Genomic DNA, 72089 nt, shown 5'->3' with positions numbered 1-72089 from the left:
TGCTCACTTAAATGAGCTCTTCCACTCAGGTCACTACATAGTGCTGCCCAAATAAAATGCAGGTCCTACTCTCCTAAGTGCTATGCCAGGCAAGAGACCAGGGCAAATCACCAGGTCTCATAACATCAGGGCAAGTTCACTTGACTATCATAGATAGGGAAGGTATTGTCTCTGACCCATGCCACCTCAATCCAGAAGTATGGAAGGACCCTCTGGGTTGGCCCTCCTCCAGTCTTGCCCCTGCCACCAGAGCCAGGCCTACTATTCTGACAAGGAAAGATGAAGAGTCAACTCACCTGCATTCATAATCCCAGGACCAACTCTCCTGACTGCCTTGGGTGGCAAGGGGACATTGGTCAGAGGAAACACCCTCCAACCCTCCAGGAATCTAGGCTACCTCACAGCAGAGGAGAGGTTTTCATAAGGTAATGTATTCACTTCTTCTAGCATGCCTTCAGCGCCTAAGATTCTCTCTTCCATCTCCTATATTCTATTGGTGAGGCTTACCACTGAGTTCTTCTTCCAGAATGTTCATTTCCAGCTTTACCTCACTTAGGGATTTGTTTTTAGTAATTCTATTTCTTCTTTCGTGTCTTGAACTGTTTTCTTTATTTCATTCAAAAATTTGTGTTTTCATAGGTTTTGTATTTTTTTTTACTTTTTCCATCTTTATTAAATTGGTTATTTCTCATTTACATTTCAATTGTTATTACCTTTCTGGTTTCCAAGCAAACATTCCCCTAACCCGTCCCCCTCCCCTTCTCAATGGGTGTTCCCCTCCCCGTCCTCCTCCTCTTACCACCCTCCCCCCAAAAATCCTGTTTACTGTAGGTTCAGTTTTGGCAGGACCAAGGTCTTCCCCTTCCACTGGTGCCCTTACTAGGCTATTCATTGCTATGTATGCAGTTGGAGCCTAGGGTCAGTCCTTGTATAGACTCCAGGTAGTGGCTTAGTCCCTGGAAGCTCTGGTTGGTTGGCATTGTTGTTCATATGGGGTCTCAAGCCCCTTCAAGCTCTTTCAGTCCTTTCTCTGATTCCTTCAACAGGTGTCCCGTTCTCAGTTCAGTGGTTTGCTGCTGGCATTCGCCTATGTATTCTGGCTATGTCTCTCAGGAGAGATGTACATCCGGTTCCTGTCAGTCTGCACCTCTTTGCTTCATCCATCTATCTAGTTTGGTGGCTATATACGTATGGGCCACATGTGAGACAGGCTCTGAATGGGAATTCCTTCAGCCTCTGTTCTAAACTTTGCCTCCCTAGTCCCTCCCAAAAGTATTCTTCTTCCCCTTTTAAAGGAGTGAAACATTTGCATTTTTGGCCATTCTTCTTGAGTTTCATGTGTTCTATGTATCTACGGTAATTCGAGCATTTGGGCTAATATCCACTTATCAATGAGTGCATATCATGTGTGTTTTTCTGTAATTGGGTTACCTCACTCAGGATGATATTTTCCAGTTCCATCCATTTGCCTATTAATTTAATAAAGTCATTGTTTTTGTTAGTGGAGTAGTATTCCATTGTGTAGATGTACGACATTTTCTGTATCCATTCTGGGTTCTTTCCAGCTTCTGGCTACTATAAATAAGGCTGCTATGAACATAGTGGAGCCTGTGTCTTTGTTATATGTTGGAGCATCTTTTGGGTATATGCCCAAGAGAAGTTCATAGGTTTTATTAATGAACTTGTTTATTTCTTCTTTTAGGCTTTGAGCATATTCATAATAGTCTTGTTGAATATATCCTTTTGTGCTTAACCTGTATTGATTTTCTTGAGTCCGCCTATCCTATGATTGATGGCTTTTGGTAGATCCATGTTGTTGTAAAATTATAAAAAATAAAAGGCTATCTTTTACCCTGCTAGGTCCAGCACCACAGTGCCTCAAGATATCTGGTAGATATCTTGTCAGAAACACATCCCAACTCAGTGGTGGCCCACTGTCTCTGCCGCCACACACTCTCCCAAAGTCAAATAGCCACAAGACATACAATCCAATAACATCTGATCCAATTGATAAGTTATAATTGCCTACCTAAACATACAAAGCCCTGTACACATCCATCCCTAAGAACATTCATAACAACCTGTAAAGGTACAGTATGGAATCTTAACATCAGCCTCTATATTCTCTTCGCATTTTCTCTCCTTCCTCCTCCAGTCTCCTGTCCTTTCCGTCCCAATCTCCTCCTCTTCCCTCAAACTTTTCTCCTGCCCATCCTTCCTTTTCATCCAATGACAATCTTCCTTTTTTCTTGTACCTACCACACCTGTATGACATCATCCCACAGATCCATATTGTTTTAGGTTGTTTTGATTATAGTAATGTGCTGGTATTTAGGAATCTGGATTTGGAGTGATTGTGATTGTAAGTATGGTGTCTGTTCTTGTCTATGTTGGCTGGGTATTATATTTCTTGAATATAAAAAAATTCCTTGAATTTGTTGTTATATCTGGATCTTAGGAACACTTTGTTGCTTTGGGCTACCTGGTAGACTGTACATGTGAGTTCCTGCCGGATATAGCCACTGTTAGCCTTAGATTACATGTGTTTCCATGTATTAGAGACTGACAGGAGTGGAGATGGGCTAAAAGGTGTGGTAAGAGGGGCTTTAAATGGTTCATAGAAAAGAGGAAAGCCAGGTCTCCCCTAAAGTTTGAACAGGTCCCTGCAAGATGTCTGCTATAGTGCTGGGGATGAGAGTAAGGAATAAGAATTAGAGAACAGGGAGGAGAGTGAGAATGACCTACCTGATTCACACTCCAGAAGAGGGAAAGTGGAGACCAATAAAAGAAACTTTTGGGTGCCTCTGAAATTGAAGCAGAAAGGATGATCTTCTTCAGGGCTGGACATATTGGAAATAGAGGGTAATAGGATATAGAGGCGAGAAGGGTGAGTGAATATTATTGACATAATGTCCAGCCTATGGAGGCCAGCTCGTTTTGAGGTAGAGAGTACCCCTGGATTTGGTGGGTGGGAAAATGGATGGAATGTGGGAAATTGGCTGAAGATAAGTGGGAATGGGACTACAAATGAAAGAGAGGCTCCAGAAATGTGCTGCTATAGGGCTGGGGATAAGAACTGGGGTCGGAACTGATGGAAAGAAGGTGAAATGAAGATTGCTTAGCATATTTTCCAGTTGGCAAGGCCAGCAGTGCTCCAGGCAGAGAGACTAAAATTTATTTTGTAAGATACTGATCTTTTGTTAGGCCTCATATTGATAGTTCATAATACATATTGAGGTCATTTAAGACTGATATCCTGCTGATAGTTAGCCTATTTGTTTAGCTTAAGAGAACAATGTAATAATAAACCTTAACTGACTTCATTTTCTCATGTAATCAACTTTCACAACCTGTGGCAATGCATGGCTGCAAACAGAATTTATATATTCTTCCAAGCCCATGACACAAAGTAAGAGATGTATGTTCTAATGTTCATTTTTTAAAAGCAACAAAAATAGAGGTTTAAAAGAATATTACAAAACAAATACCTACCATAAATACTGTGTTATTGCTTGTCATATGTTTTTATTGCATGACAAACAATGATGTTTGTAACACTGCTAGCTGAGTCAGTTGGGGTCAGTTGGAATATTTGACTTAATCCATTGTAAAATTCTGCTTAAAACTTCTGTAAATAATCCCTCAGTCTTCCTCCCATACTCACATGAGGAGTTTGATACTGTTCACTAAATACAGAGCAAGGAAAGACACAAGGGCAGATTCATAAAACAGCCTTCATGCAGAACCAGATTCAGAATAATAAAACAAGAGGATGAAAGACACAAAGCATGAAGTGCAGAATTCAAATCTGAACAAGATATGGTTTAATTGACACCAAGTGAAGTGCTTTTTTGTCTTCCCTTAATGCAACATTGTTTTATAATGGGCACCTCTGAGTGTATTGTTAATGTGTTGAAACTGACTGAAAATTTTATGTAGACATATGACTGTAGAAATGCAGTGTGCCATTACTTGGCAGAATAATACAGCTGTGGACTTAACGTTCCCATTTCTAGGACAAAAGATAATTTTGAAAAATCCTCGCAGGGAACGAGTGTCATCAAGAAGAAAATCCTCACTTAAAAATGATTATTATTAGTCTGATGGGTCTTGGTCTTTATGGAGATCAAGATGGGCAACTGGTATGGAAGAGCAATTTTGGGGAAGTGGGTGTTAGACCTAGAGGAAAACACCAAGCATCCCAATACAAGAGAGCCACTTACGTGGTCTAAAATTGTGTCTAGGCTCAGTTCAAATTGAACTATAGAAGCATTTCTGGTGGTTAGATAAAAGACAGCACTAATGAGATACTAGTGAAATGGATTAATTCTGTTGTCACTAGCAGAAGGGACAAAGGACTCTCCATTGATACACACCTGTGATTGCATATCAAAATCCATGTTAGCCTCCATACTTCCTCAATCTCTATGCACAATTACTTCTTACAGATTGTAAAGCACAGGCTGCAATCATGGCCAATTTCACATGCCCCATTTTGCTAGCTCCTAGACTGTTACAGTTCATGGTTTTTCTCTCTCCTAGATTCCTGCTTTCTTTATAATGACAAGGTTTTCCCCTGACCAACTATTCTCTACTATTGTCTTTCTTATTATTCTTATTCTTTCTTATTATGCTTCTGCCTATTCCCGAGAGAAGGCCCAGACTACGCCCAGTCTGTGTCTTTTTCTTTCTCCTCTGAGCTTTTACATGGGCCTCTGGATGTTTTCTCTTAACTACAATAAGCCTCCTGACCAAGTCATGAAGCAGCCACTTTTTTTTTTTACTGTTCACTCATTTATATTGGCCACTGTATACAAGTGTCTAGCTCTCTCCCAGAGTCATGATGCAAAATGTAAAGAATGAATAGAATTGTGAGATGCAGACAGGGAAATCTTCAATGTTCAGAGGGAACTCTCAAATAAAGATGTGAGAAACAGAAATTACAAATATTTCCTCCTTCTTCTCTGCTGCTTTTGATCTAGCTGCTCCTGTTATTTTAGCTTTTTCTTTAAAAGCAGACAAGCATAAGTGGACAAGATAAAGCATCAGAGAGTCTGTGGTCAGTCTCATTAACCTGCTTATTCACTGTCAATTTACGAGCACTCACAGCTTTTCTTAAAGAAGATCCCTGGGTCTGGGACGAATGGCACAACTAAGCCTGAGGCCTTCCCCTTGTGGGAAGTTATTGTAGAGGACTTACTTAGAAACCAAACGATGGCTCTTCAGGGTATGATGACAGTGAGAAACAAAGACATCTTTCAGCACCATCTCTGCAATCTGAGGGTAAATTCTTTCCCAGATCCAACTAAGAATAAGATAGGGACTCCCACCAACACTGACAGAAACATAGGAATGGGGGAAATTTTGGGGGGGCCTCCTGGAAATAGGGCTGGAATTGTGGCAAATTGTAATTTCTCTATGTGTAGGGGAGATACACCATGCTAACGGGTCATGGAAACTTTCTTTCTCAGGGAGATTCCAGATGTATATCATTAATCAACTGACTACAAGACGGCTCATGGTATTTGATATCTAAAATGAATTATTTGTCTGATACTAATGTGCAAACATTAAGCCAGAATATAATTGAAATTAGATATGTAACTAGTCAATGTGCATTTTTCTTGGATTTTGCATTAAACCTATCATATTATACAACAAATTTTCAGATATAAACATAAAATTACTTGTGAGAAGCATGCTCAGATCTCCTTTATAAAGTCCTAACATACCAACATAACAGAGAGGTGGTTTGTGGATTAAGAAAACTCCCAATCTCTGGTTTTGGCAGGCCTGGTAGTTCCTGAGGGCAATAGGCCCCCAGCAATACAAGTAAAGCTGGTAGTCACTAGGGCTTCAGGCCTCCGGATGTCCCTGGTTGCAGCATGCTTCTAGGGGTGGAAGCAAAACTGGTAGTCGCTGATGCCTGCAGGCCTCCAGGGTTTCATGTGGAAGTGTGGATCAGAAGACAAAACACAAAGGACAGGGAAGACCACATAGCTGCTGGGCAAGCTGGAAAAGAGGGCAGGTCCTGGGTAGCAGCTGGACTCCAGGGAAGCAGGCAGAACTGTGCCTCAGAAGGTGAAGTGCTGACAGTATAGGAAGAGGAACTAAATGCTGGGTTTCTCTGCAGGGGCCAACATGCAAGAATTGTGTTAGTAGTCTCACCAGTGTTTCCTGCTATCTGTAGGCCTCCAGGATTGCAGGTGGCCCTGTGAACCTGAAGAAGGAGCACGGCAGGGAAAGTGCAGACCTCACAGCTTCTGGACATGCTAGAGGATCCAGCAGGCAGGGCTGGGGAAGAGATTTGGGGGTGAAGGGGAGCCTAGCATAACTGTCCTCTGAGAGGCTTCACCCAACAGATGGCAAAAACGGATGAAGGAACCAACAGCCGATCATTAGACAATGTTGGAGGAGTCTTGTGAAAAAGTTAGGGGAAGGATTGATAGGCCCAGAGCAGATGGCTTGTCAATAAGATCAACAGAGTCAACTAAACTGGGCCATTGAGGGAGCTCCCAGAGACTGAACAGCCAATCAAACAGCATTCATGGGCTGAACCTGGGTCCTTACCATCCACGCCTGCATTTAAGTACTAGAAGTGAGGCTTGGTATTCATGTGAGTACCAACAACTGGAGCAAAAACTCTCCCTGACTCTGTTTTCTGACTCTGTACCCTGTTCCAGTAATGGGGCTGCTTTGTCTGGCCTTGTTGGGAGAGGATGTGCTAGTCTTGCAGTGACTTGATGAGCCATACTGAGTTGGTGCCTAAGGTCTAGTGGGGTGATGTCCCCCTTTTCAGAGGAGAACAGGAGGAGTATATGGGGAAAGAGGCTATGTAAGGGGGAGACTGTAAGGAGAGGGGGGCTGCCAATGGGATGTAAATTAAATTAACTTCATAGTTAATTAATTAATTAATGATCAAAATAGTTCCCAATCTCAAATTGAAAAATATACCAGACAAGCAACTCTTCCCTTCAGTGTCTAACAGGTTGTCATGTGATCTCAATCCTCACTAAACTTCATTCTTTGCTTTGTGACAGCTGCAGTGAGCTCGGATTGTGCTCTCATGTCATTTACTGCTGCTCATTCAGATTAGACACATGGAGAGACAGGGGTCTGACAAATTCAAGACAGCTGCAGTTAAGTATCAGTTTATCACAGTATGTAAGGGGAGAGCATAGGGACTTGGAATATAAAATTTCCATGACGTTTTGTGATTATATATCAAAAAAGGCTGACAGTCCTTAGTTACAACTTTTCCCACAAATATGGTTTCCACAACATTTCCTAGTTCATTCGATTCCTTGGGCTATGGTTTAAAGTGCACTACAAACCAGCTGACTCAAAATAACATGGAAGAATTTCCTCCTACCTTTGGATCCAGGAAGTCTGTAGATGATGACTTGAGCTCCTGGGACACAGCAGGCTTTTCCACTCATCCTACATGCCTAGAGGCCTAGGGAAAATCAGTCTGAGATGCAAAATATACTGGAACAATCGAAGGCTGAACTTGGATTTACTGTTGAGTTACACATCTTTTACTCTCTGGATGAATGGTTGTGGCTTCCCAATATCAGTGACAGGAAATAGTAGACATGGGAGGAGTTTCTATATTCAGATAAAATATTTAAAAAGTACCTACTTTTGGTAAGACATACAAGGTTTGGTACACTTGGAATTGCAGCACTTAAAGCATTTTGCTTTAAGAGGTATATTTCCATGGGTTCAGGGCAGCTTGGACTATAGAGCAAGTTTTAACCTATCAGAGATAGGTTACTCATTGTTCAGCTGGGTACTTAACAGGAATCTTGGCTGTTCCAGTGACAGCGGATCTAGAATAGAGTTTATGCTACCACTATCCATCTGATGTGACAAGTTGATAGTGTGAACACTGCTTGTAGTCCCCTCCTGTGCCTTAGCCTTCAGAGTTCAGCCTGATAGCAAGTGTCTGAATCAGTAGCTTTTCTCTATACAGAGTCTGCTATCCAAACACTTTCCTCTTTGTCTAAAAATCAGTGAACCTTACCTTAGTCAACTAGACTTGAGAGCCCAGGAGAGCATTTACGAAATATTATGTTCTTTATTCTTTGTGTCAAGTTTACAAAAATTATTTTCTACTACTTTTGACTATCTTGATAGCATGATTTTAAAGGTTAAGTGACATAAAGTATTCTAATTTTTATGTCTGTGTTCATTTGCAGAACAAGTAGTTTGGAAACAATTTAAGAATGTTCATTTCCTATTAATCATCCCTATTCTTCAAATAGACAATAACTAAATTCCAATAATGATGTCATTTTCTTTATTGAACTTTTAACACTAATTATCAGTAAATACTACGCAGCTGTAAAAATCATTGGTGTCTGAGTTCTTTTGTAAAAGAACAAGTAGTTAGAATGATCTTGATGATTTATGTTATGTAAAAGTACAGTTGAGTTATGCAGGAACTTGTATATCAAATGTTTGATACTGAATAAGTAATCAATGGAAGTGTAGCACAGTCATCTGTTTAAATCCTAAAGTTTCTATGTAATTAGGACATGGACAGAACCAACAAAGGCAGCAGCAGAGCCTCAGAGGGCACTTATGTACCAACTCTGCTCCTTATTTCGTGTCCTTGCTGAAAAAGTAACTACATTAACAAATACACATTACATGTAGTGGTTAGTTTCATAAAAGCATCTCCCTTTAATATTATTATATGTAAACCATATTTATGCCTTGTTCTCATTAGTTTTTAAAGTCCAATTTGCATAAGCTAGACTCAACTGAATGGGAAAAAATTGTCTCCATAAGGCTAGACTGTGGGCAAGCTTTTAGAGCATTTTCCTAATTACTGACTGATGGGGGATCATTATTTCTCTGTAATACAGCTGGAGGTTAGGGATAGTCATTCCCCCAGAAGTTCTTTTATTGTTGAGAATAGTTTTCCCTATACTGAGTTTTTGTTATTCCCAATGAATTTGCACTTTCTAACTCTAGGAAAAATTGATTTGGAAATTTGATGGAGATTTTATTGAATCTGTAGATTGCTTTTGGCAAGATCATCATTTATAGTATATTAATTATAGTATATTAGTATATTAATCCTTTCAGTCCATGAGCATGGAGATCTTTCCATCTTCTGAGGTTTTCTCAGATTTCTTTCTTCAGAGATTTGAAGTTCTTTTCATATAGATCTTTCACTTGCTTGTTTAAAGTCACCCCAAGATATTTTATATTATTTGGGACTATAAGGAAGGGTGTCATTTTGTTAATTTTTTTCTCAGCCCTTTTATCCTTTGAGTAGAGTAAGGATACTGATTTATTTCAATTAATTTTATGTCCCTCCATTTTGCTGAAGTTGCTTATCAGCTGTATGAGTTCTCTGGTGGAATTTTTGGGGTCACTTAAGTATACTATCATATCATCAGCAAATAGTGTTGTTTTGACTTACTCCTTTCCAATTTGTATCCCTTTAACCTCATTTTGTTTTCTAATTGCTCAGGCTAGAACTTCAAGTACAATATTCAATAGGTAGAGAGTTGGTAACCTTGTCTAGTCCCTGATTTAAGTGGGATTGCTTCAAGTTTTTCTCCATTTAGTTTGATGTTGCTAATATTTAGCTGCATATTACCCTTACTACATTTAAGTATGGGCCTTGAATCCAGATCTTTTCAAGACTTTTAATATGATGGACTTTTGAATTTTGTCAAATGTTTTTTCAACATCTAATGAAATGATCATATTTTTTTCTTTGACTTTGTTTCTGTGGTTTATTATGCTGATGGATTTCCATGTATTCAACCATCACTACATGAGTGGATAAAGATTACTTGATCATGATAGATGATCATTTTGATGTGTTCTTGCATTTCGGTTGCCAGAATTTTTTTTAGCTTTTTTCATTGATATTCATAAGGAGTATTGTTCTGACATTCTCTTTCATTGTTGGGTCTTTGTGTGATTTTGGTGTCAGCATAAATTTGGTTTCATAAAACAAATTGGGTAGTGTTCCTTCTGTTTCTATTTTGTGGAATAGTTGGAAGGGTATTGGTATTAGGTCTTCTTTGAAGGTCTGATAGAATTCTGCACTAAACCCATCTGGTTCTGGGCCTTTTTGGTTGGGAGACTTTTATTGACTGCTTCTATTTCTTTACAGGTTTTGAAACTGTTTAGATGATTTATTTGACACTTATTTAAATTTGGTACCTGTTTCTGTCTAGAAAATAATCCATTTCCTCCAGATTTTAAAAAGTCTTTAGTTTCTCTTTGTATTTCTTTCGTGACCAAGTTATCATTGAGTATTGTTAACTTCCTATATAGGTGGGCTTTCTGGTGTTATTGCTGTTATTGATGACTAGCCTTAATTCATGAAGATCTGATAGGATGCATGGGATTATTTCAATCTTTGGTACCATCTGTTGAGGCCTGTTTTTGTGATATGGTTAATTTTGGAGAAGGTACCATGAAGTGCTGAGAAAAAAAGGTATAATCTTTTGATTTAGGATGGAACATTCTATAGATATATGCTAAGTCTGTTTGGTTAATAACTTTGTTAGTTTCTCTGGGTCTCTGTTCAGTTTCTGTTTCCAGGATGTGTCCACAGATCAGAGTGGGGTCTGGAAGACTCACACTATTATTGTGTGAGGTACTATGTGTGTTTTGAGCTTTAGTAAAGCTTTTATTTTTATTTACTTATTTTTTTAATGAATGTGTGTGCTCTTGCATTTGGAACATAAATGTTCAAAATTGAGAGTTCATCTTCGTAGATCTTTCCTTTGAGGTCCATAAAGTGTCCTTCCTTGTTTTTTGATAACTTTTGGTTAAAAGTCAAATTTATGTGATATTAAAATAATTACCCTAGCTTTTGGGATCATTGACTTGGAAATTTTTTTCCAGCTCTTCAGTCTGAGATAGTATCTGTAATTGTCACTGAGGTGCATTGTGGGATGATGTCACAAGTGAGGCAGGTACAAGATAGAATGGAGCCTATCATTGGATGAGAAGGAAGAATGGGCTGGAGAAAAGTTTGAAGGAAGTAGAGGAGGTGGGAATGGAAAAGAGGAGACAAAGAGAAGCTGTGGCGGAGACAACATGGGAGCTGACGTTAAGATTCCATGCTGTACCCTTACAGGTTGCTATGAATATTCTTAAGGAATGATATGTACAGGGCGTTTTGTGTTTAGGTGGGCAATTATATCTTATCAATTGGATCAAAGGTTATTTTGTTGTGTGTTCTTTCATGTGCAGGTTCTAATGTAAGGGAACAAGGGGCGACTAGTCTGGGCCACCAAAGAATTGGAATGTGTATTTCTGGCATGGAAACCTACCTTCGGAACTAGAAAGGTAGAGGGATTGTTGCCAGGCTCAGGCCTTGAGCAGAGTGATATGGGATCGAGCATAATGGACGAGAGGCTTTGCTGACTGAGATTTAAAATATCTACCAGATATCTTAGGGCACTGCGGTGCCAGACCTAGTGGGAGATAAAAGTCAGCATTTTATTTTCAATAGTTTTACAACAGTGCATTTCCTGTATGAAGCAAAATGCTAGGTTCTGTTTATTTACCCAGTCTGTTAGTCTATGTCATATGATTGGGGAATAGAGTCCTTTGATGTTAAGAGATATTTAGGAACAGTGATTATTGATTTTTGTTATTTTTTGTTTTTGTTACAAGTGGAATACTGTTTGTAGTGCCTACCTTCTTTTTTGTTTTTTGTTTTTTTGTTTTTGTTTTGTTTTTTTTTTGTTTGTTTTTTGCAAGATTAATTTCTTGTTCTTTTTAGGATGTGGTTTCCCTCCTTGTGTTGGACTTTTCCATCTATTATCCTTTGTAGGGCTGGATTTATGGAAATATATTGTGAAAATTTGGTCTTCTCATGGAATGTCATGGTTTCTCCATCTCTAGTAATTGAGAGTTTTGCTGGGTATAATAGCCTGTGCTGGCGATTGTTTTCTTGTAGCGTCTGTATTATATCTTTCTAGGACTTTCTGGATTTCATAATCTCTGGTGAGAATCTGATGTAATTCTGATAGGTCTCCCTTTATGTGTTATTTGACTTTTTCCCTTACTGCTTTTAATATTCTTTCTTTGTTTTGTGATTTTGGAGTTTTGACTATTATGAGACAGGTGTGACTTCTTTTCTGGTCCAATATATTTGGAGTTCTGTAGGTTTCTTCTATGTTTATGGGCATCTCTTTCTTTAGGTTAAGGAAGTTTTCTTCTATAATTTTATTGAAGATATTTACTTGCCCTTTATGTTGGGAATCTTCGCTCTCCTCTAACCCTATTGTCCTTAGGCTTGATTTTCTCATTATTTCCTGGATTCCTGGACATTTTGTTTTAGGAACTTTATGTTTTTTTTTTCATTTTATTTGACTATTTTCTCAATGTTTAATACCTCTGAGATATTCTCTTCTATCTCTTGTATTCGGTTGCTGGAATCTATCTACAGATCTCTTTCCTAGCTTTTCTATTTCCATGGTTGTCTCACTTTGTGATTTCTTTATTGTTTCTATTTGTGTTTTTAGATCCTGGATGGTTTTGTTCAATTGCTTCACCTGTTTGGCTGTGTTTTCCTATAGTTCTTTAAGATCGTTTTGAGTTTTCTCTTTACGTGCTACTACTGAAAAGAAAATTATACGAATTCTAGGTTTAGAAATATAAAATTAAAAGAGTTAGCCCCAAAAGCCACAAACTCAGGGCTAAGCCCTGCCGCCAGGAATAGCAGGCCATAAAGATAAAGAAAAAGAATACAAAAACCAGCTCAGGCTATCGAGGACTGACCCATAAACCATCCAAAGACATCCCCCCAGCTTACTCAGAGTCATACTTTAACCAGATGTCCTCCAGACCCTGATAAGCCCCTACTTGTGCTTTTCAGCCATTGTGTCCTGCAGAGAGCACTCCAAGAAACCGGGCAGCCCAAGCCTAACCAGAGGTGTTTCAAATACAAATGCTCCATCAATTTTGACAAACTTTTAAAAATAATGAGGACCTGAAGACCCTACCCTTCTCCTGATTTAGTAGCTCTGTTCCAGGAACCAGGGGGCCATAAAACCTTCTGGCGTCCCCTTATCTCCTGGAGCCATAAAACAATCCTGTAACTTGCGGTGCATTCCCCTTTGACATCCCCCATCCCCTGGTGCTCACAGCCTCTGCCTTTAAATACTCTTTTTCCCAACCTCTCGGGGCCGACACCTCTGTCTCCTGCACGGGATACGTGTCGGCCGGAGATCTCTGTAATAGGTCTCCGTAATAAACCTCGCCTTTGCTTATTACATCCAAAATGGTCTCTCTGTGTCTGGGGTCCGCGATTTCCCAAGACTTGAGTAAGGGTCTCTCTGCGTGGGATTTTTCACTACCTCTTTACCTGTTTTCTCCTCTATGTTTTTCAGGTAGTGATTTATGTCCTTCTTAACTTCCCCAATCATCATCATGAATAGAAATTTTAAATCAGAATCTTGCTTTTATGGTGTGTTGGGGTATTTGGGGCTTGCTGTGCTAGGAGAACTGAGTTCTGTTGATGCCAAGTGGCTTTTGTTTCTGTTGCTTAAGTACTTACACTTACCTCTATCCATCTGGTTATCTCTAGTGTTAGCTGGTGTTGCTGTATCTGATCATGGCTTGTTTTGCCTGTAAGCTTCTGTGTCAGCACTCGTAAGAGAGCATCTCTCTCTTGGCAGTATTTGGAAATGTAGACCTGTGGCACAGGGTCAGCTCCAGGGCTCTGTTCGAAACTGGAAGGATCTGGTCCCTAGCTTTTCCTTGTTTCCTACGTCCTGTGGGCTCTGGGATGATCCCCTCAGGCCAGGTATTTGAGCAGTAGTATTAGTCTCACACATGCCCTCAGGTGTGTCAGCACTCCCAGGAGATGAGCTCTTTCCAGTCTAGAGTTGAGTATGGAGAGCTGGGCACAAGGTCAGCTCTAGGGCTCAGATCTAGCTATTTTTTCTTATTATGCTTCTTCCTACTCCCAAGAGAAGGCCCAGGCCGTGTCTAGTGTGCTTCTTTTTCTCTCTGCTCTGAGTTCTTCAATGTGCCTCTGGATATTTTCTCTTAACTACAATAAAACCTCCCTACCAACTCATGAACCAGCCATTTTAGTGTTTTCTTTACTGTGCACTCATTTGGATTGACCGCTATCTTATAAGTGTCTAGACTCTCACAGAGTAATGATACAAGATGTAAAGAATCAATAGAATTGTGAGATATGTGCAGAGCCGTTTGTGGCCATTTGCTTAGCTTCTAGATACTTGGTGAGGGGAGTCTGATCTTATCAGGACAAATGAAAGAAGCCCAGTGCAGGAATCTGGCTTTGGGCTTGGGTTCAGAAAATGGGCCATGTAAAAGAACATTTACATTTGAGTTAATACAAAGCTCAGAGCAGGCATAACAGAAGCATTTGTGGCAACCCTTTTGTCCTGGCCATCCTGATTAGCCCCCAGAAAGGTGTTTACAGGATCTTGATTATCACCTTGCTTGTGCCTCTATTCAGAATGGATCTTATCTTTCTTCACGTAGTTAAAGTGGTATAAAAGCAGATTGGAAAATAAAATATTTCTTTCAGCTTCAGAATGGGCGGGAGCCACACTACTGTGTTGTCTATGTGTCTTTTGTTTCCTTTCAATCCTCACTTCTGCCCTGTGGAACTTGTTGACTGACTGGAAAATGGCTTGGTCAGATGTAGACAGGGAAACCTTTATCCAGAGGGAACTAAGTGGAGGATTGGGAAACAGATAAAACAGATAATGACTTTTTTCTGCTTCTTTTGGTCTAGTTGCTCCTGTCATTGAAGTTTTTTCTTTAAAAACAGACAAGCATAATTGCACAAGATAAAGCACCAGGAAGTCTGTGCTTAGTCTTATTAACCTGCATATACATGAGTATTCACAGCTCTTTCTTTAAAAAGACACATACTTCTTGGGAAGATGACATAAATAAGTCTGTGGCCTTTCCCTTGTTGAAATTTACTGTAAGGGACTCAATTAGACACACAAAGATGACTTTTCAGGGTAATGAATGTAGGATGGTATCACTACCCATGTGAAGGCAGGTACAAGTTAGAATGAGGCCTGTCATTGCACAAGAAGGAAGAATGGGAGGGAGAAAAGTTTTAGAGTGAGGAAGAAACTGGAACAAGAGAGAGAGAGAGAGAGAGAGAGAGAGAGAGAGAGAGAGAGAGAGAGAGAGAGAGCCAAGAGAACATGGAGGCAGATGTTAAGATTTCACTCTGCACATTTACAGGTTGTTATGAATATTCTTCAGGGATAGATGTGTACAGGGCTTTGCATGTATAAAGGAGCAAATTATATATTATCAATTTTCTCAGAGGTTATTGTGTTGTGTGTTCTTTCATGTGGCGATTAATGTTCCAGAGAATATGTAGTGGCTGTAGACATGTATATGTCTGGCATGATGGCAACCTTCCTGGGGAACTAGATAGGTAGAGAGATTGTTGCCAGTCTCAGAGAGAAGCCATCAGCAGTGTGATATGGAGCAAAGCAGGTGAGACAATTTGATAACTGAGATGAAGATATACACCAGATATCTTGGGGCTCTAAGGTGCTGGGTCTAATGTGGAGTAAAAGACAGCTATTACTTTTTATAATTTTATAGCAACAGGTGGTGAACCAACGTGGTGCACAAGAATCCACTAGTGAGCCTAAGAGTTGAGAGAACGTTTTATTTTCTAAGTAACAGGGTGCCAGCTCCATGGTGAATCAAATGATGGTCCAAGCTCAGGAACCTTATACAAAGAAGCAGCCAGTCTTGTAGGGTGTAGGTTCCCTGCTGTGATAGTAGTGGCAGCTCAGATAGAGATAAAAGCTGATTTTTAAAGAAAATTGTTTAGAAAGTTTTTAAGGATACTCACATTCCTTCTAACACGAGCTTCATGGAAATTTTGGGTTAGAATCCTAGTTAGACAAGCTACTTCTTAATGACAGGTATTAGTAGAAGGTAATTAAGTTTGTCTTTAAGAAAAAGAGAGTATAGAGATTACCCGAATTACTGACTCCAAGTAGAGAATTGTGATAGTTACAAATTATTGAGGTTAAATAAAAATCTGAGGCTTAACAGATGGATATATTTTGGGCTAAAGTCCTGGTTTGATAAGTTGCTTATTGTTATTAGTATTAGTAGAAGATGTTTAATTTGTTTTATAAATTACCCCCCTAAAAGGCATGTGGCTTAATCACACTGACTAGAGAGGTTTTGTGGATATTTTTGATATTTACCACAACAGGAAGCTAAGGTTTTCTTACTGTGGACTCCATGGGAGTTTTGGGTTAATTTCATGATATGACTAATTGGAAAAGCCTAACAGGTTCATTCACTTTTGTTTAGTTTACTTCCTTTTTAAAACAATTGTTTAAATCTTCAAAATGGATGCGACTTTGAGTTTTATTGTTATATTATTCCTCAGAGAGAGAGAGAGAGAGAGAGAGAGAGAGAGAGAGAGAGAGAGAGTGCACAAGATACAAGCTTTTCTGGTTACAGACTAAGGAACACAGTATTTTTGGGGAAAGGTTTTTGTGTTTGTGTTTTTAAAAAGGGTTATTAGGCTATTAGGCTCTGGACACTTTTCAAAGTCATATTGATTGGATTTGAATCGAGGGAGTATGCTTGAAAAACTACATTCAAGAGAATCAAGCAAAAAGATATCTCTATTCTAAACTTTTGTCTTGAGAATAATATTTCGAGGAATGTACCTACTTGGATTCCTGATCTCAAGGACTTTCAACTAGGTCCACTCAATATAGGCACATCAGGCTACAACATTTACTCCATTTTTCCTAGCACCTACCCCACAAAGATATCTCAACTCCCACATACAGCTTGAAGAACTTATGGAAGAGTTGTCACCCCAATTCCCTGGACTTTTGGGAGCCGAAAGTCGTTATTCTAAGGTTACTTTTATGAGGAATTTAGAAATGTTTGTAATTTATCAGGGAGGGATTAGCTAGATTGCGTTGAGTTGAACAGCCAAAATCTCATTTGGTAACAAAGCTAAAATCATATCTTTAATTTGGTATAGAACTTATTTGTTACAAAAATTTTAAAAGTAGGTTTAGAGGCAGTCTTTCTATTGATGTCATTACAAATTTTGGAGTTGGTTACACATGTGAGTTAAGGGCCAAATAGCAAATTCATGGCTCTAAGATTGTTAGAATATTTTCAAGATAATATATTAACATAGTTAATAAACAACAGTCTAGACTACCTTATATAGATAGGTGGTTTTAAAAATGTCAGAAAACGATAAAATATGAGATTTAAAGTTATTTATCTTTTGTTGAGACATATCTGCTCCTGAAAGTTCCTCTTTGACAGATTTAATAAAGAAATTGAGCATCTCTGCCTCCAGGTGAGGCAATACTTTGTGACTAGGCAGTCACTGGGCAGAAATTGCCTCTTTCATTCACAGGCTAATACTGTCCAAAAAGGGAAACCCTATGCAGAATAGTAGACTGATAATTTTGGCAAGACAGAATTATCAGCCCTTCAAGAGTCTACATTTCAAGAGTCTGTCAGTTGATTTTGGGCCAGAAGGCTGAAGACTTGCACTCACACGTTGCTAATAGAGGACTGTGCTAGTGTAGATTTGTCTCTAAAACTTCTCAGTTCTGGAAGCTGTGTTAAGCTTCCTATGTGCATAGATATTTGGTCATTCTCAGATTTCTGACGAGGTTTAAGATTCATTATAGTCTCATAGACTATCAGGCTCTTTAACTTTGAAAATACATATTTTATTGGATAGTTATTAGATAGTATACAAGCTAGCTAGAATATAACATAGATTTTAAGCATTTCTTAAGTTGGAATGGATAACTACATATTCTATTTAACTGATAAAATGTTGAGCTGGGTGTTAGTTATATTTAATTACAAAATGATAATAGTTGTGCTCTGCTTATATTTGAGAGAAGAGGTTTCTTTTTATTAGACAGAAAGGATAATATGAAGGATGATGTCATTATGTAGGTGGGGACAGGTACAAAATAGAATGAGGCCTGTCACTGGACGAGAAGGAAGGGTGGGTAGGCAAAAAGTTTTAGAGAGGGAAGAGACTGGAATGAGAGAGAAAGAGAGAGAGAGAGAGAGAGAGAGAGAGAGAGAGAGAGAGAGAGCGAGAGCGCTAAGAGAACATGGAAGCAGATATTAAGATTCCTCTCTGCACATTTACGGGTTGTTATGAATATTCTTAATGGATGGATGTGTACAGGGCTTTGTATGTCTAGATGACAAAATTGTATATTATCAATTAGATCAGAAGTTATTGTGTTGTGTGTTCTTTGATGTGGCAATTTAACTCAAGAGAGTATGTGGTGGCTGGAGACATGTGTATATCTGTCATGATGGCAATCTTCCTGGGGAACTAGATGAGTATAGAGATTTTTGTCAGGCTCAGAGAGAAGCCCCCAGCAGTGTGATATGAGATGGAGCAGAGCAGGTGAGATGCTTTGCTAACTGAGATGAAGATATGCACCAGATATCTTGGGGCACTATGGTGCCAGCTCTAGTGTGGGTAAAAGACAGTTATTAGTTTTTATAATTTTACAGCAGCATATGATGACAGGGAGAAACTGAGAAACCTTTCAGCACCATTTCTCCAATCTGTTAGTGAATTCTATCCCAGATCCACCTTAGAATAGGATAGGCACTCCCACCAACACTGGCGGAAGTATGGGAAGAGTGGGGGTTTGTTGTGGTGGCATGCTGGAGACAGGGCTGGAACTGTGGCAAATTGTAATTTCTCTCAGTGTAGGGGAGGATATACCTGGCCCTGTGGATCATGGAGATGTTCTTTCCCAGGGAGACTACAGAATCTCCCAAGGATGATTAATAGCAATTTGACCTGTAGACGTAACCAGAGTAGTAACCAGAGACACAAAAATATACAGGCATAGTATAGAAATGTTTTAAGAGCCTACCATGCTAGAGGTGCATAGGACACAAGTACTAAATGTATATCATTTCTAACTTTCCTCTGTAATATCTAGGCTTTTCTATGCTCTCAACTCTCATATTCATGACTTATAATCTTCTTCTTCTTCTTCTTCTTCTTCTTCTTCTTCTTCTTCTTCTTCTTCTTCTTCTTCTTCTTCTTCTTCTTCTTCCTCTTCCTCCTCCTCCTCCTCCTCCTCCTCCTCCTCCTCCTCCTCCTCCTCCTCCTCCTCCTCTTTGTCATCTTCTGCTACTGCTCTTAAATTATTTTTGCTGCACACATGAACAAATGCAGGCATGCACAAATATACATACATGTGTATACATACATACATACATCCTCCTGACACCACGCTTATGTGTATATATACTTAGGGATGTCGAGTTGAAATTCCATAACCTAGAGAAAAACCTGTTCCAGAAATATAATGGATTCTTACTCTCCAAGTCAGCATTGACTGCCTTTAGCTTTTTATGAAGAGGGGGCCTTTGAATCAGTTTTGTGATGGGTTTTCTTTTTAACATTCTTTCATATTTTCTCATTTTAATTGTACTTTATGTATAGTGAGCCTTGCCTCTGTCTGTAACCCATGCTTTGACACTAAATAAGCCAAACACCTTTAGATCAGATAAATGAAAACAAAATCAGGGAAAGGGTATAAATCCCCCTAAGTTTAGTTGACGAGAAAATTTAGTATAAATAAAAGGGAGAGTATAGCCAGGAGCAGGTACGTTTTTGGGAATCTATAGTCACCATGACCAGAATGATAGAGCCAGACAAAGAGGTTAGAAAATTTACTTAATGGTAGATGAAAAGGGGGGTTGGATCCATAATGCTGGATTATATAGATGCCAAAGGAACAGTGGGAAGACAAACACAGTCCAATATATGGGATTGTGTATTTGTGGTAGAGACTGAGGTGTATCAGCTAAGAAAGCTCTGTAGCAGGTAGAGACTAGGATATGTTGAGCTGCCAGTGTCTTCTTTGATATCTTAATGGACCCCAAACTTAACCATTTGTCCCTAGTTTAAGACCTAACAAATATACTTTCATGTGTAATGAGCTCTAACTCTAAAATTGAAAAATACAGAAGTGTACTTCTGGTGAAGGTCATATTATTGAGATCTCTAACTCTTCTTGAAACAATATGAAAGGTCAAGATGGGGATAAAAAGGCATGTATTAACCAAATTTCTATGGACTGTGGTTGTTTATACTCAGATATCTGGAATTACCTCACTTCCAAAGTGAGATCATCAAAAAATTCAAAAGTTCTGATGATGTGTACCAGAATCTGATCACTCAGGAGGAGAAAGCACAAAGTCCATAAGGTCAAATCTAGACTGGCCTTTATAGTGCAGTGCAGTTCAGCTTGGACTATGGAGTGAGTGTGACACTTTCTCAAATGTTTAGGAGTCCAATCCAAGGTATAGAGTGAAAAATAAAACATTAGGGTGAGAATAAAATCTGTATTTGGAAGTCAGAAAACTGATAGTCCTAAATATTTGTGTTTTTTTTATCTTAAATGAATGGAGGAATTTCCTTCAAATTTAGTAGTGCCACTTATTAAAAAAATTAATAAAACTAAAATAAATTCTTTTAGAAATAAAATAGACATCACCATTTATTAAGGAAATTAATTATAACATGTACAGGGATTCATAAACACCAGTATAAACACTGTATGCTTCATGGTTTTACTTGTTGTTTTAGGTCACTATTCTTATGATGAAGAACCACAATAAAAACAATTTGGGGAAGAAATTGTTTATGTGGCATATATTCCCACATCCATAATTCATCACTAAAGGAAGTTAGCATGAAACTCTAGCAAGCGAGAACAGGAACTTGGAGGCAGCACCTGATGCAGAGGCCACTGAGGATTGCTGCTTACTAGCTTGCTCACATGTCCTGCTGTCTTATAGAACTCAGGAGCACAAGCTTAGGGATGGCCTCAGGGATATTTTCAGAGATCTTCCCCTATCATTTACTGATTAAGAAAATGGCCTAGAGGCTTGACTATATACCCCATTTGTGAAGGTATTTAATCAGTGTTTCCTACTCTCATTGGATGGCTCCATTGTGTATCAAATTGACATAATTTTAGCCAGTACACTTTTTTTCAAGGAATGTGAAAATCTGTGCTATTAAAGTCTAGAGAGGAAGAAACACATGAGAGTTGGAATTTTATTGGGAGGAAAGCCTGAGAGCTTTTTGTTTGGACATAGAGAACTGTGGAGGAAATTCCTTACCCTGCTGACAGTAAAAGTTTGCAGCATTGTTGGCCTCTACAGCATTAATGGTGAATGTGATGACTGTCTCAGACTAACTATCACTGAACCTGATAAAAACACCAATTTCTACACTGAATGCTTCATAAATCAGGACTATAGGAATCTGTTCTTGGTTCTTTGTATACTTCTGCATAATATTACTGTAAAGTGTGTCAGTGTCATCACTCTTAGAGGAATTGCTGGGTATTATTTCAATTTGTGCCAGTGACACAACCAAGGAAGCTGAAGACTGGGTCAGCACAATGTCCCCAGTAGAGTTTAGAATGAGGAATATGCAAACACTACAGTCACAGGCATATTGAAACCATCTCAGTGTAATACATGTGACGCCTGTGACAACAGTCACAAGCATCACTCTGAACCATTAGGAAATAAAAGGGAAAATGTGATGGTTAAAAACAAATTTAAAATGCCATAATTCCAACCATCATGATCACAAAGGAATGCGAAATGTACATGGCTAGAGTAGAAGCTTACAATGCTTTGCTGTGCTGTCTCACATGGTACTCACAGCAGCACACATAGCAGTAAAGCTAATAATCAGAGGGACACATGCTCTCATCTCAGTGGTCAGTGGGGTTGGCAAAACCATTTACAGAGCAGCTCAAACACATGCTAGGGAATTGTACAACTGCCCTTCAATTTTCAACCCATTTCTTTAAAAAAAAAACACCTTTACATAATACATTTTGATAAAATTTCTCTTTTCCCAACTCTTACCAGATTCTTTCCTCTTCCCTACCCACCCAAGTTCATATTCTCTCTCTCTCTCTCTCCCTTTCTCCCTCTCCCCACACACACTCTCTCTCAAAAAGCAAATTTTAAAACTGAAAGACAAAAATAAGTGTGTTCTATGGATACTATACTGTAAAGAATTTGAGAATATTTGGAACACTTTCAAATCTCAACAATATCACAATTTTCAAGCAACAGTGCATTTGAAGTTGTGATTCTTACCAAGAATACAAACAACGGAATCTTATTTAAGAGATAAAGGATATAGCTTCCTCTTGGTTTCAAAAATTTACAATACTGAGTAAACTTCACCCCAAATCTATAAATGTCCTCAGGATCTAAGTTTATGAGAGACATGAATATGGGACACAGGTAATTGTTAATAAGCAGAGTCATCCCTTATGCTACTCCAAAATCAAATGCTGAACTAACAAGATATTCTGAAGACAGAGCATTGGTCCCACTGAATTGTACTCAGGATGGGAGTATCTAGTATTTCAGTTTACACAGTCAAAAGCAGATAAAAAGTTTTCAGAGTGATTTGTGGCCCCAGAGACAAGGGCAACAGGTATCACATTTTCTCTCCTTTTGAATCCTAAATATATTGTATGTAAAGTTCATGGGTATATGTATGTGTGTATCTCTGTATGTGTACATTTGTGCATGTGTATACATGTGCATATGAGTATGTTTGTAGTGTATATTTGTGTATGCATGTGTAAGTGTATATGTATGTGTACATATATGTGTGTATGTGTGTATGTATGTGTACAGGTGTGTGTGTGTGTGTGTGTGTGTGTGTGTGTGTGTGTGTTTGTTTAGGATAGAATGAGGAGACAGTGAGAATGAGAGAGATGTGGAGGGGGAAGTGAGAGTACATTAGGAAAAAAGTATATCAATTCACTGGTGTACATACTATGACCTTATATCTCTGTGCATTCCATTGTTACTCCTCTACAGGCAGAGAGCTCAATGCTGCTTGCAGGACTCTTGTATTGTCATTTCTATGGCTCATTACTGGGTTTTCTACTTGTCAATATTCATTCTTCACTACCTTCTTAAGGCAATCCAAAATATTATCTAATTTGTTATAACAAAGATCAAACAATAGTCAGATATGTGTGGAGGGTGAAACTTCGCAGCAGAGAGAGGGATGGTAGATGAAGAGACATGTGATAGATTCAGTCATTGAACCCAGAGCTGAATCAAATGATCAGATGAACCAAAGCCAAGCGGAATTACAGCTGGCCATATAAAGACCTAGTGCCAGGACTAGTCAAGTTCGAGTAGCTGAGAGATTGCCCAGCAAAAGGCCTTAGTTTCACAATATTAAATATTTCCTGTATCTATATTCATGTTGCTGGTAGGTGAAAGATATTCTAAATATAACCAGAGGAAAAAGAAATGTAAATAGGCAAAGTTAGTGGATATTGTAAAATATATGATGTACTTGAAAGACATTCTGTTGTGAAACTTGTGTAGAATGAGGACATATCAGTGAAGAATTTTAAAAAGCAGCAACAGTGCACAAAGGGCAAAGGCACTTGTCACCAATTGTAGTGTCAGACCTGAGAACCCAGAAGCCACTTGGCAAAAAGCAATCAACTCCTTGTTGTCTTCTGACCTACATAAAATGGCATGGCACATATTCATCTATGAGTGAACACACAAACACATACACACACATACACACACATGCACACATGCACATATACAGTCACATGCATACACATACACATATATACACACACATATGCACACATTCACACACATTCACAAACATACACAGAAAAAGAGAGATGAATACATGTGCATAAAGATAACTAATTAAATAAAAGGAATGAAAATACAAGAATCAGAATAGGAAAAAAGTCAGAAAAAATGAATAACAGTAAGGAAGTTAGAAATCCCTCTAGGAACTAGAAAATTCAAGAAATAATTTTTTTCTGGATACTTTTAACCAAAACACAGTTTAACAATATCACCACACCAGTCCATAGGTCTTACATTAGATACCAGATTTATCAAACTATAAAAAGGTAAATTCCGACCGGATAAACAGTTCTCTGCACCCAAATCCCGTGGGAGGGAGAGCTAAACCTTCAGAGAGGCAGACAAGCCTGGGAAACCAGAAGAGACTGCTCCCTGCACACACATCTCGGACGCCAGAGGAAAAAGCCAAAGACCATCTGGAACCCTGGTGCACTGAAGCTCCCAGAAGGGGCGGCACAGGTCTTCCTGGTTGCTGCCGCTGCAGAGAGCCCCTGGGCAGCACCCCACAAGCGAACCTGAGCCTCGGGACCACAGGTAAGACCAAATTTTCTGCTGCAAGAAAGCTGCCTGGTGAACTCAAGACACAGGCCCACAGGAACAGCTGAAGACCTGTAGAGAGGAAAAACTACACGCCCGAAAGCAGAACACACTGTCCCCATAACTGACTGAAAGAGAGGAAAACAGGTCTACAGCACTCCTGACACACAGGCTTATAGGTCAGTCTAGCCACTGTCAGAAATAGCAGAACAAAGTAACACTAGAGATAATCTGATGGCGAGAGGCAAGCGCAGGAACCCAAGCAACAGAAACCAAGACTGCATGCCATCATCGGAGCCCAATTCTCCCACCAAAACAAACATGGAATATCCAAACACACCAGAAAAGCAAGATCTAGTTTCAAAATCATATTTGATCATGATGCTGGAGGACTTCAAGAAAGACATGAACACACTTAGGGAAACACAGGAAATCATTAATAAACAAGTAGAAGCCTACAGAGAGGAATGGCAAAAATCCCTGAAAGAATTCCAGGAAAACACAATCAAACAGTTGAAGGAATTAAAAATGGAAATAGAAGCAATCAAGAAAGAACACATGGAAACAACCCTGGATATAGAAAACCAAAAGAAGAGACAAGGAGCTGTAGATACAAGCTTCACCAACAGAATACAAGAGATGGAAGAGAGAATCTCAGGAGCAGAAGATTCCATAGAAATCATTGACTCAACTGTCAAAGATAATGTAAAGCGGAAAAAGCTACTGGTCCAAAACATACAGGAAATCCAGGACTCAATGAGAAGATCAAACCTAAGGATAATAGGTATAGAAGAGAGTGAAGACTCCCAGCTCAAAGGACCAGTAAATATCTTCAACAAAATCATAGAAGAAAACTTCCCTAACCTAAAAAAAGAGATACCCATAGGCATACAAGAAGCCTACAGAACTCCAAATAGATTGGACCAGAAAAGAAACACCTCCCGTCACATAATTGTCAAAACACCAAACGCACAAAATAAAGAAAGAATATTAAAAGCAGTAAGGGAAAAAGGTCAAGTAACATATAAAGGGAGACCTATCAGAATCACACCAGACTTCTCGCCAGAAACTATGAAGGCCAGAAGATCCTGGACTGATGTCATACAGACCCTAAGAGAACACAAATGCCAGCCCAGGTTACTGTATCCAGCAAAACTCTCAATTAACATTGATGGAGAAACCAAGATATTCCATGACAAAACCAAATTTACACAATATCTTTCTACAAATCCAGCACTACAAAGGATAATAAATGGTAAAGCCCAACATAAGGAGGCAAGCTATACCCTAGAAGAAGCAAGAAACTAATCGTCTTGGCAACAAAACAAAGAGAATGAAAGCACACAAACATAACCTCACATCCAAATATGAATATAAAGGGAAACAATAATCACTATTCCTTAATATCTCTCAATTGGGGAATAAAAAGACATAGATTAACAAACTGGATACGCAACGAGGACCCTGCATTCTGCTGCCTACAGGAAACACACCTCAGAGACAAAGACAGACACTACCTCAGAGTGAAAGGCTGGAAAACAACTTTCCAAGCAAATGGTCAGAAGAAGCAAGCTGGAGTAGCCATTCTAATATCAAATAAAATCAATTTCCAACTAAAAGTCATCAAAAAAGATAAGGAAGGACACTTCATATTCATCAAAGGAAAAATCCACCAAGATGAACTCTCAATCCTAAATATCTATGCCCCAAATACAAGGGCACCTACATACGTAAAAGAAACCTTACTAAAGCTCAAAACACACATTGCACCTCACACAATAATAGTGGGAGATTTCAACACCCCACTCTCATCAATGGACAGATCATGGAAACAGAAATTAAACAGTGATGTCGACAGACTAAGAGAAGTCATGAGCCAAATGGACTTAACGGATATTTATAGAACATTCTATCCTAAAGCAAAAGGATATACCTTCTTCTCAGCTCCTCATGGTACTTTCTCCAAAATTGACCATATAATTGGTCAAAAAACGGGCCTCAACAGGTACAAAAAGATAGAAATAATCCCATGCGTGCTATCGGACCACCACGGCCTAAAACTGGTCTTCAATAACAATAAGGGAAGAATGCCCACATATACGTGGAAATTGAACAATGCTCTACTCAATGATAACCTGGTCAAGGAAGAAATAAAGAAAGAAATTAAAAACTTTTTAGAATTTAATGAAAATGAAGATACAACATACTCAAACTTATGGGACACAATGAAAGCTGTGCTAAGAGGAAAACTCATAGCGCTGAGTGCCTGCAGAAAGAAACAGGAAAGAGCATATGTCAGCAGCTTGACAGCACACCTAAAAGCTCTAGAACAAAAAGAAGCAAATACACCCAGGAGGAGTAGAAGGCAGGAAATAATCAAACTCAGAGCTGAAATCAACCAAGTAGAAACAAAAAAGACCATAGAAAGAATCAACAGGACCAAAAGTTGGTTCTTTGAGAAAATCAACAAGATAGATAAACCCTTAGCCAGACTAACGAGAGGACACAGAGAGTGCGTCCAAATTAACAAAATCAGAAATGAAAAGGGAGACATAACTACAGATTCAGAGGAAATTCAAAAAATCATCAGATCTTACTATAAAAACCTATATTCAACAAAATTTGAAAATCTTCAGGAAATGGACAATTTCCTAGACAGATACCAGGTATCAAAGTTAAATCAGGAACAGATAAACCAGTTAAACAACCCCATAACTCCTAAGGAAATAGAAGCAGTCATTAAAGGTCTCCCAACCAAAAAGAGCCCAGGTCCAGATGGGTTTAGTGCAGAATTCTATCAAACCTTCATAGAAGACCTCATACCAATATTATCCAAACTATTCCACAAAATTGAAACAGATGGAGCCCTACTGAATTCCTTCTACGAAGCCACAATTACTCTTATACCTAAACCACACAAAGACACAACAAAGAAAGAGAACTTCAGACCAATTTCCCTTATAAATATCGACGCAAAAATACTCAATAAAATTCTGGCAAACCGAATTCAAGAGCACATCAAAACAATCATCCACCATGATCAAGTAGGCTTCATCCCAGGCATGCAGGGATGGTTTAATATACGGAAAACCATCAACGTGATCCATTATATAAACAAACTGAAAGAACAGAACCACATGATCATTTCATTAGATGCTGAGAAAGCATTTGACAAAATTCAACACCCCTTCATGATAAAAGTCCTGGAAAGAATAGGAATTCAAGGCCCATACCTAAACATAGTAAAAGCCATATACAGCAAACCAGTTGCTAACATTAAACTAAATGGAGAGAAACTTGAAGCAATCCCACTAAAATCAGGGACTAGACAAGGCTGCCCACTCTCTCCCTACTTATTCAATATAGTTCTTGAAGTTCTAGCCAGAGCAATCAGACAACAAAAGGAGATCAAAGGGATACAGATCGGAAAAGAAGAGGTCAAAATATCACTATTTGCAGATGATATGATAGTATATTTAAGTGATCCCAAAAGTTCCACCAGAGAACTACTAAAGCTGATAAACAACTTCAGGAAAGTGGCTGGGTATAAAATTAACTCAAATAAATCAATTGCCTTCCTCTATACAAAAGAGAAACAAGCCGAGAAAGAAATTAGGGAAATGACACCCTTCATAATAGACCCAAATAATATAAAGTACCTCGGTGTGACTTTAACCAAGCAAGTAAAAGATCTGTACAATAAGAACTTCAAGACACTGAGGAAAGAAATTGAAGAAGACCTCAGAAGATGGAAAGATCTCCCATGCTCATGGATTGGCAGGATTAATATAGTAAAAATGGCCATTTTACCAAAGCGATCTACAGATTCAATGCAATCCCCATCAAAATACCAATCCAATTCTTCAAAGAGTTAGACAGAACAATTTGCAAATTCATCTGGAATAACAAAAAACCCAGGATAGCTAAAGCTATCCTCAACAATAAAAGGACTTCAGGGGGAATCACTATCCCTGAACTCAAGCAGTATTACTGAGCAATAGTGATAAAAACTGCATGGTATTGGTACAGAGACAGACAGATAGACCAATGGAATAGAATTGAAGACCCAGAAATGAACCCACACACCTATGGTCACTTGATTTTTGACAAAGGAGCCAAAACCATCCAATGGAAAAAAGATAGCATTTTCAGCAAATGGTGCTGGTTCAACTGGAGGGCAACATGTAGAAGAATGCAGATCGATCCATGCTTATCACCCTGTACAAAGCTTAAGTCCAAGTGGATCAAGGACCTCCACATCAAACCAGACACACTCAAACTAATAGAAGAAAAACTAGGGAAGCATCTGGAACACATGGGCACTGGAAAAAATTTCCTGAACAAAACACCAATGGCTTATGCTCTAAGATCAAGAATCGACAAATGGGATCTCATAAAACTGCAAAGCTTCTGTAAGGCAAAGGACACTGTGGTTAGGACAAAACAGCAACCAACAGATTGGGAAAAGATCTTTACCAATCCTACAACAGATAGAGGCCTTATATCCAAAATATACAAAGAACTCAAGAAGTTAGACCGCAGGGAAACAAATAACCCTATTAAAAAATGGGGTTCAGAGCTAAACAAAGAATTCACAGCTGAGGAATGCCGAATGGCTGAGAAACACCTAAAGAAATGTTCAACATCTTTAGTCATAAGGGAAATGCAAATCAAAACAACCCTGAGATTTCACCTCACACCAGTGCGATTGGCTAAGATCAAAACCTCAGGTGACAGCAGATGCTGGCGAGGATGTGGAGAAAGAGGAACACTCCTCCATTGTTGGTGGGATTGCAGACTGGTAAAACCATTCTGGAAATCAGTCTGGAGGTTCCTCAGAAAATTGGACATTGAACTGCCTGAGGATCCAGCTATACCTCTCTTGGGCATATACCCAAAAGATGCCTCAACATATAAAAGAGACACGTGCTCCACTATGTTCATCGCAGCCTTATTTATAATAGCCAGAAAATGGAAAGAACCCAGATGCCCTTCAACAGAGGAATGGATACAGAAAATGTGGTACATCTACACAATGGAATATTACTCAGCTATCAAAAACAACGAGTTTATGAAATTCGTAGGCAAATGGTTGGAACTGGAAAATATCATCCTGAGTGAGCTAACCCAATCACAGAAAGACATACATGGTATGCACTCATTGATAAGTGGCTATTAGCCCAAATGCTTGAATTACCCTAGATCCCTAGAACAAACGAAACTCAAGACGGATGATCAAAATGTGAATGCTTCACTCCTTCTTTAAATGAGGAAAAAGAATACCCTTGGCAGGGAAGGGAGAGGCAAAGATTAAAACAGAGACTGAAGGAACACCCATTCAGAGCCTGTCCCACATTTGGCCCATACATATACAGACACCCAATTAGACAAGATGGATGAAGCAAAGAAGTGCAGACCGACAGGAGACAGATGTAGATCGCTCCTGAGAGACACAGCCAGAATACAGCAAATACAGAGGCGAATGCCTGCAGCAAACCACTGAACTGAGAATAGGTCCCCTATTGAAGGAATCAGAGAAAGAACTGGAAGAGCTTGAAGGGGCTCGCGACCCCAAAAGTACAACAATGCCAAGCAACCAGAGCTTCCAGGGACTAAGCCACTACCTAAAGACTATACATGGACTGACCCTGGACTCTGACCCCATAGGTAGCAATGAATATCCTAGTAAGAGCACCAGTGGAAGGGGAAGCCCTGGGTCCTGCTAAGACTGAACCCCCAGTGAACCAGTCTATGGAGGGAGGGCGGCAATGGGGGGAGGTTGGGAGGGGAACACCCATAAGGAAGGGGAGGGGGGAGGGGGGTGTTTGCCCGGAAACCGGGAAAGGGAATAACACTCGAAATGTATATAAGAAATACTCAAGTTAATAAAAAAAAAAAAAAAAAAAAAAGAAATATGGAGGCTCCATACCCACAGTGTAGGTTAATAAAATTTTCATCCGTTCAAAAAAAAAAAAAAAAAAAAAAAGGTAAATTCCTCTATTCAATCAGCAGAGTTTGTGGTAAATTGTTGCAGGAAGAATAGAAAAATAATGCTGTGGTTTTATTCCATATTTTGGTGTATAGAATTTTTATACCAAAAAACATAGGAGGAATTGAACATATTATTTTTTTACCATGCTCTGAAAACAGTGTCTTCAGCTTTTAGGTATGGCAACTCTCAGGTAGATGAGGGAAGTGTGCATTCCAGGGCTGTGGATGGTGTACACAGCTGTTGAAACTCTCAAGGAGGTTTGTGTAGGAGGCTGTAGCACTGTGGGAGGAGTATCATAATACTGCTGACAGTAATAATTTGCCAGATCTTCTGCCTGCACACTGCTGATGGTCAGAGTGAAGTCTGTCCCAGATCCACTGCCTATGAAGCGATCAGGGACACCAGATTCCCTAGTGGATGCCAAGTAGATCAGCAGTTTAGGAGACTGCCCTGGTTTCTGCTGGTACCAGGCCAAGTAGTTCTTTTGTCTTACACTTCCAAAAAGACTCTGACTGGACTTGCAGTTTATAGTGACTGTCTCTCCTGCTGACACAGCCAGAGAGGATGGAGACTGGGTCATCACAATGTCCCCACAGGTACCTGAAATAATGAATATGCAGTGAACATGCATACGTGCACAAACATAGATTATTATAACAATTGAAAATTGTCATTTTAATGTCCTCAAAATGTCATAATGTCAGAACATTATTATACAAATAGTATCACACACTAGCAAATATTGCAAATTTCATTTTACAAAGATAAAGTTTGAAAATATTTTAATACTTTAAAAAATTTTACCAGAAATCCAGAGCAGCAGGGACATGAGGACCTGGGTCTGTGATTCCATCTTGCTCCCCCTGTCTGTCTGATGCAGTTTACTCACAGTTCAAAGGCCTGATTTTAACTTCTGAGCAGCTGGGCTGCGCTGGAGGAAATCATGCAAAGCAGACAGGAAATAAAATCAAATGCATGGGTAGTATGTGAGAGAGGCTGGTGTCAATCAACAGTAAAAAATTCCATCAGAAATAGCATAAGAAAAAAACTGAAAGTGATTGGCTTCCTCATCTCCAGCAGAAATATACTGAGGGTTCTAATAGTTTTGGGTTAAATTCCAAGACATATTTAAATCAGGTGACATTTGTGGAAAGTTTAGGAGAGTTATCTCAGGTTAACTATGCTAGAAAACATAATAAGATATTTGAGAAATACAGAAGAATACAAGAAAGAAACAGTGTAAGAATAATGTCCTATAAAAGAGTAGTGAATGGGAAGGGAAAGAGGAAAGTCAAAAAATTGAAGTTAAATTAGTGCAATGTCTCCCATCTCCATATCCACTCTTATAATGTGAAAATGAACAGTGCCTCCGACATCAGTGTCCCAACTTCTTAGATAAACATGTAACAGAGATGCAAGGAGAAGACAAAATTATCTCTGGGAATCCTGGGGGACATTAACTTAAGCCTAGGATCAGAGAAGCTTTAATCTCAAATTAAAGGCAAATCCAGCAGAAACTAACAATCATGTTTCCCACAATTTCAGGGAATTTAAAGAGGATTCTTAGTTTGGGAAAATGGCACAGAATAAAACAATCCAGGTTTCTTTACCTAATCATGCCTGGATACCAGCACTACCAAGAGGTTTTATTTCGCACAGGCATATTTTAGAGAAGTATAGAAATTAATAGGTTTAAAATTGGCTAAATATGGTCTTGCTCACTCTTCTAAAATTCCCCAGAAGAGGGCACAGATACCCTAAATCAAGTAATGATTTTACAGAGACCAGAAGTCCACAATATCAGACATTGTTCACATCTAAAGGAAAAAATGTTTCAGTGTGAAGGAAAATCAATAGCAGTAACAGACATGAAAGAACCACCTGAATTCAGGTTAGTGAATTATGAGAGTATGTATAATATGAATTATAAATACAGCATTATGGGTAAAGTGTAAGAAACATAAAAGTAAACAAAATATGATGACAATGAGTGACATTCATATCTGTATCCCAGAGCTGAAAAGACAGAAGCAGGAGATCGAGGAGATTATAGCCAGTTTTGGGTTCATAAATTCTAGACCAGGCTAATGTATGACTGCAGACAAGATTTCCAGATGTATGTCATTAATCAACTGACTACAAGACATCTCACGGTATTTGATATCCAAAGTGAATTATTCGTGTGATAATAATGTGCAAATATTAAGCCAGTATATTATTGTATTCAATAATATACTTTTTTCTTGGATTTTAACATTAAACCTATCATTTTATATAGCAACATATTTACAGCAACATTATACAGCAACATCTTATACAGGTATAAAACATTAAAAGATTTGTGACAAGCATGTTCAGATCCCCTTTATGAACTGCTAGCATATCAACATAAACGAGAGATGATTGGTGGATTAAGAGAGCTCCCAGTCGCTGGTATTGGCAGGCCTGGTTGTCCCTGGGGGCAACAGGCCTCCTGGGATACAGGCAGAGCTGGCAGTCACTGATGGCTTGAGGCCTCTGGATGTCCCTGGTTGCAGCAGGCTCCTAGGGGAAGCAAAACTGGTAGTCACAGATGGCTGCAGCCTTGAGGGTTGCCAGTGGAGGTGTGCATCAGAAGATGGAACACAGAGGATGGGCAGACCACCCAGCTGCTGGGCTTGCTGCAGAAGAGGGCAGGTCCTGGGTAGCAGCAGGACTCCAGGGAAGCAGGCAGAACTGCCTCAGGACATGAAGTGCAGACAGTATAGAAGGAGGAGTTCACTGCTGGGTTTTTCTGCAGGCTCAACCTGCAGGAACTGTGTTAGTGGTCTCACCTGGCGGTCCCTGATGGCTGCAGGCCTTGATGATTGCAGGTTTCTGTGTGGACCTGAAGATGGTGCACAGCAAGTAAAGTGCAGACCTCACAGCCACTGGGCCTGCTAGAGGACCCAGCAGGCAGGGGATGGGGAGGAAACTAGGGGGTGGAGGGGAGCCTAACATAACTGTCCTCTGAGAGGCTTCTCTCAGCAGCTGGCCAAAACAGATGAAGAGACCAACAAACCAAAATTAGACAACGTTCGAGCAATCTTGTGAAAGAGTTGGGGAAAGATTGATGGATCCATACGGAATGGCGACTCCATAAGACAAATAGAGTCAACTAACCTGGGTCACTTGGGGGGTCTCCCAGAGACTGAACAGCCAACCGAAGAACATTCGTAGGCTGAACCTAGCCCCTTCCCGTCCACCTCTGCATATATGTAGCAGAAGTGAAGGTTGGTAGTCATGTGAGTCCCCCAACACCTGGAGTAAAAACTCTCCCTGACCCTGTTGCTTGATTCTGGACCCTGTTCCAGTAACTGGGCTGCATTGTCTGAACTTGGTGAGAGAGGGTGTGCTAGTCCTGCAGTGCCTTGATGCACACCAACTCTACTGGCTTGGTGCCCAAGGTCTAGTGGGGTGATGTCCCCCTTCTCAGAGGAGAACAGGAGGAGTCTATGGGGAAAGGGTCTGTGGAATTGGGACACTGTGAGGAGAGAAGGGCTGCCATTGAGATGTAAATTGAATCAACTATCTCATTAATTAATTAATTAACAAAATAGTCTTCAATCTCAAATTGGAAGATATACCAGACGAGTAACTATCCCCACCAGTGTCTAACAGGTTGTCATGTGATCTCAATCCTCACTAAACTTTACTCTTTGCTTTGTGACAGCTGCAGTGAGCTCAGATTGTGCGCTGATGTCATTTACTGCTGCTCATTCAGATTGGACATATAGAGAGACAGGGGTCTGACAAATACAAAGACTCCTGCAGTTAAATATGGGCTTCTCACAGTAGGTAAGGGGAGATCATAGGGCCTTGGAAGATAAAAGTTCCATGATGTTTTGTGATTACATATCGAGAAAGGCTGACAGCTCTTAGTTACAGTTTTCCCACAAATATGGTTTCCACAACATTTCCCAGTTCATTCGATTCCTTGGGCTGTGGTTTAAAATGCACCACAAACCACCTGACACAATATAACACAGAAGAGTTTCCTCCCGACTTTGGAGCCAGGAAGTCTGAAGATGATGACTTGAGCTCCTGGGACACAGCAGCCTTTTCCATTCATCCACCATGCCTAGAGGCCTAGGGAACATCAGTTTGAGATGGAAATTATACTGAAACAATCAAAGGCTGAACTTGGATTTACTGTTGAGTTACACATATTTTACTCTCTGGATGAATGGTTGTGGCTACCCAATATCAGTGACAGGCAATGGTAGACATGGGAGGATTTTCTACATTCAGATAAAATATTAACAAAGTACTATTTTTGGTAAGATATACAAGGTAGGGTATATTTGGAATTTCAGCACTTAAAATGCTTTAACAGGTAAATTTCCAGGGATTCAGGGCAGCCTGGACTACAAAGCACATTATTACCTAACAGAGATAGGTTAGTCATTGTTCAACTGTGTACTTAACAGGAATCTTGACTGTTCCAGTGAGAGTGGATCTAGAACAGTGTTTACTCTACCACTACCGTCTGATATGACAAGCTGATACTGTGAACACTGCTTATAGTCCCTCCTGTACCTTAGCCATCAGTGCTCAGCCTGACAGCAAGTTTTTGAATCAGTAGCTTTTCTCTCTACACAGCCTGCTATCCATACACTTTCTTCTTTGTCCAAAAATCAGTGAACCTTACCTTAGTCAACTAGACTTGAGAGCCCGGGAGAGCTTTTACCAGGTATTATGTTCTTTAATCTTTGTATCAAGTTTTCATAATTATTTTCTACTACTTTTACCTATCTTGAAAGCATGATTTTAAAGGTTACTTGACATAAAGTATTCTAATTTTTATGTCTGTGCTCATTTGCAGAACAAGTAGTTTGGAAACAATTTAAGAATATTCATTTCCTATTAATCATTCTTTTCTTCAGATAGACAGTCACTAAATTCCAATAATAACATCATTTTCTTTACTGAACTTTGAACATTAGCAATGAATGCTACATAGGTATAAAAATCATTCATTTCTGAGTTCTTTTGTAAAAGATCAAGTACTTAGAATGATCTTGATGCATCATGTTATATAAAAGTACAGTTGAGTTATGCAAGAACTTGTATATCAAAAGTTTGATGCTGAATAAGTAATCAGTGAAACTGCAGTACAATCATCTGTTTAAATCCTAAAGTTTCCATGTAATTTGGAAATGGACAGAACACACAAAGGCAGCAACAGAGTCTCAGAGGGTACTTACCTACCAACTCTGCTCCTTATTTCTTGTCCATACTGAAAAATTAACTACATTGACACATACACATTATGCACAGTGGTCAGTTTTATAAAAGCATCTCCCTTTAACATTATTGTATATAATCCATATTTATACCCTGTCCTGATTAGTTTTTAATGTTCAATTTGCACAAGCCAGAGTCATCTGAATGGGAAAAACCTGAATTGAAAAAGTGCCTCCATAATGCTTGGCTGTAGGCAAGATTTTAGGGCATTTTCCTAATTACTGTCTGACAGGGGAGGATCCAGTCTATTGTGGGTGGGGCTACCCTTGGTCTGACCTGATTTCTATATCAAATAGAACTCAGAAATGTCTGAGGGGACAAGCATGTAAGCAGCTCTCCTCCATGGCTTCTGGTCAGCTCCTGCCTCTGGGTTCCTGTCCTATTTGTGTTCCTGCTTGAACCTTCCTCAGTGATTGACTATTACCTGGACTGTTAAACATAGAATTGTAAGGCTAAGACATTTTTGGATTCTTTTAAATTGATTGTGGTCTTAATATTACATTGTAAAAATAGTAATCTTAACTAAGACACATCCCTTACCCTCTCAGTGTCTCCATAATTCCTTTCCCAAAATTTTGTGTTCTTCTCATAGTATCCTTGCTACACACCTACCACAACTGTGATTATATTTATATAATTGAATTTAAAACTCTGTGAGTTATAAATGAGAGGGTATGTGCGATAATGTTTTTTCTAAGCCATTTGTCCAACCCTGTTGCTTCTTTTTGCATTTCATGTCAATCTGAACTTGATCTCAACAACTAAGCTGACTCTCTGAACTCAAATACTTCTCTGTCTCTCTCTCTCTCTCTCTCTCTCTCTCTCTCTCTCTCTCTCTCTCCCTCCCCCCCTTCTCTCTGTCTCTGTCTGTTTGTCTTTGTCCCTCTCTCTGTCTCTCTCTCTTTCATTCTTCCTTTCTTCCGTCTTTCTTTTCTCCTTCCTTCCTTTTTAAAAATATTTCTGCCTTTTACATCCATTTATTTTCTCCTCTCCCCATTTTCCCTTCCCTCACAAATCCTAAATTTCCTCTTTTTCTACATCCTCTGCGTTCACACATTCCTCTTGCGTTCCTTTCTCCTTCTCTCTTTCCTTTCTTCTTTCTCACTTCTCCTGTTTTGTTCTGTTGTTCCCCAGAATATTTATTATTTCCTCATGATTGAATCAGACATATTTCTTGTATTATTTCTATTATTTCAGACATATTTCTCCTATAAATTTCTTTGAGTTTAATGGAAGCCTGTCATGACAGTATCCTCTAAATTGGTTCTTGAGCTTCTGTGTTGACTTGTTTCCCAGTAATTGCTTACTGTCTTTGATGGCATTTTTGGCTATTGATTTCACCTGGATACTCTCACAACCCTTTGTCCAGGTAATTTACTTGATTATTTGATGACCACTTTGCATAAGTCCATAGAGGCCAGAGCAGCTGCCTATGATTTATAAATCAGGACTTTGTAGTGAGATCTGAAATGCATCAGACCATCATGGGCATCAAGATGGAATCACAGACTCAGGTCATCATATTTGTACTTCTCTGGTTGTCTGGTGAGATATTTAAAAGTATTATAATTTCTTAAAAGTGATTCATTTGTAGAGAAGTATCTATTTCTTACAGGAAGCCAATAGTATGCAGATAATGCCATTAGAAAAGACATTTTGGATTCCAGTGTTTGTATCAGGAACTATTTGTGTATAAGTGTATACTCATTATCTATTTCTGATTTCAGATACCAATGGGCGCACTGTGATGATCCAGTCTCCCAAATCCATGTCCACATTGGGAGGAGACTCGGTCACCATGAGCTGCACAGGCAGTCAGAATATGGGTAGTTATATATCCTGGAACCAACAGAAACCAGGGCAGTCTCCTAAACTGCTTATATCTTGGGCATTCAATTGGTACACTGGGGTCCGTGGTTACTTCATAGGCAGTGTGTCTGGGATTACCATCAGCAGTGCACAGGCTAAAGACCTGGCAGTTTATTACTGTAAGCAGCATTATGATACTCCTCTCATAGTGCTTCAGCCTCCTACACAAACCTCCTTGAGAGCCTCACCAGATGCCTGTAGCACACACAGCCCTGGTCTGCACACTGCCCACTTCTGCCTGGGAGCTGCTATGCCTGTCTAACTGATACAACGTTTGGTTGAAAATTTATGAACAGAAGACATTTTTGAATTGGAAGATCTTTATGGCAAAAGAAAGAAAAGATATTTGTTTGTTTAAATTTAATTAAATTCTGCACATTGAACATGACAAATTTATTATTTTATATTCTGGAATAAGAAATTATAACATGAATCTCCATTGGCTAAATTAAGAACCTGGCAGCCTATATTCTCACTGGAGTATACAAAAGAAAATCTGGTTTTTGCTTTTCTCAGCTATGGGAAATCTTCCTTAACCTTGAAACACTTGGCAATTTGCCTCCATTTCTCTTTTTGGCTAACTTTATTTGTTTGTACATGCATTTTTGATTTCCATAAAAATATAAATATTATATCATACAATTTGACAATCTTCATTTTTCCCTTGTTTCTTTTTATGACACACACTTTCCCTCCAAATAATGTCCTTCCAACCCCTAGGCTTCCATGTATTTTCATGCGATATATACAGGTGCACACTCACGCTCATACATATTTGCCCACTCACATTCACCCACACTTACACATTCAGATACACAGAGTTTTAAGCCTATAAAATCTAGGATGCAAATATTAGAGAAACCATGAGGTTTAACTTTATAACCAATGTGTCTGATCTATGCTTCTTATTCCTATTTCACCTGCCTCTGCTGATTTCTCATCTACTTTCCAAACAAGGAGACTGTGATTCCTATACTATTCCTATACTATACCAATGATAAACAAGACTTTGTGTCATGAAAATTGAGTTTGTTTTTTGTCTTATAATAAGTAAAGGTTTTGGGATAGGTTGAGAGAAATATTTTTTACTTCAATAAAAACAATATGTTAATCAACCTCAAACATGTATTAATTAAATATTAATTGAAAATTTACCTTTTCTTGCTATTCACTTTTGAGACAAATTATCATTTGTGAAACATGAAAGTGGATTTGCTTTTATTGTATTTTTTATTTACATTTCAAATGTTATTCCCTTTCACAGTTTCCTGTCCATAAGCCCCCATCTCACCCCCTTTCTTCTATCTTCTATGAGGGAGTTACCCCTCCCCAACCACCTACCCCTTCCCAACTCCCTGCCCTGATATTCCCGTATAGTGGGTGGTCTAGCCTTAGCAAGAACAAAGGCTTCTCTTCTAACTGGTGCCCAACAATGCCATCCTTTGCTGCATATAGAGCTACAGCCAGGGGTCTGTCCATGTGTAGTCTTTAATTAGTCGTTTAGTCCCTGTGAGCTGTGGTTGGTTGGTATTGTTTTCTTTATGGGGTTGAAAGCCACTCAGCTTCTTCAATCCTTTTTCTAACCCATCCAATGGGGACCCCATTCTCAAATCAGTGGTTTGACGCTAGCATTAGCCTCTGTATTTGACATGCTCTGGCTGAGCCTCTCAGTAGACAGCTGTATCATGCTCCTGTCAGCATGCACTTTTTGGCTTTGTCCAGGGGGGGGAGACTCTGAATGGCCATTCCTTCAGTCTTTGCTCCAGACTTTGTCTCCATATCTCCTCCGATGAATATTTTGTTCCCCTTTTAGAAGGAGTGAGGCATTCATACTTTGGTCATCCTTCTTCTTGACCTTTATGTGGTCTATGGATTGTATCTTGCATAATTTCAAGTTTTGGTATAATATCCACTTATCAGTGAGTATGTATGATGTATTGGATTTGTGTAGAGGGCCGCAATATGTTCGCCACCACTAGTTGGCGCTGTCTTCCACTGCGCCCACGTGGTAGGTCAGGATAGAGTCCGCCATTGCAAGATGGCTCCAACCTTCGCCGCGCCAGCCGGCCCCCCCTTTCAGGTAGTTAACTGTGCGCATGTGCAAGAGTGCCTTCCTGCCAGGTCTTTGCCCATTCCGGGGCGTGCCTGATGAGATCATGAGTAAGCAACCAATCAGGTGTGGATGCGTGCCTGAGGGTTAAATAGGCGCGCCTGGCCGGCGCGCGGGGCTTCTCCATGAGATAGGAATAAAGTATCACTCATAGCAAGAATTTCTATGTCTTGCGTGCTTCTTGCCGGCGGAAAGTCGCGCGCGGGACAGATTTGGATACCTCAGGCAAGATGATATTGTCTAGTTCCATCTATTTGCCTAAGAATTTCATGAAGTCATTGATTTGAAAGCCAAGTATTACACCATTTTTTAGATGTACCACATTTTCTGTATCCATTCCTCTATTGAAAAGCATCTGGATTCTTTCCAGCTTCTGGTTATTATAAATAAGGCTGCTATGTACATAGTGGAGCATGTGTCCTTGTTATATGTTGGAGCATCTTTTGGGTTTATGCCCAAGAGTGGTATAGCTGGGTCCTCAGGTAGTAATTTTCTGAGTAACTACCAGCCTGATTTCCTGAGTTTTTGTACGAGATTTCAATTCCAACAACCAGGGAAGAGTATTCCTCTTTCTCCACCAAACCCAGACACTCTTGTATATGCCACGAACTGCTTAATGACAGGAGTCTGTTATAGCGGTCTTCTCAGAGGCTCTGCCAGAACTTGACAAATACAGAGGCGGATGCTCACAGCTAACCATTTGACTGAGCATAGTTCCTCAATGGAGGAGTTAGAGAAAGGATTGAAGGAGCTGAATGAGCTTGCAAACCCATAGCAAGAACAACCATATCAACCAATCAGAAACCCCAGAGCTCCCAAAGACTAAGCCACCAACTAAAGAGTACACAGGGAGGGAGCCATGGCTCTAACTGCGTATGTACCAGAGGCTGACCTTTTTCAGGTGTCAGTGATAGGAGAGGCCTTTGTTTCTTTGAAGGCTCGATGCCCGAAGTAGGAGAATGCCAGGGGAGGGAGGCAGGATTCTGTGGCTTCCTCATAGAAGCAGAGGTGAGAAGGATAACATTTGAAAGGTAAAGAAATAAAATATCTAATGAAAAAGAACCATCATTAAATGTAAGGTGAGAAAAAAAGCTTATCTCTGGTGCACAACATGTGTCAGTGCCAATGAGTAATTTGCTTCTAATGTAGAGGAAAAGGTAACTTATGAGGCATTAACAATGTTGCTTATGGAGATTGGCAAAATGGCATCTACTGCCACTGGATGGTATCCTGCCTTGCTACCAGAAGAGTTTTTTCTTGGTTTTGCTTTACAGTTTTAATGCAAACTATTTTGAAAAAGTTTAAGAAGAAAGCTGACAATTTCTTTTCTATAGAAGAGTGCAGAATTGTCTCTGCGTTCAGAGAGTTTGCATATGGAAGTTCTTGGAAAATAAAAAAGGACAAGTGGGAGGTAAAAAAAAATTCATGCTTGGTTAATGAGACCAGGAATGTACCACATGATGAAAGCCTGAAGTAAACTAGGCTGAAAAGTCAACTGCCACCTGCACTGCATCTAGGGGCTGGAAAGAACAGGGAATGGTATGGGTACAACAGGTTAATATGCAGCCAAGCACACCACCAGAGAATTGGCTTTGGTTTACACTGGCATCGTCAGCCTTCCCAGTCCTTGTACAGCATAAACCTTCTAGCAATTGTGGGCAAGGTTATAATGAATTGACCTGGCAACTGAAAGAAATATAGCTAATATTCATACATTGTCAAAGACATTCTAAATCCTGTGGTCTACACAGGATAGGGTATCTCACAAGATTGCAAGGGATTGGTGTCAGCTGTCCTAGAAGCTGGACAGCAATTACAATGATTGAGCAATTAAATGGTGGAAGCATGGTGCTACAAAATTTAGCAAAACAGAATTTAGCAAGGGAATTAAATGTTACTAAAGGAAACAAAGAGAAGAGCCTGTCAACTTGAGACTGTGCAGCAAACAATATCAGTGGTTTTTCCTTGATCAGTCAGGAGGTACCAAATAGGCAAGAAAATAGAATTAGGTATTTCTCATGTTATACATGTTACAGAAAGAAGTGAAGCTTAGCATCTGGCTATAGATACTCCGTTTCATTATTCCCAAAAGTTGAATGTTACAAGTTGACCAATGGTGTACATGGTCCCTTACCTTCAGGGAAAATGGGAATAATATTGGTAAGAAGTTGATTAACTTTTCAATAATTTATTGTGTATGCAGGTATAGTAGGTATGGATAGCAAGTAGGAAATAAAAATTATGCGATATGTGAAAGAGGAGATACAAATTGATGAAGGGGATAAAATTTCTCAACTGTTGTTGTTTCCTTACATTAAGGGCAAGGTTGATTCAGTAGAAAGGATACTGGCTTTTGGAAGTACTGGAAAACTTGTGTTCTGGCAAAAAATGGTTAGTGATCAGAGACACAAATTGATGCTACAAATGAATGGTGTTGACATAGGAGGTTTGGTGGATATAGGAGATGATGTTAGTTAGTATATATTCCCAAATGTACTAGAATCCATATTGGTGACTTCAGACATTTTACACACAATTTATAGAAAGTGTTCCGTTATCACAAATAAGACGATGTGTCTAATGGATTACCTGTGTGAGATTAGAAGGGCAAACAGGAAAGTTGAGAGCTTATTTGACTGACATACCAATTAATTTATGGGGAAAGGATCTTTTACAATGATGGGATACTTTAATTAATATTCATGCAAATCCAGAAATGAATTGAAATTCAGCAAATGAAGAAATTAGAGGTGATATGGTAGATGCTCCCAGGAAAGGTATTGATACAGGTGTTAGAGAACCATTGAAAGCTGTGCTCATGGCTAGAAAACAGGACATCACAGGAATTGAGTTTCCAAATTTATAAAGGAGGCCACTGCTAATATACCAACAGCCTTACCTCATCCAAATGGTTATAAAACCAGCCTCTCTGATGAGAGCAGTGGTCCGTAACAAAAGAAAAATTGCAGGCACTAGGACAACTGGTGTAAGAGCAGCTGGATGCTCAATATATAGAAGAGTTTACCAACTCTTGGAATTTCATTGTTTGCTGTAAAAAAAGAAATCAGGTAAATGGAGGATGACAATGGGTTTAAAAGCAGTTAATAAGGTAATTTAACCAATGAGTCCTTTACAGCTTGGGCTTCCTTTACTATCTTTGTTACCAAGACTTATAATAATAATTGACTTCAAAGATTGTTTTTTAATACCCTTGCATGAGAAATATAGAGAAAGAATTGCTTTCTCAGTACCTGCCTTGAAAGTGCACTGCACTAAAGTGATACCAGTGCAAGGTACTTCCACAGGGAATATAAAATATTCCAACTATATGCCATCATTTTATGCAACAACCCTTAGAAATTATTTTTAAGCAATTTCCTCAATTTGTCTGTTATCTCTATAGGGAAGACATTCTGTATGCTGATTCTGCCAGATATGTTTTCGAGAATATATTCAAAGAATTCTGTCATGCTTAAGGGTATAGAAAAAAATAGAGACTCACTCAGTTATTTGGTTTATAAAATTAGTCAAAAAATTTTTGACTACAAAAGGTACCAATCCATAATGAAAAATTGCAAACTCTTAATGATTTTCAAAAGTAAATCTGAGTCCTACACTGGGAGCTGATCTTATGCCACAGTTCTCAGTACCCAGATCCTGCTGGGAGAGATCTGTATTCTCAAGAGGGCTGAGAATTCTGAGAACACAGGTGAGACCTCCATTTCTGTTCACTTTCCTGGCCCAAGAGGAATGGGCCTGGAGCCCTCAGGACACAGGAACCAAGGACAAGTCTGGGACAGGATCTTTCTGGTTTCTGCCTGCACCCTGAACTGACCCCATGCCACAGCTCTCTGTTCCCAGATCCTGTTGGGAGAAATCTGGAGTCACAGAAGTGCTGACAATCCTGAGAGCATAGGTGAGACACCACTTCTGATCACATTCCTGACCCAAGAGGAACCTGCGTGCAGCCCTAAAAACACAGGAACTGAGGAACAGTACGGGATATGATCCTTCTGGTTTCTGTCTGTGCCCAGAGCTGACCCTGTGCTCCAGCTCTCCCTATGCACATGCCCCTGGGAGAGAGCTGGTATCCCAGTAGTTTTGACATACTGTATTACAGGAGGGTCAAGTCAGTATCTGAGACAGTAAGACCAGCTAACACCAGGGATACAACGTGCAGAGAGTCAAGGGCAAGAACCCTAGCAACAGAAACCAAGGCCATTTGGCATCATCAATATCCTGTTCCCCTACTACAGCAAGCCCTGGAAACCTGAACGCACAAGAAAGCAAGAATTAGATTTAAAATCACAACTCATGATGATGATAGAGAAGGAAGGCACCAATAACTCTCTTAGAGAAATGCAGAACAACACAGGTAAATCAGTAGAAGCCCTAAAAGAGGAAACTGAAAAATCCCTTGGAGAATCACAGGAAAGTATAAGCAAACAGGAGAAGGAAATGAACAAAACTATTCAGAATATAAAAATGGAAATAACAATGATGAAATCACAAACAAAGACAAACCTGGAGATAGACAACCTAGGAAAGAAGTCGGGATTCATAGATGAAAGCATCACCAACAGAATACAAGAGATAGAAGAGGGAATCTCAGGGACAGAAGATATGACAGAAAAATTGATACAACAGTCAAAGAAAATGCAAAATGCAAAAAGTCCCTAACCCAAAACATCCAGGAAATCTAGGACAAAATAATAAGACCCAACCTAAGGATAATAGGTATAGAAGAGAGTCATGATTCTTAACTTAAAGGGCCAATAATCTTCAACAAAATATAGAAGAAAACTTCCCTAACCTAAAAAAAGAGATGTCCATGAACATACAAGAAGCCTATAGAACTCCAAATAGATTGGAACAGAAAAGAAATTCCTTCTGTCACATAATAGTCAAAATACCAAATGCATAAAACAAAGAAAGAATATTAAAAGTAGTAAGGGAAAAATGTTAGGTAACATAAAGACAGACCTATCAGAATTAAACCAGACTTCTCACCAGAGACTATGAAAGCCAGAAGATCCTGGGCAGATATCATCAGACCCTATGAGAACACAAATGCCTGCCCATGATTCTATATCCAGCAAAACTCTCAATGACCATAGATGGGAAAAGCAAGATATTCTATTACAAAGAATAATCCATGAAAATCTCCAACACACGGAGGAAAACCTCATTAAAGAACAAGCAAGAAAGTAATCAAACTTCAACTAACCCTAAAGAATAGAATGGCACAAACATAATTCCACCTCTAATCTCGTAAGCAAGTATATAGATTAGCCTGGCCTAGAATATATTTACTCAAGCCAGGCTTTAATCTTAAGGATCTCCTGTTTCTCTGTCTCCAATTCTTGGATACAGATATGAATCTCACTCTTTATCATGGTACTTAGCTTCCTTTTCTGTTTCTTTTACTTTACCTATAAAGCTGTATTTATAATTCATCTCACAGACTATCATAATTCACTAACCTGAATTCAGGTGGTTCTTTCATGTCTGTTACTGCTATTGATTTTCCTTCACACTGAAACATTTTTTCCTTTAGATGTGAACAATGTCTGATATTGTGGACTTCTGGTCTCTGTAAAATCATTACTTGATTTAGGATGGTTCTGTTCCCTTCTGGAGAATTTTAGAAGAGTGAGCAAGATCATATTTAGGCACTTTTAGTCCTGCTAATTTCTAGACTTCTCGAGAATTTGCCTTTATGGAATAAAACCTTTCGGTATTGTTGGTATCCAGGCATGATGAGCCGGACACCTAGCTTGTTTTATTTTTTGCCATTTCTCTGAACTGAAAACCCTCTTTAAGGTCACTGAAGTTGTGGGAAATATGATTGCTAGTTTCTGTTTTATTTGCCTTTACTTTGAACTTAAAGCTTCCCTGATCCTAGGCTTAAGCGAGTGGCTTGCAGGATTTCCACAGAGATAATTTGGTTTTCTACTTGCATCTCTTTTTCCGTGTTTAGCTCAGAAGTTGTGATCCAAATGTTTGAGTTACTGTTCATTTTCTCATGATAGGGATGGATATGGAGATGGGAGACAATGAACGAATTATCTTCAATTTTTTTTTACTTTCATCCTTACCATTACTATATTTTATGGGACTTATTTTTACTTTGTTTCTTTCTTGTACTCTTGTGGTTTAGTTAGCATATATTATCATGTTCTCTAGAATGGGCAGTCTGAGATAGGTCTCCTGAAATTTCTAAATATGCCTTGGATTTTTAACCCAAACCTATTAGATCCTGTAGTAGATTTCTGTTGGGGATGAGGAAGTCAGTCACTTTCAGTGTTTTCTTATGCTCTCTCTGAAGACATTTTGCTTGTTGATTGACACCAGCACTCACACCCACATTGGACTGGCATCTGCTTTATATTTCCTGTCTGCTTTGCATGGCTTCCTCCAGCCCAGTCCAGCTGCTCAGAATTTATAAACCAGGTCTTTTTATTGTGACTAAACTGTATCAAACAGGCAGGAGGAGCAAGATGGAATCACAGACACAGGTCCTCATGTCCCTGCTGCTCTGGGTATCTGGTAAGAAATTTAAAGTATTAAAATCTTTTCAAACTTTCAACTTTGTAGTAAGAAATTTACATTATTTGCCAGTGTGTAATATTTATTATATACTAATATTGTGACATTTTGACATTGTAAAGACATTTAAATGACAAATGTCTACCATTATTCTAATCAATTTTGTGTATGTATGCATTTTCACTGCCTATTCATTATTGCAGGTACCTGTGGGGACATTGTGATGACCCAGACTCCATCCTCCCAGGCTGTGTCAGCAGGGGAGAAGGTCACTATGAGCTGCAAGTCCAGTCAGAGTCTTTTATACAGTGAAAACAAAAAGAACTACTTGGCCTGGTACCAGCAGAAACCAGGGCAGTCTCCTAAACTGCTGATCTCCTGGGCATCCACTAGGGAATCTGGGGTCCCTGATCGCTTCATAGGCAGTGGATCTGGGACAGATTTCACTCTGACCATCAGCAGTGTGCAGGCAGAAGACCTGGCTGTTTATTACTGTGAGCAGTATTATGATACTCCTCCCACAGTGCTTCAGCCTCCTACACAAACCTCCTTGATGGTTTCAACAGCTGTGTACACCATCCATAGCCCTGGCATACACAGTTCCCCCTTCTGAGAGCTGGCATGCTAACAGTAAAAAATAATGTGTTTACTTCCTCTTTTGTCTTTTGGTATAAAATCTATGCAACAAAATGGAGAATAATGCCACAGTATTATTTTTTTATTCCTCCTGCAACAATTAACACAACAGAATGTCTTTCAAGTATATCAGATATTTTACCACATCCACTAAGTTTACCCATTTCCATTTCCTTTTCCTCTTATAGTGAGAATGTCTTTGATCCACCAGCAATGTAATTATGGATGTAGAGACTTTTTAATATTTTGAAGCTTAGACCTTTTCCTGCGCAATCTCTCAGCTACTCTAAATTGACTAGTCCTCACACTAAGTCTTGCTATATGGCCAGCTCTAAGTGTGTGTGGCTTTGCTTCACCTGTTCATTTGGTTCACCTCTATGTTCACTGGCTGAATCTACCACATGTCTCATCTTCTAGCATCCCCCTCTCTGTTGCAAAGTTCCACCTTCCACTTTTTGTAGGGCTATTGTTCAATCTTTGTTATAGCCTTAGGAAAGTAGAGAAGTATAAATATTTAGAAATAGAGAACCTAGTAATGTGCCATAGACATGACAATACAAGGGTCCTGTCAGAAGCATTTAGCTATCTGCCTGTACATAATTAACAACAGAATGTACAGAGACACACTTTGACTCTATGAATCCCAACAACTTGTTATTTTTCTCTCATTCTCCCCCTTTCTCTCTGCCTCTCTCTCATTCCCTCTGATTATGAGGTTTAATGAGCTGCTTTGCATGTTGAATCATTCGGCAAAGGCCCAGGATGCTCAAAGATCTTTAAAGCCTGTAGCCAGTTCTAAGAGGCAGGGTAAGCTGCTCTCCTGCCATGGGTGCTGATACACTGAATACCAGGTGAGACAGTGCAGCAATGCATTGTGAGCTTCTATTTTAGCCATGTTTGTTTCCCATGTCCCTAGGATCTTGATAGTAAGAATTATAGCATTTTAAATTTGGTTTTAACTATCATATTTTCTATTTCATTTCCTAATATTTCACAGTGATACTTGTGACTTTGTCACAGGCATCATATGTCGATGCCCATACCAACATAGCACCGATAACCAGGCATAAGTCTGCGGGATTAAAAAAGACACAGAAATACGGGGGTTATTCCTGTTAAGCAAGAAAAGGCAATTATGTAGCTTTAGTCACCGAATATATACCCCAAGTTGACAAGGTGGAAAAATCTAGGAAGCACAGTGGGAAACCCTGCCTTAAGGCTTTGGTAACAAAAGAGCGAATTTGTGACCAAATTTACTGGGGAGAAATCCAGGAAGACCAGCCTAAATCCCCAAAACAAAAGGCTGGGAAAAAACAAAAGGCAGTAACAATTGACCATCACCCAGGTGTGTCTGGGCTAGGCTGTTCCTTTGTTAGGAAAAAAAGGCTTCCAAGTGCAACAGCAGGGCTCAGCATGGGTCAAACCCTGCAAGGGACCCGAAGAGTCTGAGGAGGGGGGTAAAACACTGCAGGTGACCCAGGAGGCTCTGACAGTCATATGTATCAAAGTGCAGGATGATGTCATCACACTGGTGTAGGCAAGTACAAGATAGAATGAGGCCTGTCATTGGATGAGAAGGAAGGATGGGTGGGAGAAGACTCTCAGAGAGAGGAGGCAACTGGAAGGGAGGCGGAGGAAGCCGCAGAGAGAACATAGAAGCTGATGTTAAGATTTCTCTCTGCCCATTTACAGGTTGTTACGAATATTTTTAAGGGATAGATCTGTACAGAACTTTTATGTTTATGTGGGCAGTTATGTCTTATCAATTGGATCAGAGGTTATTGTGTTGTGTGTTCTTTCCTGTACTGATTTAAGTTTAAGAGAGTATGTAGCAGTCAGAGACACTAAACTGCAACAGAATTGGGATATATATTTCTGGCATGTTGGCGACTTGCCTTGGGAACTAGATGGATAGATAGATTGTTGCCAGGCTCAGAGAGAGACCTTAGGCAGTGTGATATAGGAAAGAGCAAAGCAGGTGAGAGGGTTTGCTGACAGAGTTGAAGATATCTACCAGTTATCTTGGGACACTCTGGTGCCAGAACTATTGCTGGAAAAAGAACAGCCTTTTTTTAAATTATTATTTTACAGCAACATCAAACTGAGATGATTTCCATACACCTGTAACAGTAGTGTTTGCATATTTATAATTCCAGACTCTACCAGGGACATTGTGCTGAAACAGTCTTCAGTTTGCTGGGTTTAGTCTCTGGAACAAATGGACACTTTATACTGCAAGTCCTGTGAGAACAACAGTGACACACTGTTCAATAACAGTGTGCAGTGGTATCAACAGAAGCCAAAACTGTTGCTATTGTCCTGATTTATGAAGCATTCAGTGTAGAGGCTGGTGTTTCTGTCAGGTTCAGTGGCAGTTGGTCTGAGACAGATTTCATACCTGTAGAGGCTAACAGTGGTGCAAACTATGATTGTTAGCAGGGTCAGAATTTCTTCCATAGTTCTCTATGTGTAAAGAAAATACTCTTGGGCTTGCTGCTCAATGAGATTCCAACTCTCATATGGTTCTTTATCTCTAGACATCTCTAGCAATGGTCTGCAGTTTTCTTGGAAAAAAAAGTATGCTTACTAAATTTATGCTAACTTGACATACAATAGAGTCATCTGAGATTAGGGAACACTGATTAGATACCTTTACAAGATTGGTATGTATGCAAGCCTGTAGAGCATTTTCTTAATTAGTAAATGATGTGGGAATGCCCCAGTTAGGCCATTCCTAAGCTTGTGGTCCTGAGTTTTGTAAGACAGCAGGCCATGTGAGCAAGCTACTAAGCAGTAATACTCAGTGACCTCTGCATCAGGTGCTGCCTTCAGATTCCTGTCCTGGATTGCTTGATTTTCTGTTCTGACTTTCTTCAGTGATGGGCTATGGATGTGGAAGTATAAGGTGCTTAAACCCTTTCCTCCCTAGATTGTTTTTGTTGTGGTGCTCCTCATAAGAATAGTGACCTAAGACAAAAATAAAACTATGAAATGTACAGTGTTTATAATGGTGTGTACATGTCATAAATAATTTCCTTATAAAATCGTGATCTCTATTCAAACTTTCATAGAATATGTTTGATATTTATTACTTTTTTATTTAGTAGGTGACACTACTAAATTTGGAGAAAATTTTCACATTCTTTCAACATAAAAGAACCTCATATAATTAGGGCTGTTAGCTGTCTGACTAACTTTCAAATACAAATTATATTCTCATTCTAATGTTTATTTTTTCACTATAAATACTTACATACATACATACATACATATATACACATATACATACTCTTCTGTATTTTTCAGTTTTAGAATCATGCGGACAACACAGTAAAGTATATTTGTTAGGTCTAAAACAAGGGGAAAATAGCTAATTTAGATATCCATTAACATATCAAAGAAGACACTGGCTGCCAAGCATATCCCATTCTTTACCTGTTAGAAGGCCTTCTTGGCTGACACATCCCACTCCCTACCCTAAACACTCCATCCTAAATATTGGACTGTGTTTACCTTCCCCCAGCTCTCTGGCATCTATATAATCCAGCATTATGGATCCAACCATGTTTTTATTTACCCTTTAAGTAAACATTTTGGCCTCTTGGTCTGGCTAGTCCAACTTCCCTCTTCATATATTCTGGTTCTTTCTGGTCATGTCAACTCTAGATTCTCTTAATGCTCCTGCCTCTAGGTATGCTTCCTTTGATCTACACTAAACTTTCTCTTCCACTAAACCTAGGAGCAATTTTATATTCTTTATCTGATTTTTTTCATTCATCTGATCTAAAGATGCTTGGTACATTTGGTGTTAAAACATGGGTTACATACAGAGGTAACTCAGTATACATAGAGTGCAATCAATATGAAGAAATACAAAAGAGTGTTAAAAGAAAATCCATCATAAATCTGATTCAAAGCCCTTCTCCCATATAAAAAGCTAAAGACAGTCAGTGCTGGCTAAGAGAGTGAGAATTCAGTATATTTCTAGACAGTCCCTTCCCCAGGTTATACAATCCCAAGTGGTTGGCCCTAAGCACATGTACATATAATCAACACTAAGTGGAGTCAGTAGGATACACGTATGTTTATATTTGTGTTTGCATGTGTATGTGCATCTGTGTAGCAATAATAATTTAAGAAGAAAAAGGAGAAACAGTTATAAATATGAGAGTTCAGAGAACAAGTGTGCTAGATGTTGGAGGGGAGAGTTGGAAATGATATAAATTTAGTACCTGTGTCCGATGCACCTCTACTGTGGTAGGCTGTCACAGCCTCTTCTATATTCTGCCTCTATACATCTGTGCCTCTGGTTTCTGCTTCTCAAGGTCAAATTGCCATCAACCAGTCTTGGAATATTCTGTAGTCTGCCTGGGAAAGAAAGTTTCCATGAACCCAGGCCCAAGTGTATCCTCCCATACACTGAGAGAAATTACAATTTTCGAGAGTTCCAGCCCTATATCTATTAGTACACAATAAGAGACCCCCACTTTCTATGCTTCTGCTAGTGTTGGTGGGAGTGTCTATCTGATTTGTAGGTGGTTTTGGGAAAGAAATTACCCTCAGACTGCAGAGATGTTGCTAGATGATTTTTTAGTTTCCACTGTCATCATACCCTGAAAAGCCATCATTAGGCAACTAAGAGAGTCACTTACAATAATAAATTCCTAAAAGTACAACGTCTTATCTTCCCTACATGTAGTTATTTTCATAAAAAACAGCTGAGAATATTCATATATAAACAGTGATTATGCAGGTTAATAAGACTGAGATCAGACTATCTGATGCTTTATCTTGTCTACTGATTCTTGTCTTTTATTGGATATTTCTTTACTTACATTTTAAATGTTACTCCCTTTCCCATTTTCCTGTCCATAAGCCCCATATAACCTCCCCCTTCTTTTCTTCTATAAGGGTGTGCTCCTCCCAATTCATTCACTTTTACCACACCCCCACATTATCTTACAATGGGGGGGTCCAACCTTGGCAGGACCAAGGGATTCCCTATTCCATTGGTGCCCAACAAGGCCATCCTCTGCTACATATGCAATTGAAGTCCATGTATAGTCTTTGGGTAGTGGTTTAGTCCCTAGAAACTCTGGTTGGTTGGCATTGTTTTTCTGATAGGTTTTATAGTCCCTTCAACTCTTTCAATCCTTTCTCTAATTCCTCCAACATGGGTCCTGTTTTCAGTTCAGTGGTTTGCTGTTGAAAGAATAAAAAATGCAGCTAAGAAGTCAGAAGTTTAAAAAAAGCCCTTAATACCTCAAATTCCAGACCCTGCCCTCTACCTCTACTAGCTGACCATAAAGTTAGATTAAAATCTTAGAGAAAAATCTTGAGAAGCAGGGAGTTTCTCCTTGTGATTTTTCACTGGTATTCTTGTGATTTTCCAATGACACCACCACTGCCCCCTTGGGTTGTGGTTTCTCCCTTTAAATACCCTTTCTCCCAGCCTCTCGGGGTCGAACTCCACTGCCCCTGCGTGGGATATGAGTCTCGACCCCAGTGCACTGGGTCCTATCAGCAAGGATGGTCTCACGTGAGTTCTTGGGGGGTCGCATCATCCCGAGACTTGAGTGAGGGTCTCTCTGCTCCGGGGGTCTTTCACTGTTAACATTTGCATCTGCATTTGACATGTTCTGGCTGTGTCTCCCAGAAGCGATCTATATAGGGTTCCTGTCGATATGAAAGTCTTAGCTTCATCAATTTTATCTAGTTTTGGTCACGGTATATTCATGGGCCATATGTGGGGCAGGCTCTGAATGGCTTTTCCTTAAAATTCTCTGCTCTAAATGTTTCCTCTATATCCCCTCCTATGGATATTTTTGTTCCTCCATTTAAGGAGTGGAGCATCCATATTTTAGTCATCCTTCTTCTTGAGCTTCATGTGCTCTGTGAATTACATTTAGGATAATTCTAACTTTTGGGCTAACATGCACTTATCAGGAAGTATATACCATATGTGCTTTTCTATGATTGTGTTATCTCATGCAAAATGATATTTTCTAGTTCAATTCATTTGCCTAGGAATTTCATGAAGTCATTGTTTTGATAGCTGAGTAGTAATCCACTGTATAGGTGCACCTCATTTTTTTAAATCCATTCCTCTGTTGAAGGGCATCTGGGTTCTTTCCAGCTTCTGGCTATTATAAATAAAGCTGCTGTGTACATAGTGGAGCATGTTTTTTGTTGTATGTTGATGCATCATTTGGGTATATGCCCAGGAGACGAATAGCTCTGTCCTTAGGTAGTAGAATGTCCAAATTTCTGAGGAACCTACAGATTGATTTCCAGAGTGGTTGTACCAGTTTGCAATCCCACCAACAATGGAGGAGTGTTCCTCTTTCTCCACATCCTGCCAGCATCTGCTGTTGCCTGATATTTTATCTTAGCCATTCTGACTGGTGTGAGGTGGAATCTCAGGGTTGTTTTGATTTACATTTCCCTGATAACTAAGGATATTGAACATTTCTTTAGGTGCTTCTTGGCCATTAGATATTCCTCAGCTGAGAGTTTTTTGTTTAGCTCTTTACCCCATTTTATTATGGTTATTTGGCTTTCTGGAGTATAACTTCTTGAGTTCTTCATATATTTTGGATATTAGCCCTCTTTTGGATGTATGATTGGTAAAGATCTTTTCCCAATCTGTTATTTGCCACTTTGTTCTAATGTCAGTGTCCTTTGCCTTACAGAAGCTTTGCAGTTTTAAGAGGTCCCATTTGTCGACTCTTGAACTTAGAGCATAAGCCATTGGGGTTTTGTTCAGGAAAATTTCCCCACTGCCCATGTATTGGAGGCTCTTCCCCAGTTTTTCTTTAGTTTGAGTGAACCTCATTTGATGTGGAGGTCCTTGATCCACTTGGGCTTAAGCTATGTCTAGGACAATAAGAATGGATAAATTTGCATTCTTCTAAATGTTGACTTTCAGTTGAATCAGCACCATTTGTTGAAAATGCTATCTTTTTTCCATTGGATGGTTTTAAGCTCTTTTGTCAAAGATCAAGTTACCATAGATATGTGGGCTCATTTCTGGGTCTTCAATATTGTTCTACTGATCAATATGCCTGTCTCTGTACCAACACTATACAGATTTCATCACTATTGCTGTGTAATGTTGCTTGTGGTCAGGGATGGTGATTCCCCCAGAAGTTCTTTTATGGTTGAGGATAGCTTTCCCTATCCTGTTTTTTTTTTTTTTTTTTTTTTTTTTTTTTTTTTTTGTTATTCCAAATAAATTTGCCAATTGCTCTTTCAAAGCCTATGAAGAATTGAGTTGGAATTTTAATGGGGGTTGCATTGACTCTGTAGATTGCTTTTGGCAAAATAGCCATTTTTACTATATTAATCCTGCCAACCTATGAGCATGGAACATATTTCCATTTTCTGAGATCTTCAACTTCTTTCTTCAAAGACTTGAAGTTCTTGTCATACAGATCTTTCACTTGCTTGGTTAAAGTCACATTGAGGTATTTTATAGTATTTGGGACTATGGTGAAGGGTGTCTTTTCCCTAGTTTGTATCCCTTTGACCTTTTTTCCTTGTCTGATTGCTCTGGCTAGGATTTCCAGAACTATATTGAATAAGTAGGGAGAGAGTGGGCATCCTTGTCTAGCCCTGATTTTAGTGGGATTGCTTCAAGTTTCTCTCCATTTAGTTTAATGTTAGCTCCTGGTTTGTTGTATATGGCTTTTACTGTGTTTAGGTATGGGCCTTGAATTCCTGTTCTTTCCAGGACTTTTATCATGAAGGGGTGTTGAAATTTGTCAAGTGCTTTCTCAGCATCTAATGAAACAATCATATGGTTTTAATGTTTGAGTTTGTTTATATAGAGGATTACATTTTTGGATTTCCACATATTGAGCCATGCCTGCATCCCTGGGATGAAGCCTAATTCATCATGATGGATGGTTATCTTGAGTGTTCTGGGATTAGGTTTGTAAGAATTTTATTGAGTAATTTTGTTTTGATATTCATAAGCGGAATTGGTCTGAAGTCCTCGATCTTTGTGTGCTTTAGGTATAAGAGTAATTGTGGCTTCAGAGAAAGAATTTTCTAGTGCTGTGTCTGTTTCTAGGCTGTGGAATAGTTTGGACAGTATTGATATGATATCTTCAATGAAGGTCTAATAGAATTTTGCAATAACACATTTGGTCCTGGGTCTTCTATTTGGTTGGGAGATTTTAATAATTCTTTGTATTTCTTTTAGAGTTATGGGGTTGTTTAGATGGTTTATCTGTTCCTGATTTAATTTCCATACCTGGTATTTGTCTAGAAAATTGTCCATTTTCTCCAGTTTCATTGACTGTAGACTTTTGTAGTAGGATCTGATGATTTTTTGAATTTCCAAAGATTCTCTTTCTTTTTTCCTCCGTTTTTATTCACTTGGGTACTTCTTAGTTACATTTCAATTGTTACTCCCTTTCCGGGTTTCCAGGCCAACATCCCCCAACCTCTCCCCCTCCTCTTCTCTATCGGTGTTCCCCTCCCCACCCTCTCCCCATTACTGCCCTCCCCCCAACAATCATATTCACTGGGGGTTCAGTCTTGGCAGGACCAAGGGCTTCCCCTTTCACTGGTGCTCTTCTAGGCTATTCATTGTTCCTATGCAGTTGGAGCCCAGGGTCAATCCATGTATAGACTTTGGGTAGTGACTTAATCCCAGCAAGCTCTGGTTGGTTGGCATTGTTGTTTATATGGGGTCTCAAGACCCTTCAAGCTCTTTCAGTCCTTTCTCTGATTCCTTCAACAGTGGTCCTGTTCTCAGTTCGGTGGTTTGTTGCTGGCATTCACCTATGTATTTCCCATATTCTGGCTGTGTCTCTCAGGAGAGATCTACATCCGGTTCCTGTCAGCCTGCACTTCTTTGCTTCATCCATCTTGTCTAGTTTGGTGGCTGTATACATATGGGCCACACGTGAGGCAGGCTCTGAATGGGCATTCCTTCAGCCTCTGTTCTAAACTTTGCCTCCCTAATCCCTCCCAAGGTTATTCTTGTTCTACTTTTAAAGAAGGAGTGAAGCATTCGCATTTTGGTCATCCTTCTTGAATTTCATGTGTTCTGTGGATCTAGGGTAATCCAAGCATTTGGGCTAATATACACTTATTAATGAGTGCATACCATGTGTGTTACCTCACTCAGGATGATATTTTCCAGTTCCATCCATTTGCCAATAATTTCATAAAGTCATTGTTTTTGATAGCTGAATAGTATTCCATTGTGTAGATGTACCACATTCTCTGTATCCATTCCTCTGTTGAAGGGCATCTGTGTTCTTTCCAGCTTCTGGCTATTATAAATAAGGTTTCTATGAACATAGTGGAGCTTGTGTCTTTGTTATATGTTGGGGCATCTTTCAGGTACATGCCCAAGAGAGGTATAGCTGAGTGTTCAGGTAGTTCAATGTCCAATTTTCTGAGGAACCTCCAGACTGATCTGCTGAGGCCTGTTTTGTCACTGAGTATATGGCCAGTATTGGAGAAGCTTCCATGAGTTGCTGAGAAGAAGGTATATCCTTTTGTTTTAGGATGAAATGTTCTATAAATATCTGTTAAGTCCATTTCTTTTATAACTTCTGTCAATTTCTTTATGTCTCTGTTTAATTTATGTTTCCATATTTGTACATTGATGAGTATGGGGTGTTGAAATCTTCTACAATTAGTGTGTGAGGTTCAATGTGTGCTTTGAGCTTTAGTAAGGTTTCTTTTATGAATGTAGGTGCTCTTGCATTTGTTGCATAGATATTTAGGCTTGAGAGTTCATCTTGGTGGATTTTTCCTTGGATGAATAGGAAGTGTCCTTCCTTATCTTTTTTGATGACTTTTGGTTCAAAGTCGATTTTATTCAATATTAGAGTGGCTACTCCAGCTTGTTTCTTGGGACCATTTGCTTTGAAAATTATTTTCCCGCCTTTTACTCTGAGGTCGTGTCTGTCTTTGGCTCTGAGGTGTGTCTCCTGCATTCAGCAAAATACTAGTTCCTCTTTATGTATCCAGTCTGTTAGTCTATATCTTTTTATTGGACAATTTATTCCACTGATGTTGAGAAATTACCTTTTAGCAGTGCCCTAGCTAGGCCACACAATGCCACCATTTGCATGAGACAGAGGCAGATTTTATGATTTCATTGCATATGGAAAAGAACTCTTATTCTTTCACATGCCCCTAGAGCTGTCTCTACTCTGCTGCCCTATCATGGTTTGGGGCTACTCTCTCAAGTGCAGAAGCCTATAATGGGGTAGATCATCTCTACTGCTTTTTGACCCTCACGGCTGACTTACCCTTTGATTTTCCATCAGGGCCAGCTCCAGTGTATTGCCCAGGTATGGTGAGAAAGCACTCTCTCAAGTGCTACAGTCAGTAAGGTTGCAGGACTAGGTCTCCTGCTCCTGTGACCCTAGTGTCAGCTGTCCTAGCTACTGCAGGTGGTAGGGAACAACCCACACCCAATGGCCAACTCACACCAGATGAATTACTGTTCTCCCACAATCTTGTCTTCAGGGCCAGCTCACCTGTGTCTCCTCCACTAAGGTCACTCCACTCTGCTGCCCAAATAAAATACAGGCCCTGCTTTAAGTGCTATGCTAGGCAAGAGAACAGGCCAGCTCACCAGGTCTCATAACATCAATTTCAGTTCCCTGGACTTTCATAGGTAGGGAAGGCATTGTCTCTGACCCATGCCACCTGAATCCAGAACTATGGCAGGGCCAGTTCTACTCTGCCCTCACCCTTTGGTTTGGCTCTCTTCCAACCTTGCCCCTGCTACCAGAGCCATGCCTACTATACTGACCAGAAAAGATGCAGGGTTGACTTACCTGCTTCAATAATCCTAGGACCAACTGTCCTGGCTGTCTCTGGTGACAAGGGGACATTGGGTATGGGAAATATCCTCGAACCCTCCAGGAGTATAGGCTACCTCATAGCAGAGAAGAGATTTTCTTTGGGCTAATTTTTCACTTCTAGTGTGCCTTCAGCGTCTGAGATTCTCTCTTCCATCTCCTGTATTCTGTTGGCGAGCCTTAACACTGAGAGTCTTTGCTTCCAAAATTTTTCATTCCCAGCTTAAACTTACTTTGGAATTTGTTTTTTGTAATACTATATCTACTTTCATGTTTGAACTGTTTTCTTCATTTCATTCTGAAATTGTTTTCATAGGCTATCTTTTTCTTTTTATAATTTTAACATTTTTTATTAGAGTTTTCAATTTACATTTCAAATGTTATCCCCTTTTCCCCCACCCAAACACCCACCCCTCTGTCCTCCCCACGTTCACATTCCCTGATACTGCAGGGGTTTAGCCTTTGTAGAACCAAGGTAGTCTCCTTCCTTTGGTGCCAACAAGGATATCCCCCACTACATATACAGTTTTCTTAATGTACTTGTTCCTTTCTTCTTTAAGGCTTTGGGCATATCCATAATATCCATGTTGAATGTTTCATCTTGTGCTTCAGCTATATTGGATTTTTGGAGACTACATATACTATGATTGCTATCTTAGGTTGTTTTGATTATAATTTTGTGCTGGTGTTTAGGCATCTGCGTTTGGAGTTATTGTGATTCTGAGTATTGATATCTTGTCTTGTCTATGTTGGCCTGGTATTATATTCCTTGAATATAAATTTTTTTTCTTCAATGTGTTGCTATGTCTGGACCTTAGGAACATTTGGTAGCTTTTTCAGTTGCCTGGTAAAGAGTGCATATGAGTTCAAGCCAGATATGCCCACTGTTATTCTTGGATTAAATGTATTTCAATGCATTAGAGATTGACAGATGGGCTCAAAGGTGTGGTCAGAGATGCTTCAAGTGGTCCATAGAAAATAGGAAAGCTGGGTCTCCCCTAAAGTTTGAACAGGCCCCTGCAAGATGTCTGCTACAGTGCTGGGGATGAGAGTAAGGAATGATAATTAGAGAACAGGAAGGAGAATGAGAATGACTTACCTGACTCACACTCCAGGACTGGGAATGTAAAGACTAACAAGAGAAATTTTGGGGTACCTTGGAATTGAGGCAGAAAAAAATGACCTGCTTCAGGGCTAGGCATGAGACTGGGTAATTAGATACAGAGGAAAGAAATGGGGTGAATATTACCTTCATATTTTCCATGCTGTGGAAACCAGCTGATTTTCAGGTTTTTACCCCATGTTTCGGTGACTGGAAAAATGGATAGAGTATGAGAAATTGGCTGAAGATATGTACATGCCACCTGAGAATGAGACCAGAATTGAAAAATAGGCACAAGAAAGGTTGCTGCTATGTGGCTGGGGATAAGATCTGAGGTTGGAATTGAAGGACATATAGGGGAATAAAGATTGCTTGGCTGATTCCCAGGCTGGCATGACTAGCAGGGTTTCAGGCACCGAGTCAAAAGTATCTCAAAGTATAAGAAACTGAACTTTTGTTGAACCTCATATCCAGAGTTGACAATATATCTTGAGGTCACTTAAGACTGATATCCTGCTGATACTTAGCCTGTTTGTTTGGGCTGCCCTTAAGAGAAGAATGTAATGATAAAAATTAAATTGCCTTCACTTCCCATGTTACAACTTTCACAGCCTATGCTAATACATGGCTGCAACCTGAATTTTATATTCTTCCATGCCCATGACATAAAGTAAGACATGGGTACTCTAATAATCATTTCTTGAAAGAAACAAAAATAGAGACTTAGAGAAATCTTATAAAAGAAATACCCACACTAAATTGTTGTGTTCTTGCTTATCACATGTGTATATTGCTTGACAAATAACATTTATAATATTGTTACCTCAGTCGGTTGGGGTCAGTTGTGATCATCGCCTTAATCCATTGTAAAATTCTGTTTAAAATTTCTCTAAATAATCCCTCATTCTTCCTCCCACATTCACGTGAGGGTTTTTGTGCCATTCAGTAAATACAGAGCAAAGAAAGACACAAGGACAGATTCACAATACAGTCTTCAGGCAGACCAGATTCAGAATCATACAATAGACAGGATGGAAGAATGCAAAACATGAACTGCAGAATTCAAATCTGGACTACATAAGGGTTAATTGACACTGAGGGGAAGTATCATTTCTTCCATTAATGAAACACTGGTGTATTATTGGTGCCTCAGAGTGTATTGTTAATGTGTTGAAACTGACTGAAGATTCTATGTAAACACATGACAAGGGAAAGGCAGAATGCCAATTACTTTGTAGAGTAAAGCATATATGGACTTAGCATTCTTATTTCTAGGACAAAAGATGATTTTTAAAGGACCTCTCAGGTAAAGGGTGCAATCAAGATGAAAATCATAATGTCAGTATTATTATTGGTCTGGTGAATCTTGATCTTTGGGGAGATCAAGATGGGCAAGTGGTATGGAAGAGCAATGTTGGGAAGCTGGCTGATAGACCTAGAGGAAACACCAAGCATCCCCAGACAAGAGACCCACTTACTTGGTCTAAAATTGTGTCTAGGCTCAGCTCAACTTGGACTATAGAAACATTTCTAGTGGTTAAGTAAAGGTCAGGACTAATGAAAAACTAGTAAAATACATCAATTCTCTTGTCTCTGGCTGAAAAAACAAAGGACTCTCCATTGATTTAAAAGAAAAAAAAAAAAAAAACAACAACAACAAGAGAAGTGATCCCATCCCACAGTTCTCTTCTCCCAAACCCCATGGGGGGAGAGAACTGAACACCCAGAAGTGCAGACAATCTTGAGACTGCAGGACAAACTGCCACTTCTGCCCATGTTTGCCCATATCCCTGGCCCAAGAGGAAACTGCATAGTGCCTCTGGACACAGAAATATAGGAGCAGTCAGCGACAAGACCCATGGTTCAGGTCTATGCACAGATCAGAACTGAACCTGTCAAATAGCTCTCTGCACTCAAATCCCAGGTGGGGGGAGAGCTAGACCCTCAGAAGTGTGGACACTCCTGAGAACTCAGAGGAGACTATTCTTATTTAGTCTCCCAGGCGTGATTTCATACCTATGCCCACAGGTGAGATCCCATTTTCACTCCACTATCTGTCCAAGAAGAGATCCACCAGGAGCACACAGGGCACAGGAACCACTGAGAAACCTGGGCCAGGATCCTTCTGGTGTCCATCTGCACTCAGAACTAAGGCTGTCCCACTGGCCTTCAAAACAAAACCTGCTGAGAGAGAGCAGGATTCCTAGGAGCACTCTCACTCCTAAGATTACAGGATCATAGGCCCACAGGAGGGACAGGTTCCAGTCAAAGTCAGCAAGACCAACTATTATCAGAGATAACCAGATGGAAAGAGGCAAGAACAGGAACCTAGTAACAGAAATCAAGACTACTTGGCATAATCAGAACCCAGTTCTCCTACCAGAGCAAGTTCTTGATAACCCCAACACACTGGAAAAGTAAGATTTAGATTTAAAAACACATCTCATTGTGATGATAGAGGACTTTAAAAAGGACATAAATAACCCCCTTAAAGAAAGCCTGCCCCACATGTGGCCCATGCATATACAGCCATCCAACTAGACAAGATGGATGAAGCAAAGAAGTGCAGGCTGACAGGAGCCGGATGTAGATCTCTCCCGAGAGACACAGCCAGAATACAGCAAACACAGAGGCGAATGACAGCAGCAAACCACTGAACTGAGAATAGGACCCCCGTTGAAGGAATCAGAGAAAGAACTGGAATTCTTGAAGGGGCTTGAGACCCCATATGTACAACAATGCCAAGCAACCAGAGTTTCTAGGGACTAAGCCACTACCTAAAGACTATACATGGACTGACCCTGGACTCTGACCTCATAGGTAGCAATGAATATCCTAGTAAGAGCACCAGTGGAAGGGGAAGCCCTAGGTCCTGCTAAGACTGAACCCCCAGTGAACTAGATTGTTGGGGGGAGGGCGGCAAGGGGGGGAGGATGGGGAGGGGAACACCCATAAAGAAGGGGAGGGGGGAGGGGGATGTTTGCCCGGAAACCGGGAAAGGGAATAACACTCGAAATATATATAAGAAATACTCAAGTTAATAAAAAAAAAAGAAATACAGAAAAACACAGGTAAAAAAAAGTAGATGCTTCCAAAGAGGAAACACAAAAATCCCTTAAAGATTTACAGAAAACACAACTAAACAGGTGAAGGAATTGAACAAAGCCATCCAGTATCTAAAAATGAAAATAGAAACAATAAAGCAATCACAAAGAGTGACAACCTTGAGGTAGAAAATCTTGGAAAGGGATCAGAAGTCATAGACAAAAGCATCACCAACAGAATACAAGAGATTGAAAAGAGAACCTTAGGGGAAGAAGATCCCATAGAAACCATTGACACAATAGTCAAAAGAAAAATGCAAAATGAGGCAAGCTGTTAACCAAAAACATTCAGGAAATCCAATATACAATGAGCTGAAACTTAAGAATAATAGGTGTAAAAGATAACTAAGATTCCCAACTTAAAGTGTCTGTAAATATCTTCAACAAAATTATAGAAGAAAACTGCCCTAAAGAAAGAGATGTTCATTAACATACAAGAAACCTATAGAACTCCAACTAGAATGAACCAGAAAAGTAATTCCTCCTGTCACATAATAGCCAAAACACCAAATGCACAAAACAGAGTGTCAAAAGCAGTAAAGGAAAAAAAGGTCAAGTAGCATATAAAGGCAGACCTATCAGAATCACACCAGATGCCTTCTGGCCTCCATCTGCACCAGAATCTGGGACTGTCTTGTAGCTCTCAGACACAAACCTGTCAGCAGAGAGTTGGTCTGCCAGGAACACTCTCCCTCCTAAGCCCACAGCCCACAGGTGGGACCATACTTTCTCTCCATTGAGTCTCCAAAGAGAGATACTTGGGGAGTGCACAGGGCACTAGAGCTGCAGGGAAGCCTAGGACAGGGACCCACAGGTCTCCATCTGAGCTCAGAGTTGGGGATGTCCCAAGCTCTTGGAAACAAATCTTGTCCTGAGAGAGCTGGTCTTCCAGGAGCCTTCTCACTCCTAAGATCACAGACTCACAGGCCCATAGGAAGTATAAGCTCCAGTCAGAGACATCAAGACCCACTCACATCAATGATAACCAGATGGCAAGAGGCAAGTGCAAGAAACTAAGCAACAGAAACCAGGACTATTTGGCATCTTCAGAACCCAGTTCTTCTACCACAACAAACAATGGATATTTTAACACATGGGCAGAGCAAGATCTGGATTTCAAATCACATATCATGATGATGATGGAGGACTTTAAGAAGGTCACAAACTTCTGAAATAAATACAGGAGACTGGTATTAAGAGATTTCTCAGAAAATTGCATATGGTACTACCTGCGGACCCAGCTATACCACTCCTGGAATTATACCCAAAAGATTTTCCAAATATAATAAGGATTCATGTTCCATTATGTCCATAACAGCCTTATTTATAATAGCCAGAAGCTAGAAAGAACCCAGATATCCTTCTACAGAGCAATGGATATAGAAAATGTGGTATATCTACACAATGGAGTACTATTTAGATATTAAAAACAATGGCTACATGAAATTCTTAGGCAAATAGATAGAACTAGAAAATATTATCCTGAGTGAGGTAACCCAATCACAAATTAACATACATGGTATGCACTTACTTATAAGTGGATATTAGCCCCAAAGCTCAGGATACCAAAGATCCAATCCATAGACCACATGAAGCTCAAGAATTTGGAAGATCAAACTCTGGATGCTTCAGTCCTTAGAATGGAAAACAAAATATTCATAGGAGGAAATGCAGAGAGAAAGTGTGGAGCAGAGACTGAGGGAAAAGTCATCTAGATATTGCCCCACTTGGGGATCCATCCCCTATCCTGCCACCAAAACCAGACTATATTTTGGAGGCCAAGAAGTGCATGGTGACAGGAGCCTCATATAGCTGTCTCCTGAGAGGCTCTTCCAGAGCCTGACACATACAGAGCCAGGACCTTGCAGCTAACCCTTGGTCTGAGAACAGAGCTCCTAGAGGAGTTGGAAAACAGACTGAAGGAGCTGATGGGATCTTCAACCCCACAGGAAGAAATAGAATTTCAACTAGCCAGACACCCCAGAGCTCCAAGAGACTAAACCACAAACCAAAAACTATACATGGAGGGATCCATCATTCCAGCCACATATGTTGAAGAGGATAGCCTTATTAAATATCAATGAGTGGAGAGGTTCTTGGCCCTGTGAAGGCTTGATGCCCCTCTGTTGGGGAAAGCCACAGTGCAGAGATGGGAGGGAATGGATGGGTGGGTGTCGGGACACTCTCTTAGAGACAGGGGGACAGGAAGAGGTACAGGGAGACTCCAGAGGGGAAATCAGGAAAAGGGATAACATTTGAAATATAAGTAAAGAAAATGTTCAGAAAAAAGAAAATAACTTGATAAAATGGTGAAATATTGGGAAAAAAGAGAAAAAGATACAAAGGAGAACAAAGGTAAACCCTTTAAGTATAAGCCCTTAAAGAGGAATCAGAAAAACCCCTTAAAGAATTACAGGAAAACACCATATAACAGGTGAAGGAATGAACAAAATCATAAAGGATCTAAAAATTGAAATAGAATCCATAAAGAAACCACAAAGAGAAAAACTATGGAGATAGAAAACCTAGGAATGTGATCAGTTGTCATAGGTGCAAGCATCACCAACAGAACATATGATATTGAAGAGAGAATCCCAGGGACAGAAGATCCCATAGAAACCATTTACATGGGCTGGAGAGATGGCTCAGCGGTTAAGAGCACCCGACTGCTCTTCCAGAGGTCATGAGTTCAATTCCCAGCAACCACATGGTGGCTCACAGCCATCCGTAAAGAGATCCAGTGCCCTCTTCTGGTATATCTGAAGACAGCTACAGTGTACTTATATATAATAAATAAATAAATCTTAATTTAAAAAAAAGAAACCATTTACACAACAGTCAAAGAAAATGCAAAATGCAACAAGCTATTAACACAAAACATCCAGGAAATCCAGGACACAATGGGAGGACCAAACCTAAGATTTATAAGTATACAGGAGAATGCAAGAGAATGAAGATTCCCAAATTAATGGGCTAGTAAATATCTTCAATAAAATTATAGAAGAAAACTTCTCTAACCTAAAGAAAGAGATGCCCATAAACATACAAGCAGCCTACAGAACTCCAAACAGACTGGAACTAAAAGAATTCCAGTACACACATACACACACACACACACACTCACACACACACACACACACACACACACACACACACACACACACTTGCACACGCGCACACACACACAGAAACAAACAAAAGTAATATTAAAATTAGTAAGGGGAAAAAGTCAAGTAACATATAAAGTCAGACCTATCGGAGTTACATCAGACATCTCAACACAGACTCTGAAATCTAGAAGATCCCGGACAGATGTCATACAGATGCTAAGAGAAAACAAATGCCAATGCAAGATGCTATATCCAGCAAAACTCTAAATTACCAGGATATTCTATGACAAACCCAAATTTACACAACATCTTTCCCCAATCCAGACTGACAAATAATAATAGATGGCAAACTTTAACATAAGGAGGGAAACTACACCCTAGAAAAAGCAAGAAAGTAATCTTTCAAGAAACCCAAAAGAAGATAGCCCCAACACATAATTCCACCTTGAACAACAAAAATAACAAGAAACAAAAATCACTATTTCTTAATATCCCTTAACATTAGTAAACTCAATTCTTCAATAAAAAGACATAGACTAACAGACTGGATATGTAAACAGGACCCAGCATTTTGCTGCATACAGACAATGAACCTCAGTGACAGACCATAATTACCTCAGAGAAAAGGGCTGGAAATTAAGCAAATGGTCCAAAGAAACATGCTGGTGTAGCCATTCTAATATTGAATAAAATCGACTTTCAATCAAAAGTTCATCAATACTAATCAACCAGAGCTCCCAGGAAATATACCACTACCCAAAGAGAATGTACTGACAGATCCATGGCTCTAGCTGCATATGTAGCAGAGGATGGCCTTGTTGGGCACCAGTGGAAGGAGAAGCCCTTGGTCCTGCCAAAACTGGACCCCTCAGTGTAGTAGAATATTAGGTTTTGTAGGCGGGAAGGGAGGGGAACACCCTTAAAGAAGAAGGGGAGAGGTAGAGTTAGGGGGCTTATGGATGGGAAACTGTGAAATGGAATAGAACTTGAAATATAAATAAAAAATATCCAATAAAAAAATGGTCCAGAAAAATGAGTAACCTCGGAAGTGTCACTAATATATTAATCACCAGTAAATGTACCACACATCCATTGTACTGTATTAGTTACTTTCTCAAAGGTATTTTTAAAAAGTATACTTTCTCATTTTATTCAAATAAATTCTTTAATACAGGTTCTAAAAATATTAAGGAAAAACACTTCATACTCATCAAAGGAAAAAATCTACTTAGATAAACTCACAATTCTGAACATCAGTGCTCCAAATGCAAGGACACCCACATTTATAAAAGTAAATTAACTAAAGCTCAAAGCATACATTGCACTACACACAATAATAGTGGGAAACTTCAACACCTCACTCTCATTGCACAGATCATGGAAACAGAAAGTAAACAGAGACAGTGATACTAGAAGAAGTTATGAACCAAATGGATTTAACGGATATCTATATAACATTTCATCCTAAACCAAAAGAGTATACCTTCTTATCATTATCTCATGGTACCTTCTTCAAAATTGACCATATTCAGTCACAAAACAGGACTCAACAGATATAAGAAGATTGAAGTAATCTCATGCATCTATTGTATCACCATGGACTGAGGCTGGTCTTCAATAACAGCAAACACAACAGAAAACCCACATACACATGGACTCTGAACAAAGCTCTATTCAATCATAACTTGGTCAAAGATGAAATAAGGAAAAAAATGCAAGATTTTTTAAAATTTAATGAAATGAAAGCACAACATGCCTAAACTTATGGGACACAATGAAAGCAGTGCTAAAAAGGAAATCTCAAAACTCTGAGTACCTTCAAAAAGAACTGGAGACAGCAAATACCAACAGCCTTACAGCACACCTCTAAGCTCTAGAACAAAAGGAAGCAAATTAATCCAAGATGTATTTGCCAAGATGGTAGGAAATAATCAAACTCAAAGTTGAAGTCAATCAAGTAGAAATAGAAAGAACTGTACAAAGAATCAACAAACCAGAAGTTGCTACTTTGAAAAAAAATCAATAGGATAGATAAACCTTTAGCCAGCCTAATCAAGGGGCACAGAGACAGTATCCAAATTAACAAAATCTGAAATGAAAAGAGAAACATAACAAGAGAAACTGAGGAAACTAAAAAAATTATCCGATCCTACTACAAAAGCTTATACTAACAAAACTGGAAAATTTGGATGAAGTGAATGATTTTCTAGACAGTTTTAGGTAGTAAATTTAAATCAGGATTAGTTAAACAATCTAAACTGTCTCATAATCCCTAGAGAATTAGAAGTAGTCATTAAATGTATCCCTACCAATAAATTGTGCAGGACCAGAACGGTTTAAGTCCAGACTTCTATTAGTCTTTGAAAGAAAACCTAATAGCGACACTCTTCAAAAATATTCCACAAAGTAGAAACAATAGGAATACTTCCTAATTTCTCCTTTGAAACTACAATTACACTTATACTTAAACCACACAAAGACCTTACAATGAAAGAGAACTACAGACCACTTTCCTTTATGAAAATAGATGCCAAAATACTAAATAAAATTCTCAAAAACCAAATGTAAGAACCCATCAAAATAATCATTCACCATGATCAAGTAGGCTTCCTCTCAGGGATGAAGGGATGGTTTAATATAAGAAAATCCATCAACATATCCACTATACAAACAAACTCAAAGGAAAAAAATACCACATGTTCATTTCATTAGATGATGAGAAGTATTTGACAAAATTCAACAGCACTTCTTGATAAAAGTTTTGGGAAGATCAGGAATTCAAGATCATACTTAAACATAGTAAAAGCAATATACAGCAATCCAGTAGCCAACATCAAACTAAATGTAGGAAAGTTGAAGCAGCCCTACTAAAATCAAGAATTAGAAAAGTCAGCCCACTTTCTGCCTAACTATTCAATGTAGTGCTTGAAGTCTAAGCCAGAACAATTAGACAACTAAAAGAGGTCAAATGGATACAAATTGGAAAGGAAGAAATCAAAATATCACTATTTGCAGATGATATGATAGTATAATTAAGCGACCTTTAAAATTCCACCAGAGAAATCCTATAGCTGATAAACAACTACAGCAAAGTTTCTGCATATTAAATTAGCTCGAACAAAACAGTAACCTTCATCTACTCAAAGGATAAACAGGCTGAGAAAGAATTTAGGGAAATGACACCTTTTACAATACTTATACTTATAAAGAATATAAAATACCTTGGTATGACTCTAACCAAGCAAGTGAAATATCTGTATGACAAGAATTTTAAGTTTCTGAAGAATGAAATAGAAGAAGGTCTCAGAAGATGGAAAGTTCTCCCATGCTCATGAATTGGCAGGGTTATTACAGTAAAAATGGCTCAACACCATCTCCATCGAAATTCCAACACTCTTCTTTATAGAGTTAGCAATAACAATTTGCAAATTCATTTGGCATAACAAAAAACCCAGGATAAGAAAAACTATTCTCAACAATAAAAAACTTAAGGGAGAATCACTATCCCTGATGCAAGATGTATTACAGTGTAATCATGATGAAAACTGCATGGTATTGGCACAGACAGGTATGTATATCAATGGAATAGAATTGAAGACCCAGAAATTATCCTACAGACTTATTGTCATTTGATTTTTGACAAAACAGTTAAAATCATCCAATGGAAAAAAATTCATAGGAGGAGATATGGAGACAAAATTGGAGCAGGGACTGAAGGAATGGGCATTCAGAGCCTGCTCCACCTGGGGATCCAGCCCATATACATACAGCACTGAACCCAGTCAATATTGCTGATGCCAAGACTTGCATGCTAATGGGAGCCTGATAGAGCTGTCTCCTGAAAGGCTCTGCCAGAGCATGAGTAATACAGAGGCAAATGTTGGCAGTCAAGTATTGAACTGAGATCGAGGTCTACAATGGAGGAATTTGAGAAAGGATTGAAGGAGCCGAAGGAGTTTGCAACCCCATAAGAACAACAATTTCAACCAACTGAACCACTATCCAAAGAGTACACATGTACAGACCCATGGGTCCAGCTGCATATGTAGCAGAGGATGACCTCATTGGGCACCAAAGGGAGGAGAAGCCCTTTGTCCTATAAAAGCTAGTACCAACCCAGTGTAGGGGAATATCTCAGCAGGGAGATAGGAAGAGGTGGTGGCTGTTGAGGGGAAAAGGAATAACATTTGAAATATAAATAAAAATATCCAAATAAAAAAGAGAAATGCAGGGTTAGGTATAAAAAAAAGAAAAAAATGTCAGCATTTTCAACAAATGGTCACTTTTCAACATGTGATCAGCATGTAGAAGAATGCAAATTTATGCATCTCCTTGTAAAAGCTCAAGTCAAAGATCTCATGAACCCAGATACACTGCAACTAATAGAAGAGAAAGTGGGTAAGATCCTTTAACACATAGGCACATGGGAAAATTCCTTGAACAGAAAACCAATGGTTTATGCTAAAATCAACAATGGACTAAGGAAAGTCATAAAATTACAAAGCTTCTATAAGGCAAAGGACACTGTCATAGGCCAAAACAGCCAGCAACAGATTGGGAAAAGATCTTTACCAATCCTACATCCAATAGATGGCTTAAATCCAATGTTTACAAAGAAAACAAGAAGTTAGACTCCAACGAATCAAAGAACCCTATTAAAAATGGGGTACAGAACTAAATAAAAAGCATTCAACTGAGGAATATTGAATAGCAGTGAAGCACCTAAAGAAATGTTCAACATCCTTAGTCATCAGGGAAATGCAAATCAAAGCAACCCTGTGATTCCACCTCACAGCAGTCAGAATGACTAAGATCAAAAACTCAGCTGACAGCAGATGCTGGCAAGGATTTGGAGAAAGAGGAACACTCCTCTGCAGACTGGTACAAGAATTCTGGAAATTAGTCTGGAGGTTCCTCAGAAAATTGCAGATAGTGCTACCTGAAGACCCAGCTGTAACACTCCTGGGCATATAGCCTGAAGTTGCTCCAGAATTTAACAAGGGCACATGTTCTACTATGTTCATAGTAGCCTTATGTATAATAGTCAGAAGCTGGAAAAATACTATATGCCCTTCTCTTCAACAGAAGAATCAATACAGAAAATGTGGTACACATATGCAATGTAGTACTAACTAATCAGTTATTAAAAACAATGACTCCATGACATTCTTAGTCAGATGGATTGAACTAGAAAATATCATCCTGAGTGTGGTAGTCCAGTCACAAAAGAATACACATGGTACACACTCACTGATAACTGGATATTAGCTCAAAAGCTTGGAATACCCATGGTACAATTCACAGATCACATGAAGCTCAAGAAGAAGGAAGACCAAAATATGAATGCATCAGTCATTCATAGAAGGGAGAACAGAATACTCATCAAAGGAAATACAGGGACAATGAGTGGAGCAGAGACTGAAGGAAAGGTCACCCAGATACTGTCCAATCTGAGAATCTACCTTGTGTGCATTCACCAATCCCTGTCACTATTGCTGATGTCAAGAAGTGCTTGCTGACTGTAACCTTATATGGACATCTGAGAGGCTCTGCCAGAGCCTAACTGATACAGAGTAAGATGCTTGTAGCTAACTGTCAGACTGAGCATGAGGGACCCCAATGGAGGAATTAGAGAAAGGACTGAAGGAGCTGAAGTGGTTCGCAACCTCATAGGAAGAACACTATCAACCGACCCCCAACAGCTTCCAGTGACTAAATCACCCATGGCTACAGACTCATATGTACTAGAGGATGGCATTGTCTGGCATTATTAAAAGGAGAAGTCCTTGGTCTTGTGAAAGCTCTTTTCCCCAGTGTAGGGAAATGCCAGAGTGTTGAGGTGGGACTAGGTGCATGGGAGGGTATGGGGTTCTGGGAGGGGGGAACAGGAGAGTGTTTGAAATGTAAATATCCAATAAAAAATAGCTATTTACTAAGCATGGCATGGTGACATAACATGAGATTCTTGCACTCAGAGAGTAGGAGCAGGAGGAACAGTGAATTTGAATGTAGCCTAGTGTACATAGTGTGTAAACTATCTTTACAAAAGCCCCAATACACTAGCAGGGGAAGTTTCCTTTCAAGTTGGTGATCACGGGAATCCATCCAAATCTGAAAGCAATATAGGCTATTGATGTTGCCTCCTACCATTTGAAAGCATGAGCCTATTACTGAAGATGCTACATATTTCAGACAGAGGCCTTGGAAGAAGAAAACTTGAACCAACCTATAAGTCTCCCCAGGGACTAGTTCTTCCTATATTGCAAAGACACAAGGAAACTGCATAGAATAAAAAGCAATCATTAGTTCTACTCATCTGTAAAGCCTGTGAAACACAGCAATATCCAGCAGAGCAAGTTATCCTCAATGGGGCAAAAATAGCACTTATATTTTGTGGGCACCCAACAACTTTCTATTTGGGTGTAAGTCCCACTAAATAGAAAGAAACTTATGCATGGTATAAGTCCAACCTACTGATGGGACCATGGACTCTAGAAAAGGACCTATTATTATCAGTTTCTTAAGGCAAAATAATTTCAAATTGTATGCTAAATACTTACCCTATATCCACATTTATGGCCTGTCTTTCACACAGTATTAAAGAAAAGAAATGTCTTTTTTTTTTTGCAGTAGATAGAGACCATCAAAAAATCTGCATGAAGTCAAAATGTAAAGAATAACTGAATAATGGTGAGATTCCTGGCCCCAACTGACATCTCTTTAATGCATCCCATATGCTTAAACCTCAGTAAATATATTAGTCATGCATAAAATTTTCATATAAACAAACAAAAATCCTACATCATGAAAGCTGCATCAGGAAGATTGTAAGAACCCGACATACAAAATATGTGCTATAAGATGGGGTATTTTTATAGGGAATGAGCCACTGTTCTCAAGAAATCTTATTGGTACAATTGCCTAAATAAACAAGACCTAAATGATAACACAAAAAGTTAAAATACCAATGTAGATTTGAGAATCTCACAAGATCCTATTCCTAGAAAAAGACCTACAATAAGTTAATGGCTGATAAATACGGGAGAGTATGTTCCTGTGATAGGTTATTCATTCTCAATCAGTAACACCTAACCATATATGCATAAGAGAAACACTTAATGAACTTTAATTATGTATCAATATTAGACACATAAACAGATTCATATATACACCCAAAAGAATATTTATAAGATAATGATTTTGAGAGAAAATGAGGAGCATGGAAAGAGTTGGTGGTGTGGGGTATA

At 39.3% G+C, this 72089-nt stretch overlaps 1 protein-coding gene and 2 gene segments (V, D, J or C); 2 read left to right on the top strand and 1 right to left on the bottom strand.

The window, feature by feature from the left end:
* Positions 1-30425: 30425 nt before the first annotated feature.
* Positions 30426-30893, bottom strand: LOC500189 (immunoglobulin kappa variable 4-1-like). The segment is given in 1 exon segment: positions 30426-30893. A coding segment is annotated over 1 exon segment (468 nt).
* A 6118-nt stretch (positions 30894-37011) lies between these two features.
* Positions 37012-37658, top strand: LOC134486885 (immunoglobulin kappa variable 3D-11-like). The segment is given in 2 exon segments: positions 37012-37072; positions 37255-37658. Coding segments are annotated over 2 exon segments (465 nt in total).
* An 8249-nt stretch (positions 37659-45907) lies between these two features.
* Igkv8-30l1 (immunoglobulin kappa chain variable 8-30 like 1) lies at positions 45908-46755 on the top strand. The gene is made up of 2 exons (XM_056985479.1): positions 45908-46055; positions 46259-46755. The coding sequence occupies exons 1-2, from the start codon at positions 45914-45916 to the stop codon at positions 46666-46668; spliced, it is 552 nt and encodes a 183-aa protein (XP_056841459.1). The 5' UTR covers positions 45908-45913; the 3' UTR covers positions 46669-46755.
* Positions 46756-72089: the final 25334 nt, after the last annotated feature.

Source organism: Rattus norvegicus, chromosome 4, assembly GCF_036323735.1.
Source record: "Rattus norvegicus strain BN/NHsdMcwi chromosome 4, GRCr8, whole genome shotgun sequence".
NCBI lineage: Eukaryota > Metazoa > Chordata > Mammalia > Rodentia > Muridae > Rattus > Rattus norvegicus.
This window is presented reverse-complemented; position numbering and strand designations above follow the sequence as displayed.

Excerpts from the sequence above, each read along its gene's own strand:
- Igkv8-30l1 (XM_056985479.1), top strand. The coding sequence starts at position 45,914 with ATGGCTTCCTCCAGCCCAGTCCAGCTGCTCAGAATTTATAAACCAGGT. Across the intron at positions 46,056-46,258 it reads CCTGCTGCTCTGGGTATCTG|GTACCTGTGGGGACATTGTG; the intron begins GTAAGAAATTTA and ends TCATTATTGCAG.